The sequence below is a fragment of the Harpia harpyja genome, chromosome 19 (assembly GCF_026419915.1).
Source record: "Harpia harpyja isolate bHarHar1 chromosome 19, bHarHar1 primary haplotype, whole genome shotgun sequence".
Lineage (NCBI taxonomy): Eukaryota > Metazoa > Chordata > Aves > Accipitriformes > Accipitridae > Harpia > Harpia harpyja.
Window position 1 is genome coordinate 11,041,569 of NC_068958.1, and position 52,754 is coordinate 11,094,322.

At 54.1% G+C, this 52,754-nt stretch overlaps 1 protein-coding gene across 1 annotated transcript; it reads right to left on the minus strand.

The window, feature by feature from the left end:
* Positions 1 to 2,587: 2,587 nt before the first annotated feature.
* Positions 2,588 to 43,805, minus strand: ARRDC1 (arrestin domain containing 1). The gene is made up of 8 exons (XM_052815280.1): positions 43,214 to 43,805; positions 24,768 to 24,878; positions 10,985 to 11,035; positions 10,265 to 10,419; positions 9,579 to 9,761; positions 9,024 to 9,200; positions 8,429 to 8,840; positions 2,588 to 7,469 (listed from the first exon to the last, which is right to left on the minus strand). The coding sequence occupies exons 1-8, from the start codon at positions 43,329 to 43,331 to the stop codon at positions 7,405 to 7,407; spliced, it is 1,272 nt and encodes a 423-aa protein (XP_052671240.1). The 5' UTR covers positions 43,332 to 43,805; the 3' UTR covers positions 2,588 to 7,404.
* Between the last annotated feature and the right edge of the window lie 8,949 nt (positions 43,806 to 52,754).

The following is a 52,754-nucleotide window of genomic DNA, read 5'->3' on the forward strand; positions in this document are numbered from 1 at the left end:
GATTCCAAAACAATTAGCTCTTTTACAGCTCTTCGGTAAAGCAGAAGATACCGCAAGGGGGGAGATAAACACCTCCAAGGGCTCCTTAGCCCCACAGCTGCTTCGGCTGCCACCCAGGGAAATCACACCGGCACCGGGGAGACACAGGAACAGGCAGATGCCGCTGTACCCGCCTCCCCGGGCAGGGGAGCGCCTGTTTCTTGGAGGGAAAGGGGAACTTGCGAGCGCCCTGATGTCACTTTACACATGTATTATCAGGAGGAACGACGCTCCCTCCCTTGGCCTGCAGCCCCACGCCAACACAGCGGGCAGACGGCTGAAAGGTTTTGTGTGCTTTGCGGCAGGACTCTCGCCCTCCAGCACCCCGAGTTGTGCAGGCAGTGGCCGTGAGGGGCCCTGGCCACCATCTGCTTCTGGAGACTTTCTCCAGAAACCCTGGCCCGCTGCCGGGGTCACATCTGGGGTTACCACCGCTCTCATCCTGACACCTTCGCTGCACAGGTGCTGCTCCGTTAGCACCCGCGGGGCGGAAGGCCACCGCTGCATCAAAAGATGCACTTATTGAAACCAGGAGTATGTGCGATGGCAGAGCGCGCCGGTGCCCGCACGAACCCGCGTAACTCGGGATTTGGCCCCAGTTCTGACAACAAAGCGCCCTCGGCGCTGCCAGACCCGCACCGGGGAGCCCAGCACGGGCCACGCGCTGCCCTAACTCCTCCGTCCAGCCCTGGCCCTCGGCCGCCCCGCCGGGCTGACAGCCCCGAGCCCCAGCCTGGGGCCGATCCCCGCTCCTGCTCCTGCAGAGCCTCCCCCGCAGCAAACCACCAGTCTCGGGGTGTGGAGGAGGGGTTGGGGGGGGGCGTGAAGACCCCTCAGTGCCTCAGGCGAGGCCCCAAAACACAGCGAGAGGCGAAAGCCGGCGGCCCCGCTCCCCCGTGCGCGGCGGGACACAGCTGGGCCGCCCGGAGGCCCGCCGGCAGGCGGGCGCTGCCGCCCTCGGGCGGGGAAGGGCCCGCCGGCCCCCGCGGCCTCCCGGCGGCCCCAGAGCGCGGCCCGGCGGCGGCGGCGGCGGCGGCTGCTGCCCCCGCCCGGCCGCGCCGCGGTCAAAATAAGAGTCCCCGGGCCTGAGGCGGGACCCGCCGCCGCCGGGGGAGGCCCTGCCCGGCCCGGCCCGGCCCTGCCCGGCCCCCACCTCGCCCCCCGGCCTGCTTCATCCCATCAGAGCAGCCCCTACCCCAGTTTAGCAGCAGCTAATTAATTAAGCCCCCAGAGAACCCCACTCTGCATTGGCAGCTCCGGCAGGGCCAAGGCAGCATCCCCGCGGAGCCCCCACCGTGGCCCCTCCGGTGCCTGCCGCTGTGTGGGGACCCCCGGGAGTCCCGTGGCTCCCTGCCTCAGGCAGGGGAAGGAGCTGAGCCAGCTGAGGATGGTGCTGGCAGCGACGGGTGTCCTTCCCCCTTGGCTCCCCCCCCAGGATGGAGCGACCGTTCCCCGCACAAACTAAAACCACCAGCACCTCGAAACGGCGCGTCAGGAAAGCCTCTGCTCCAGCGAGGACCAGCGTCGCCCTGGAACGTCACCACCATCCTGCACTGGGGATGCTCAACTTGACGTGGAAGGACGGAATCGCCCGCCTTCATCCCTGCTCCTACAAACCACCGCGCACCCAGGTCCCAGCACCCGCAGGGGCCCTCGCGCCTTCGGGACGGGGGCAAGAGGGAGGGTGGTAGGGCAGGACGGCCGATCAGGCCTGTGGGTCTGGTGGCACTTCTCCCCTTCCATTTGCTGGGGCTCCGTCTTTCCCAGCTGGAGCCGGGGACGCTGCAGCCACTGGGACAAACCTCCCTGGGCCATCAGGAAGGGCAGAGGCTCCCGCAAGAAGCAGGAACAACCGGGAACCCCTAGAGCCCTCGCAGCCCATGGTCGCCTGCCACGGCTCTCGTCCCACCTCAAACCCTGCAGCTCCACCGGTGTAGCCTCACGTGCTAATTAACGTGAGAGGGGCGAGGACGAGCTCTGTTTTGCCACGAACTCCCCATTTTCCTGAAGCAGCTGCTGCGAGCCCCAGAGACGAGCCGCGGAGCCCGGGGCAGGGGCTCAGCCCCAGGCAGCGTGGGGCCAGCAAAGAGCTTCGCCATGGCGGCTCCGGCTCCGGCCCTCCAGCCGGGCTGACATCGCCCTCTCCCGCACCGAGCGGGGCGAGCAGGGACGGACCTCCACATCCTGGGATTCCTGCCGGCAGGAAGAGAACAACCCCACCGGCCCAGTGCTTCCTCCGGCTGGGAGTCCGAGTCCTTCCAGCTGGACCTTTCTCCATCGTGGGAGCAAGGGACAGTTTAGATCACCCCGCCTGTGTTTTCCCACCCCAACGGTGCCCCCACTACGTTGGAGGAGACGTGGCTTTGCTTTAGCGTGCAAAAGCTAGAAATCGGCTTTTGAGCTTCAGCTGTAGACGCGGATGCCTCCTCTGAAAGCCAGGAGCCACTTCTCGCCAGCTCTGCCAGGCCGTCCCAGCAGGTCTCGGAGCACAGATGTCTCGGCACACAGACGGCTCTCATCACACATCTACCCCGAGCAAAAGCACAGGTGATCTTAAAAAAGGAGATCTTTATTTACGTTTTTCAGTTCTTTACATTTGGTGGTTTAAAACCCAGGACAAAAATACTCCCCAGAAGCCATGGTAAACATGTAAAATTGATAGTTTACATTTTAAAACCCAGTAATAAATTGCACAGAAGTCTTAGGTTGTACAGAGCCATCACAAATGTTGCTGTATAAAACCCCAAAATCTGTAAAGAGAACCACAGGAATAAAGAATTACAGCCACGAGTATTGGTACAAGAAAGGGCACAAGTTTTGAGGGCTTTACCCCACCAGCCTCTCTTGGGGAGGAAGGATGGGACATTCCTGTTGCAGATAGTTGGAAAGATTTTAAAATACAGCATAAAAACCCAATGGACCCCAGAACACCCTTTATCTCCTCTCTTGTGCTGGCTCAACAGGAAAACTTCCTAGGAGAAAATACTTAACTTTTACAAAACTACTGGAAGTTCAGTGGAAAACTAAAAAAGAATCACCGTCCAACAAAAAGAAGAGCCTTTGCATCCCCTGTCTCCTCTTTCCCCATCTCCTGCAGGCAGTGGGACAACAGGTGCCAAAGCAGCTTAGTAGGACACAAACAACACTGAAAAAGCCAAAAATACGGAGGTGGCACATGTGGAGAGCGGGACAAGGACAAAGCCATGAAGGACAAAAAAGAAGCAGCAGGGAAAAAAAAAAACGGAAGATAATTTTGGTATTTTCCATTGAATGCTGAGTTTGGAAACAATTAGTTCACAAGCTTCACTCATGCTCCACCACTTCCCCTCCCCATTTTAAACAAAACCAAAACCAATTGCGTAAAAAATTTGAGCCAGGAATTTGAATGAATTCCTGTGCACTGAAGTTTTTTACCCAGAGCTGGGTTTGGAAAAAATGGGCTTTTTTCCTCTTTTTTCCAGAGTTCAGAAAGAGGAGAGAGGGATAACCCAGGGCCTACAGGAGCTCCCCAGGACTTAAAGCGGTTGAAGCCAGAGAGGCTGCTGCAGAGAAGAGACAGCAGCGAGGCAGAGGACAGAGGGCTTGTCCACTCGCCCTCTCCAGAGGGGACCATACTCAGACCCAAACATTGGTTTTAGCCCCATCATGCTCATCCAAGGTACTCGTATACCCTGAGGACCTTGCTGCCATAGCACCCTGAGGCTACAGCTGCGGGTAGGTTTAAGAAGAGCTGGACTAACTCCTCCATCCTGCAGTCCTGGACCGTTTCAAAGGGGTCTGTGAATCATGAACAAGGAAGGCTTTTTGCATCAGGCTTCGATTCCCTGCCGCAGCGCTGGGGAACAGGCAAAGCTGGGCAGGAACGTTGAAAACCACAGTGCTTTGCCAGTTATTTCTGTCTGCTTGCACAACAGTGAGGTTGCTCAGAGACAAACTTAGGGTGATGCCCTGCTGCATCCTGGCCGGAGCTGCCTCACAGGTCTGAGCAAGGCCTCTCTCTGCAGGACCTGTGTGTGCCCAGCCCTAGCATCCAAAAGAACAAGGACCACCATGAGGTCTAGCTCCAGCTCCTTCCTGCTCCCTCCACAGCAGCCAGCGGAGCTGGACACTCCTCACCAGTGAAGAAGAGTGTGCCCATTTGCTCCTTGCTTTGCAAAGGGGACACCATGTACAGCAAGAGGTGAAGGACCAGTCTCTAGCAAATACAATCTGGGAGAGCAAGCTCAGGTGCACAGAAGCAGTTGCAGAGACATAGGGCACAACACAGGAACTGTGTGAGATACAGCTGGCCTCTCCTCTCCACAGCCTCCACCATGAACAGTGCATTCCCAGCTGTAAAGTTTAAACGAGGAGGACAGACACTGGCTGGGGGTATAGAAGGGCATCCCAGGGGCTCTGGCCACAGTAACCAAACAGCATTCCAGTTTTCCAGCCAAGGAACATGAGCTGGACATGTCACCAGCAGCTCAGCTTCAGGAATGGAGAACAAGGAACCGGGAATCCAGTCCCAGCCCAGGCTGCCTCTCCCAGACCCCAGCTGGGTCAGGAGCCTGTAGCCCAACCCAGCACTTCCAGAAGGATTGACAGCTCATAGGAATTTTTCCAGAGGTGTGGAAGGGATTTGGGTTGAGGGCTGAAAGAAGGGATAGGTATTGCCAACAGCAAGGAAGGCCACAGGAGCTACATGCTGAGCCAGGCAAAGCAGGTTCAACTAACTGGGAGGAAGAGCACCGCGGAAGAGACATACTGTTACGAACAAACAAGCACCTGCCTTTGACCCCCTGCATATCAAGGATACTTTTCATGGCAGGCACAGACCACCAGGCAAAGGAGAGAGTCTTGAATAATAAAAGCTGGACAGAAGCATAAGTTGAGCAGAGGGTGAAGAACGATCCTCATGTCTGAGACACAGATCACACCTAAGGCTACTCACAATGACAACATTTAGGCAACACCTACATGCTTCAGACATGGTATCACCAAACTGTGGGTGTGGGGAGGAGCCTTCTTCCATTTTTAGTAAGTTTATTCCAAATAGCTCTTTAGGAGAGGGCATGGGCTGGTGGTCTCCAGCCCTTCCAGCCAGACCTTGGCTGTTCCATCTCTCTTCTCCTGAAGGGAGATTCCACTCTCCCCTTCCTCCCCACCAGCCCACCTCTCCAGTCAGACAGCAGAGAGCACTGCCCAAGACCCATGGGCCACTTGGACAAACCATGGCTTCGGGACCCAGGGCCGGGGAAGCAGCAGTGCAGTGGCTGCTCTCTCCAGAGCTGAGCCCACATGGTGCCAAACTCCCTCCAACCATCTGGAACTATGAGCCCAGCACCACAGTCAGGCTGCACCATGCTTGTTGCCCCCGAGCTGCCTTGGCAGAAGTCACCATCCTTCCTGGTGAGAGCAAAAAACTTGCTTCATTTTGTAAGAAGTCAGCAAGGTGCATTCCTGGATTTGGCATGAACAGGCACATGGATAAGCATCAGAAATGGATAAAAAAGCACAGCATTTCTCTTAGAATAATTTATTAAATACAGCATTAAAATTTGTATTTCTGAATTCAATCATTAAAAACAAAACTTCATCTCATATATATATATATATATATTCAGGAACAATGACAATCATTCTATCTACATTGGTGCACGTTGTGCCAGCACTGCTCAGAATGGCACCTTCTCTACACTATACTTAAAGCAGTTCAACGCTTAAAAAAAAATAAAATAAGATAAAAAGCATTTGCAAAGAAAGAGTGCAAAGCAGGGTGTGTCCCTAGCTGCCTGCCAGGGGTGTGCAGAGGCAGGCTAAAATGAGGAGGCAGAGGCTGTAGTGCTCCTAACAAGTTTGTTAAATATTGCCTGCCCAGCGTGAGGCAGCATGGAGGCCAATTCTCAGAGGTGCCAAAGTTCTGCAGTCCACAGTTTCAGCCGTGGCTGGATGCCAGCGGCTCTTAAGTATCTGGTTTGTGGTTTCCTCAGCTTGGGCAGTCAATACTAAAAAAGCTAAACAAGTGGGGGGGAAAAGTGCAAAAGAAAAGCGTTGTTTTACATCCACCAGCTTCTTCCCCCAACCTGCCAGGTCCAGCGGAGGCTGCAAATGAGGTGTAGCACTTTGTGTTCCCACTCACTCATTTTCACATCCTGCTGTGGCTCGAGAGGCGGCTCAGGAGACAAGCGGTAAACCAGTACCAGCTCACAGAGATAACAGTCCCCAGGCCAAGCACCCTCACACACTGGCTTGGCAGCGTTGACTGCTCCTGCGAGAGACCCCAGGCTGAGCCTCGAGGGAGTGTCATCCCAGAAGGAAGGGCTTCCATGGACAGGGTCCTTGGGCAGACTCAGAGGTAGCATCCGACAGACTTTTGTAACTTGATTGTCATGTAATTCTGGCCTGCCGAAGGCAGTGGCAGCTGAGATGGAGAGAGCACCCTGCAGGGGTGGGAGATGGGACACGGGGGATCTGGTCCCCCCCACTCGCAGACTGACTAGCGCTGCTCGTCCTGGGTGCTGCAGTCTAGCAGCAAGCAAGGACGGACTCTCTCCTACAGGGCTTTTCAGAGAAAAGTCACCCTTGCTGAAAAAGGCCAGAAGCTGGCTGGTGGGCACCCCGTGGTAACACCAGGCTCTCCCTCCACAGCTCACCAGGGCCTCTTGGGTTATGAGCAAGTGCCCCAGCAAGCTCCTTGCTGCCAGAGCCTGCTCTCCTCTCGCTGCATGCAGGCAGTGGTGCAGCCCACTGCGAGGGGACCAAAGGCTGCCGGTCACTCACCCCACAACACAAGTATAGCGAGGGCTTGTGCTTTTGGCTTTTTAAGAGTCCCTGACCTTCCAAACCTGCTTACTCCAAGAAACCTCCTGTTTCAGCTACCCTTAGGACCTATGAGAACAAGGAGGAAGGGCTGTCAAAACCATTTCTGGAGAGCACATGGCCCCTAAAAGAGAAGAAAACGTCCACGCAGCCCAGCCTTCACCTACAGTGGAGACATGCCAAGTCAGGAGCATTTCAGATAAGGCATCGCAGGTGCTTTGATAGTAAAGCAGTTAGTGTTGACTACAGTACTTTAAACACAGGCTGCTGCAGAGGGCATCCCTGGGGCAAAACCGGTTCTCCAGCACTCGGTGCAGCAGAAGGAGACAGTTCAGTTTCCCAGACCTCTCCTACACACACACGCAAGCTGCTCTGGCTGCCCTTTTTGTTTTCTCCCCACACCTAGAAAGAGACTTAAAAAGCCCAGGCTGGGATGTGCCATTTACCCCACCAAGCAGCCAGAGAGATAAAAAGACGCCTTGTGCTGTACCAGACTTCGCAGTAGGCAGGTGAACCGTGGCGCCTGGGGGTGGGCAGCGCCAGCGGGACTCAAAGCAGGGGAGGCTAGTTGCCATTGCTGATGCTGGAGTTGGCACTGCTGCAGCTCTGCTCATAGGATGGAGGCGCCTCTGTGGGGGAAAGAAAGAGCAAGAGCAGTTATAGTGGGTGTTTGGGAGGTTCCCTTCACCCCAGTCTATGTAACTTGGTGCAGAGTAAAGCAAACTGCCAACATGTACACATCATGCATGCAGGCACTCTCTCTCCAGGACCCTATAACCTGCCCTGCTGAAATATATGGGGTTTGTGTGTGCACACAGAATTTGAGCCAGCCAGTCCCACCCCTGTCCTGATGGTTAAAATCAGCACCTCGAAGTCCTGTTCTGTTCTTCTCCTTCTTTCACAAGCATTCTCATGTACTCCAATACCTCCAGATCACAGGTAACCCATGCTCCATGTGCCCTAGCCAGGGCTGAAGCAACACATCAAGTGTCTCGTTACCCCAGTGCTAACAAACGGGTTTATTTGGGTAGGACCGTGCTAACAGTCTGTCTGTGCTAACGGACACCACTGGTCTCTGCCACGCCAGCCGCCTGGGACAAGCATGGCCCCCGGAATCCAGCAGGCTGGGATTTCCCCAAGTTTTTCCACCCTGGACAGTCTCTCAGCTCCCACCCCCACAGCCTGCGTCTTCAGACCAGCTGCAGGCCCACTCCAAGTCAGACAGAAGATTTCAGTTACATCATTTCCCTGGCTCTGCTCCCACCAGCCTCACCACAAGCCAAGAAGTTTTTCTATCAGTGGGAGGCTGAAAGCTCATTAAGAACAGGGAGATCCTCTCACGACGAGCCCAGGGCAGGCACAGGTGTAGACGTGGGAATGGACAGCCGGCTTTTACAGCTGTAAGAGGGGACTCCTCTGGAGGCTAAAGCAGGCAGAGAGATCTCATGATCCTCTCTGACATCAGCCCCTGGCAGGCTGGCATCCCTATACTCCCACCCAACTCACAGCTAGTGAAGAGACTCTTGTGGTAGGAAACATCTACCACCACACTGCCAGCCCGTTTAGATCTCAGGAAGGGGCTGCTCACCGTATGGGTAGCCCCACGTGCTGTACTCCGGAGGCAAAATGAGAGAGCTGGCCGTGGGGACGGGCACCACGTTCCCCTCAGCATAGTAAGGGACAGTGGCTCCCGTCGACAGGCAGAGCGTGGGATGGTTTGGGGAGCCTGTCTGCTCCGAGTCCACCCTTATCTCCTGGAAGCTCAGTCCTGGGGCATAGCTAAATGGCTGCTGCTGGGAATGGCTTTTGGTGGGGATCGAGACATTGTCCATCGGGTGATAACCACTGGCAGCCTCCTCTTCCTCCGGGGGGGCACTGGGTACCACTGCAGACGGTATGTGCTGGATGGACCGGGAGGGGCTCAGAGGCACCCTGTTCACAGCAATGTTACCAATATAAATGGGGAGAGTAACTGAAACCTCTGGCGACTTGAGGGAAACCTGGAAGAGAAGGAAAAATAGTGGCATCCTCTTCATTATACATTGCACTGGGAAGGTTCACCTGATGCGAGGGCCACCCGCACCACACAGCTACAGAGTTCGGCAATTGAGCTCAACCCAGAAGGGAGCATAGAAGTTGCAGCACAGCCCACTGCTGCTCCCCAAGAGCATCAAGGTACTCACTTGGATGTAGTAGTCAATATGTATGAGGCTACAGCCCTGCAGAATAGACTGGGGCAGTGCCGGAACGAGGATCTGCTCCTTCCATTCTGCGTGTTTCCAGGCTTTCACTCCTGAGCCTTCCACCTCCGCAATGGTCCTCAGGTCATAAATCCAGCGCTTGGATTTATAAGCCACTTTCTGTACAGACAGAAGAAAATACAGCTAGCAGAAAGATTGCAGGTGGTCTCCTGTCTCCCACAAACGTAAGTCAGGACACAAAACCACCCAACTGCTTTGTCAAAGAAGCACAAGCACAAACGTAACGTGCATATTACAGAGCAGAAATACCCATTATTATATGATAGACTGAGTTGGTATAAGCAAGACAAGTTCTACCACCTCTTTCCCCAGGAAGGTAGAGAGAAACAGCATTAGCCAGAGGTCTGGACTCTTCACTGCCACCTCCCAGCCACACACAGCGAGATGCACAATGGTGAGAACTGCCCCAGTTTCACAGAGGCCTCAGGGGGGTGGAGTACCAGTACAAGCCGAAGAATCACCCTTTTGGATGCCTACCTGGAGCAGACTGGCTACCACAGCCCCGGTGTCCCGGCCCGATTTGTTCTCTATGTCCGTGCGGAGCTGGATTGCTTGCCCCACGATGTACCCTTTCAGATCCGAGGTGGCAGTCAAGATAATGTTGCCACTTTTCACAAGCTTGTAGTTGAACTTCTTGGTGATTGACATAGTGTTGGGCTGCTGCAGGACAGCAGAGAGACAGAGAGGTTCGCTCAAGAGAGTCAGAGAGCCTCCAGGAAAACACTCAAGAGATTCAAAACAAGCAAGTAGAAATATCTGGTCTAAGAGGATGCAAAGAACCAGCAACACAGCACTACCCAGACAACAGGTCTCACTTCTCCATCCCCCCAGTTTTGCTGTCCTATTAGTTGCTCTTCCCTCCAAAGCAAGTTCCCCAAATCCAGGTCTCTACAAGCATCTGGTGGTATTGGCCAACACCTCTCTCTACATGCTGAAAATTCACCTACATCTTTCAAAGCAACATGCAGAAGAGTCAAAAATCACCTGGAACAGGGACTGATGGCAAGGCAGGACAGATCAGGAGTCCTTGTCCTGCTCTTGCACAGTCAGGGCATGCAGTCAGAGAGTTCTCCAACCACACAATTATTCCCCAGACAGCACGCAGGACAAGGACAAGTGCTGAAGCCTTGGCACTTCCCAGCCACACCGCTCCTTGCTCTTACCTCAATGTCAGGGATGTCGTTCAAGTTGAGAGGGCAGAGAATGTAGAAGATCTTGTTGCACTTGTAGTCCTTGGAGAAGCGAGGTGTGTCTATCACAGCTTTCACCTGATGGAGGACCTTGCCAAAAGGGCCTTCAAATGATGTAGGAGCAGAGGCTGGAATCAAGAGAGAAAGAAAATGATCATAAGGCTGAGTCAGGCCAAGTGTTTCTGAACTGGAAGTATAATCCCTTTAAACAGCTTTCCTCTTTACCTGAGGACTTCTGCAAGTACCTGAGAGAGAGAGCACATGGGGATTCCCCCAAAAAAGACCTGGGGCTGAACACTTAGGTCACTTGAGACCTTGCTGCCAGCTCCTTACAGAAGGGATCCTCTGCAGCCACAGGTGCAAGAGCAGTGATCTTCTCTCTGAGCACACTGTGTGCGGGACAACTGCCTAGTCACAGGCCAGGACCCCTGCGCATGCCCAGAGAGCTCGCAGGATCATGCCTGGAGAGGCATCAGCGACAGTTCAGACCTGGCTTTGCACCAGCGCAGAAGGTACCTGCTTGTCTAAGCTTCTCTGCTGTCTGTGGCTGACCTTACACTCCCTAGAGCGTCTCCGGGCCAAGATGCCAGCCTGCCTCTGCCATCCAGCCCAAGTCCTGCTCAGCACAGCTCGAGAGGCTGCAAAAGCCAAGGCTTACATGGAAGTGCCTTTAGCCATTTATCTGCATCATACCTGGCAGCAGGAACTGGAAGGGGAAGTTGTGCTCTCCAGCTGTCAGGACCCCTGCAGGAAACAAGAGTAAAAGGTAAGTGGGACAGGCCGTTGCCTTGGAATGGTGTGATCTTCTAGGGAGCATGATCTTCTGGAGAGGGAGGCTACCACCTGGGGAACATCACACAACTTGTTCAGCTGCCTACAGCCCACTGGACAACTCCAGATCCAATGAGCAGTGCTTGAGTCAACAGGAACATCTGCTGCCACCCACCTCTTCTAGGGCCAGGAAATGTCTCCATTCCCCATGACTGGTTCTATGTTAAGATACCCTGGAAATAAGGCAGTTTGGGGCAGGGTTTAAGGGATCCCAGTGCCATAGCAAGTGGTTAGCCCCAGACTACTGACACAGGGCACGGAGAAGGGATGCCGTGTGTTTATCTTTCCTTAAGTAGGCTACAGCCAGTCAGGGAAGGCAAGAAAGCACAGGCACTGTCTGAGGATGGTAAGGTCTAGTGGGCATCAAGCTGCTATAGCCTTAGCTGCACACCAAGCTCCACGCAGACTGCACAGTGTTCAGGAGCTAGAACCAGAGGTCCATCTCCCAGGCCTAAATCCACCCCCCGGTGCCAAGAAGGGACCTGCAATACCTCAGCCTGGCTGCTTAGACAACAGGAGCTGAGGAAAAGATTTCCACAACGTTAAAACCTTCAGCCATATCCCGCTCTGCACTGGTGGCCTTGAGGGCACAGAGCAGAGCCAAGACTCAGCGCACAGCTAAAACAACAGCTACAGACTCAGACTCCCCAACCCCATCCACCCTCCAGCACTCCCATCCAGATTCCGGATTCCCTCCCAGGGCAGCGCGATGGCTGAACTGGACCCGCAGTGTGATCCAGTAAAATAGGCAGCTACCAAAGTTGCCTTCGGTAAGAAAAGCAGTAAAGTTAATCCACATTTATTAAATACGTGTAAACATGAGAGGTTTTGTTTTTAAAGTGGCAGTGCTAAGAGGAGACCTGTATACCTATTAAATCAAGCTGTGTTTATTCTGCTTTGTAGGATCATTGCTGAAGGTACGAAGACTCTAGATTTGGCTAGTTCTTTTGTTGATGCAAGACGGAGAAGACAGCTTGCCCATTAGCAATATTGGCTCCGCAGAGCTGACAGTAATAGAGTCCTATTGTCAGGGGATTAAGTGGATTACGTGACAGGGGGAGGTGGGGAAGAGAGAAGGGTAAATCCCCCCCACTAACACTGCGATCCAGGTAGGAGGCAGGGGAGGTTGGCGTTTGACTCGGTGCACCCTTCACGTTATGAAAAACTGCACCTCTGCCCCTCCGCTCGCTCAACCACCCCACAGGGACCTAAGGACACCCCAGTTAGCGTCCATCCCGCCTGCAGTGCAAAGGCAGGCAGAATAAATATGACAAGCATCCCATAACGTATCACTACAAAGGCAAGCCAGGAGAAAACTAAGAGGTGTCTATTTATACACTTTGTCCTTAAAAAGAGTAGCAAGATTTGCTCATTCCCATCACCCTACCCAGAACACCTCCCCAGTGATTTCCCTGCCCGTCCCCCAAATAAAACCGAATTATGTAGGCTAAAATGCAACACCCGGTCTTGTCACCAGGTGGAGGCACAAAGCCAGTCACTGCCTTCGCTGCCAGGCCTGATGCCTTGCAGAGCTGGGCCAGGAACAGGTACATGTCGGGCAGCTTCTCCTATTCCCTTCTTGGGAAGCCTCACTCGGTTAATGGCAGTAGCTTGAGATGTAGCAGGTGCCTTTTCTTGTTGGTTACGGGGCAAAGCCTGGTTAATATGAATGACTCAACTAACCCAGTGCTTGTTTGCTGCTCCAAGGGTTTCTGCCTTTTATTGGGCACCATTCAATGTTGATCTTATACCCATTATCCTTACTTTTGGAAAGCAAATTGATGAACTGGAATACATCAACTCTCCCATGCAGCTTCTGCATTGCAGTAAGGGGACTTGCTCCAGCTGAAAGGGAGAGGGAGCAAATCCTGTTACTGCAATGCAGAAGGAAGGGAGATGGGAGTCCCAGAGGGTAGTGGCCACTGAGTTTCCACCAAGACCTGGAGACTTTCCAGCTGTCTGACCTGCAGAGCCCCAGATGAACAGGCAGGCAGTGATTTCAAGTCTCCCACTAGAAGCATGAAACTTCACAACCTTTCCGGGACTCTTAGGAAGAGCTCACAGACTCCACAAAGTGCAAGTCTCTCCTCTGCATTACAGGCGGCATGATCAGTAAGTCATTTCGGTCAAGCTCCTGCCCAGCTCACGTGCACCAACAGGAAGCCAGGCTGGAAGTGAACCTGCGAGCACTTCATGTTCACAGTTTCTATCCCCCTGCAGAAAACCAGGGGTCCTGAAGGTTGCTCCCAACAGCAGCACCAAGCAAGGCAATACACTCTCCCAGCAATGCACATGGCCAGCATCACTCGCAGAGGATGTCATTCAGCTGTCAGAGCCATCGCATGACTTGGTGGCACTGATGCAGTTTCCACATGGGTAGTCCCACCTCCCAGTAAGTCACCAGAAGAGAACTGCCCACAGGTCAGTGTACACCACCCTGATAGCTCAGACCAAGCCCGAGCACCCAGAGACCTGTGGGCTCACAGCATACTCAGACTTGCTGTGACCCCACCTGGGGCAGGGAGCAGCCTGCAAATCCCTCCTGCAGCTCCTGCCTGCAACAAGCTGCCCACAAGGGCTGGAAAAGGCCGTTCCTGCCCTTCACAGTGATGACTTCCAAGACCAGCTACCCCAGACTGAAGTCGTGCCCCGCTGCAGCTCACACGGACCAAGGGCATCGTGGCAGTGCTTGGCTCACAGCCAGGAGAGCCCAGACCTCAGCTCTGCACCGAGCAGGAAGCCAGGGAAATGCAGCGAGCTCTATTCTCCACTCCATTAAGCAGAGAGATGCTGCAGGCAATTAGCAGTGGGTCTTGTTTTCAGACTTGCTCCTTCCAGCCCACACTGTCCTTCCCCCAAAGGGAGAGAAGCATCTTTATGCCAGCCCTGAGATCCTCCATGTACAGGGAATTTTCCAGCAGGCTGGACCAAGCACCCAGGTCCTACCCACAGGTGCAGATGCCACCGCATGCAGCTTCATTTGCTAGCACAGCTAATGAACAGCTGGCTGCTCACAGAGCCCCATCTTCCAGCTGAACACCTGCATTTCTTGCCCCTACTGCAAACACAGAAGCTGTTTGGGCAGGTTGCTGGTGGAGGGGCTACGACAGGCAGCAGCACCCTCAGCCCTGCATCTGGCTGGGGACCCCCAATCCCGGCTGCAGGCACCCTCGGCAGCCCGGAGTGGGCATTTCACGAAGCCCGCTGGCACAGAAAGCAGAAGTGGTGTTGGAGTTCAGTGCCAGAGCTATTTCAGAGACATGGGTTAATAAAAATAAGATGAAGAAAAACAGATGATCCTGACCAAGACGGAAGACTCCTGTGAAAGCATGAGCACAATCCAGAGCACCTGGCAGAGCAACGAGGCAGCAGAGACCACAGGCAAGCTTGGGTCCTGCCTGCCTCCTGCTGCGGGCAGGAGGAGAGGCAGATATTTAGCAGTAACCCCACACTGACTTGCTCCCCAGGCTCCTGCTTGCCTCTCCTGGTAGAAGCTCCTCTGGCACGAACACAGTGGAGGCTCCACGTCCAACTTGCCTGGGATTACAAAGCCATTTTGGTCTTTTGCCACCTGTCTGGTGCCTTTGGCAGGTGGAAAGTTGGCAAGTCCTGAGCAAAGCCCCCCTTACAGTGGGAAGGGAGGTGGCAACTACTTTTAAATTCTCCAGCTGGCAACTCTGCTCCTAAAGGCTGAGCTTCCATTTCCAAATGCTGACAAGTTTTGCTATAAAGGGGAAAATCTGCAACTTCCCTTGTCCCAGCCACCCCGTGAGCATGGGCAGGGCACAGTCTGATCTTGCGCCAACACCCAGGCACCTCTCGCACGGAAAACAGCAGCAAAAGCCACCTCAGCTCCCTCCGAGAGACACTTGCAGTGCTCACCCATCCCACACAGCCACCACGACGGCAGGACAGGGCAACGCGTGCTCCGCTAGCCTCACACGTGCCTTGGATAGATCCCCAGATCACGGCAGGGAAGATGCAGCATCGTACACAGCATGCAGAGCTGTTCCACCTGCCCAGCTGCATCTGCTGTGCAACTCCAGCATCCAAGCAGCAAAGGGGACACAAAGCTCATGGGAAGCCACTCATTGCCCCTGGCCCCCCAGCCCTGAGAGCTTCAAGTAAAGATCCAAGGCATTTAGTGTGCTAATTTCACTTGCAAGTTGACTGCAACAGAGACAGTCGTTGGCAGCAGGCAGAGACGAGATGGTTTCCTCTGACAGCCACCCCAACATGCAGAAACCCAGGAGGAGCAGCCCTTTCTGAAAGCTCCTTTCCGAGCTGCTCCTGAACCAGAAGCTTTGCCAAAGCAAGCTGCAGACTGTGCACAGGCGAGAGTAGGTCAGCAGGATTTCAGCATTGCTCAGGGGGTCTCCAACAGCCCCACGCAGCAGGCTGCAACGCTCCTGAGCAGCTTGCAGACACACTGCAAGGGGAAAGGGCTATGCAAGCCACCGCAGCCGCACCAAGCCATTACCTCCCCATTCCCAGCAGTCTGAACAAAGGCCACAGTGTGCTCGGCCACAAAAAAGCTTTTCCTGAAGTTTACGTGCAGCTAAAAATACCTTGAGAAAGTCATTAGGCAGCAGAGGCAGCTGGATTAGCAGGGTTCTGCTGTGGGGCCATACCTGCAGCAGCCTTTCCTCCTAGTGGGAGCCGAGCCAGCAGAGATCAGCCGCCCCCGCACAGCCTTTGGAAACATCCTCCCTAAAAATTCCTGGAGGGAAAGGAGCTGCTGCCCCAGACAGCCTAGAAAAAAAACAAACCCAGACAGCAGGAGCAGCAACAACATGCGAACAGTGCAGAAGAGCCATCTTACAGTGCAAAGCGGAGAGTAACCTTGGAGATTTCCCTGAATCCAGTTGAAATTTGTCTGGAAGCAAATGGACTCTCCCCTTCACAGCTCAGCCGCTCCCCTCCGCTCCACACTGGGATGGGGGGTTGTTCGCTTGTACCAGCCGATGGGGAGGAAGCCTGGGAGGACTCATCAAGTGCAGAAAGAAAACACCTTGATCCAGAGGGCTGATGCGGAGTCCTCTGCCAGGTCCCTGGGGAGGTAACCTGGTGATGCAGCCAGGCCCAGGTGGGGCTCCCCTGTGTGATCAGAGCCTGCACAGCATCACCAGCGACAGGGAGCACAGTCCCGAGCCCAGCCCTGCATGACACAGACCTTGGTGCTGCAGCACCGTCCCACAGCACTCGGGCCATCTGTGGTCACACTGAAGTGCAGCGGAGGGACAGAAATTAATGGGTTTTCCCCAGGGTTGTATGGGGTTCCCATGCAAAGCTTGAGCTGACCGTGCCCCTGAGCCCTCCCAGCCACTGGATGCACCGTCCTCTCCCCGCAGACAGCTCTGCTTTGATCCACAAAGGTTTCCCCACACTCACTGCAAACCAGCATGCCGCTGCACAACCGCATGGGAAAACATGACACCATCGTAACCGCGTGTGGGTGAAATGACCACACGTCTGTATTTACACTGTTAAACAAATGATCCAAGTGGAGCTTACTCAGCCACAGCTCAGGTGCTGAAAGGGTTTGGACTCTTCTGAGCACCTGGCCGGTGCTGCCAGACCCCTGCCCAGGCGGAGCCAGCAGCCAGAGGAAGTCACCAGTGCTTCAAAGCCATCGTCCCTCTGAGACTGAGGGGAAGCTGCCTGCCCACACCCTGCCCTGCCAGCAGCCAGCGGAGGGCTGGGAAAGGTCTTCTGGCAGCCTCTGCTACAGCAAGAGAGCAGGGCAGGGCTGGGGTTCAGGAGGAACCAGCCACACACGAACAAGGACACTGAGCCCTACCTGCTGCGTGCCGCCTGGGCTTCCCAGGGCTGTTCTGCAGCTTTCTCAGTCAGTGGCCCATGCAAACAGGCCAGTCTTACAGTACCGGTGGGGCCAGATCTGCCTCGGCTGCACGTTCAAACCAATGCCACCGCAGGAACATCCGCCAACCGCCTCCTCCCAGGTTGGCTCCCCCAGCCCCAGTGTCTCCATCCCTGGGGAGCTGGAAGCCACAGGCGGTCACAGCCATCTCTCCACCAGGCTGACCGCCACCACAACAAAGCCAGGACCTCCAGGTTGGTGCCAGTGGGGGAAGGCATTGGAGAAAAGCCAGAAGAGGGTTAGGAGATGCCTTGGTCACTGAGGCACAAACACGACAGACTCAGCCAAGCCTTATTACTCACCTCTCTGAAATCTCACGCTCTGGTGCGTTGGGAGAGACAGCCCAGACGTCTGAGCACACAGCAGGCTGCAGGGCCAGGCAACCGCAGTGCGCAGTACAATACACCTCTGTCTTGCCAGGCTTCATCCATGGCTAGACTAGGGCGAAGAAGATGAATATTCTGTGTATCGCTCCCTCCATCCCCCGAAGAGGAGGATGCTATTTGCTCCGTAGCCACAACGAGGAGCCTGGAAGGTGTCCCTGCACCCCAGATGCAGGAGCTGGGGAGCGGCCAAAACAGGGCTCCTGCCCCAACCTCAGGCTCTCCCGGCCAGTACCTGCCAAGCAGATGGCAGTGGCTCTGCTCCCTCCTGCTGCACACACGGATGCTAGAGCGGGAACAAGCTGTGCCTTTGGAGTACACATATTTTTTGGTTCTTCTAGTAGAGGAACAGCAGGCCGGGCCATATGGCAGTTTCTCTCTGGCTACTTAGCGAGTGATGCATTAACCGTGCTGGCCAAATCATGTAGTACAGAAAAGTACCTGGTGCCTGCTGGCTCCCCTGCCATTGCTTGTAGCAATATAGTCTTCCTGCTGCCTAAAATCAGCCCTCCCTCTCCCCTGGGGAAGGCGAGCTCCTCCAAAGGTGCTGAGTTAGACTGATACCAGCGCTGCTGCTGCCGCTTGGGTAGTCTCCTCTCGAGGCTCTCCAGGCAGAGAGCAGGAAAGCAGCAGGTTCGTGTTTTGCACTTTCAGGTAGAGAAACAGGTAGCCCTGCCTCTGTGCTGTGCTACAGGATACCAATTCCCCAGCTACTGAGAGAACTGTCACTCTCACTGCAGTCCTGACAGCCAGCACCCTGCTCACCCCTGCCTTCCTCTGTCTCTCCTCGTCCACCTTTGCAGCGCAGAAAATGGAATATTAGATGTAAGCGAGAAGGTCAGAGCTCTTCTAGCTCACAGGAGGCTGTATGAGAGATGTCAGGTGGGAAGCATTAATTTTGTCAGTGCCAGGGCACCCCAGGCAATGCTGGGCCACTGCAGCTTGAGGACTCCCAACCCAGTCTCTGGTGGATTAACCTAATACATGGGATTACAAACTGCAGCAAATGAGGGTAAACACACACATTTGCTCGTGCCATCCCTGCAGCAGACACAAGTGCCTCAGAGGAAGTAGCCAACAGCCAGAGGAGCGACCTGCCAGCATGCACAGACAGACCTGCCGGGGAACTACTTGGCATTTAGCTCAGCTTAGTTTTGCTCGAACGAGAACTCTCCTGCTACTAAGCAGCACTTCAGCCAAGCAGAGCTGCCGTACAGCAGCAAGGGAGCACAGTCCCCACCAGGCTCCAAGCTCCCCTTCAAAGCAGCAACTCACTCACGCCAGATTTGCATGCACGCAAACCCAGCAGGAACAACTTCCAGTGCTCTGATATGGTTAATGCTGCCAAGATAAACCTTTCTGTAACACAGAAGGTATAGAGAGAGGAAGAAAACACACCAGAAAGCCCAGCACTGAGGCTAGGGCTCCACCGCTCACAAATCTCAGTGTCAGCAGTTTTCAGTGACATTTTCAATGAATTAGCAGGATCTGGTGGTATGGCAATGCTGCAAAAAAACTCTGAGGATTAACAGTGATCTATTGAGGCAAGAAATTGGGAAGTGCTGAGGAAGCTGCTGTGACCCAAGGCAATTGCAGCTCCTTCCATGTGGTTTTCCTGGGCTGAACCTGCAGTTACGGCTCCTGAACCCAGCAGCACAGTGTGGCCAGGAGCCGTCACCAGCACATCCTCAATGGCTCACTGCTGCCCACAGGCACCCTCCTGCTCTCACCTGGCCAGGGGCTGTCCAGGAGCATCACCCGCTGCTTCGCTACCTCCTGCTTGCACAGTGATTCCTGAGCACGGAACAAGAGACCTAAGTCTCTCAATGCCTGCTTAGTCAGGTCACTAAGCTTTTTAAATTCAGTTGGAAGACAAGATCATCATCCTGTGCCAACTGTTGGCCGTGAAGGTGTTGTGCCAGGCCGGCAGAGAACCACCCCAGGGAAGAGGTGATGCACAGCTGCCCCTTTTTAGCACTTTGTGCAAGAAATCTGCCAGCAGAGGAAGCACGTGGAGCAGCCAGGAATTCCCTGCAGCGTCTTCTAGATAACTAACAAGCTGCCAAAAGTAAGGTCAGCTGGAAATTACAGCCAGCTCCCTACATGGGTTCAGCTCAGGTACAAGTAGGATTTAAAGGGAATGAAAAAAACAAAAGTCTACCTTTGCAGGCACAAACTATCCGCAGGGCAAGAGCTGTGTGTGCAGAGATACAGGGTGTTCAAAGAAAACAGCCCCATGTGGGTACAGGCACACAATGGACCTGCTCCTCTCTGGCTGAATAAGGCCAGAACTGCAGCAGGGGAGGGGGAGAGAGCAGGAGGCCTCCACAGAGCTGAATTACTCCATTATATTGGATCAAGAGAAGCATCTCTCTGTCTGAGAGCAGCGGGTACAAGCAGTGCTATTTTGTACTCACTGCAACTGGTATACTTGATCTTCTGCACTGTGGACACCTGGAGAAACCCAACAACCCCCCACTTGCAAGGTTCCTCCCAGCCCTATTGCATTTCTTTGCAAAAAGAGAAGCCAAGAAAAAACACCACCAGGGAGCAAGTGTCCAAGTCAAACCCAGGCCAAGTGGGAAAAGCATATCCTGCCTTGGCCTCCCTTCTGGGAGGCAAATAATGAGCCTCCCCCAAGAGCCACATGTGGGCTGAGCAACCTCCCCGGCACTGCACTGTGTCCTCCAGCAAACAGAGCAGCAAGAGGCTCCAGACCAGCTGGTACACTCAGCACTTTACAGCAGGTTTTATGTAAAAAGCCCAAGTTCATTAAACTGCTGGCCTGTGCGTTATTGCCAAGGCTATAGCACCGACCCTGCGCAATCCCCCAGCTCCCCCAGGAGCTCACAGGTGCCTGCTGCCGCCAGCTTGCTGCTCGGCCTTGGCCAGTCCCGGCGAGAGGCTTTCCCAGAGCACGGACGCTGCACTGCTCGAGCGGGGACAAGCACTGCACCAGCACAGACACAAGCAGGGTCCTCTGCAGCAAAAACACCAGTCACCAACCTGCAGATGCTCCAGCAGCAAGGCTGAGCCCTCCACACCCTGGATGCTGCTCTGAGGCAGGGCAAGAAGGGAAATTAAGGATGAGGCCCAGTGCCTTCAATAAGTGCCTTACATTGCAAAGCAGGTACCTAGGTTATCTCAGGGCCTGCCTCTTTTCTCATACAACATACACCCTCAAAAAAAAAAAAGCATGTAATACAAGTAACAGCTGATGCTACAAAGGACAAGCTGCCCCCTCACTTATTTCAATGCAAAGGTGTGAGGGTGGAGAAGTGCAGAGTTGCTCTTAGATGCTTAAAGGGCAATCCAAGCCTCAATAGTTTTACAGACCTCCCCTTCCCCCCACATACCCTCAAAGAGCACGGCTCGCTGTTTTTCAAAGTTACTGCTCAGGATGTGGGAAGGGAGAGAGCGAGGCGGGTTGTTTTTCAGGCTGAGCCTGCCACCCCACACCGTCCCCCAGGTGCCAGCACTGCCACCACCCCGCTGGAGCACAAGCCGCTCACCAGGGCCAAGATGGAGACACATTGGCTGTGCAGCCTTGGGGACACCTGGGATCCTCCCTCAACTCGAGCTGACGCTATAGGGCTGGATGAGCCCTCTGCAAGAGCGCTAGGGATGATGCCAGCGGGGAGCCTGGCATCACCCTCTTCTCTGGCCCAGTGCCAGGGCACAGCCTGGCTGCTGCCTCCCCCCAGTACCACAGGTACACACTGCTCTCCCTTGCTTTGGTTTTTTTAAACACACAGGTCCAAAAAGGAGAGGTAACAGCATTGCTGTAAGGGGAGGGGAACACAGGAACAGAAGAACCCTCCACAGCAGAAGCAAATTCCTCCCCTTCCTCCATTCATTTTCCATTTGTGCTGCTAGAAGGTGACATCCCCCTTTGTGGATAAGATGCTCTTCCAGCACTGCAGAAAGGCAGCTCCCCCACCTGAACCATGGGGCCTCCCATGGTCCCTGCCCTCCCTCCTGCTGTTTGCTTTTCAGGGCGTGAGAAGGAAGGGTGGGCACAGCCAGCCCTCATCTGAAGCAATAGGCATGTATGCACCTTTACAATACATGGCAGGACCGTCCCATATGCCACTGCAGTATTTGTCTGCAGCCGCAGTAACCTTTGCTCACGGTGCTCGCTGCTTTTTGCCAGCAGCTGTCCAACACTGGCCAGGGAAGGAGTCATGCACCGGCAGTGCAGGCTGGCGGCCGGGCTGGCCCCGTGCTCCTTTGGGGGTCGCTCAGGAACACTTCGACTCCCTTAACTCACCCGCACCCTGGGCTCCTGCCATCCATCACCCATCAGAGAGCACGGCCCAGCTCAACGCCCCGTGTCCCAAGAGCGCAAGACTGCCTCTAGTTTCCCCTGCCAGCCGGGTGTCAGACCTGGAGGGAGGCACCCCAGGGAGCACCCACGAGCACTGTGTGTGGCTCCCCAGAGGCAGCTACACCCCAAACCGCTTTTCTGCCAGACACCGGAGCAGCCCATCCCTGCTGAACACTCTTGGCTAGAGTTGCAGGGAAAGGGATAGCTCTGCTCTGAGCAGAGCTGGCACCAAGGGTCCATCTGTCTGAAGCTCCTTCACGATCTGTTCAGGAAAGGCCGCAGCAGCTGAGAGCTGTTCCTGGGGAGCCTAAAAACACCGTGGCTGAGTCTGCACCAAGGCCCTGCCCTGCTGCTCATGTCCAAAAGGCCACTGCACAACTCCCCTAGCAAACCGCAGCCGCTGCCTTGCTGCAGGGCTGTGCCATGCCAGGATGCCGCCCTGCCAGCGGCCCCATCAAAGGAGGCAGACAGACAGACAGACAGAGACAGGCACGCGTGGAGGCAGAGTCACAGAGCAGCAGCCTGGCTTCCCCGCTGCTCTGCCAGCCCGGACATGCATCAATGTCACAGCAAAGGCTGCGAGAGCAGACAGTTATCTCGCTTCCCCGCGCCGAAGGCTGGAGCGGTGCCAGCCCCCAGCGCTTTTGTTTCCATATCCGCACAGGCCAGCACAGCAATTGCAAGGGACAGTTTGAAAGCTGTCTCTGGTGGAGGATTCGGGTCCAAAGGCAGCATCGACATTGCCCTCTCCCACCCACGTTCCATCGCTTGCTCCCCTGCATCCTTGGGGCACAGGAAGAAGGGCATGAAACACGGCAAGTCCAGGACGATAACTCCTGAGCTTGTACCAGTCACATGAAGCGCAAATGCCCCACAAGTGCTGCCCTTGGCTGCGACCCCACGCACAGGGACTACCCGCCCTCTCTGTATCTGCTTCCCTGCAGCTGGAAGCCAGAGGCTGAGAGCTCCCAGCAGTTGTGTCCACTTTGACACAAAAAGCAGAATAGCACAGGTCAGTGACTGTAACGACCTGGCACGCTGCTCCAGACTGACTGCTGGTAGCTGGGACCAGGATTTTCCCCGTAATTGCACTGTAGCTTTGCAAGACAGGACAGTAAAGACACTACAACAGAACTCAGCTTTCGAGCGCAGGACTCTACAGTCCTACAGGACAGATTTTCCCTTCGGTTCACTATATCTCTGACAAGTTATGCACTACCATTTCTCACCTCCCTTGCCTGGAGCTGCAGTAGCTCTGGAAGACATCAGCTGGCCTGTTTTGTCCCGATCACACCGCAGGCACGCAGCTGGGCACCTGCCAGCTCCGCCACTGGCTCCATCACAGAGCGAGCAGCCCAGCCCTGCCGCCCCAGCCCCGGACGCCCACTCAAGTCTCAGGCTGGCAGAGTTTGCAATACCAGCAGCTGACAGATAGCAGCACTGCGCTGAGCAAGGTACAAGAGTCTGGGTCCCATAAAATGAAGTGCCAAAAGACTAGGGCTTTCCACGAACAGTTTAAGAGCTAGGAAACCAAATTTTGGCCGTCTTTGGAATTCAGGCCTTCAAAGGAGACACATCAGAGCCATGAAAGTGTGCAGTCATCAATGCATTTTACTTCCATCCTTCCCAGTCCACACTGGTCCTAGTTGTCAAGGGGATGGCTCCCAAGGGCAATCTCACAAGAGCTGACTGCTGAAGCGGCTATCAAAATCTCCCAGGGGCTGCAAAACCAATGAACAGCACACCCACCTCTTTCCACTCCTATCTCCTGGTTGGCTTTTGCTACTGCTCAGCTTCACTAGGACAGACCGACCACAATATCACAGCTCTCCCTTGAATCATTAAATATTAGAAACAAAAGTTGGAAGGTGCATTTTTCAGTGCAGTTGCGGGTTTAAACCTCTCCAGAAGTCCACAATCATTCGCAGCCTCCAGCTCCCAACTCATCTAAGCTCAATGGCCTGCAGCACCTTATAAAGCCACTGGGATTTTGCTACCCCGACATTCACAGCTGGGCTTGCTTGCTGTGCTCAGCGTTGCATCCAAAATCAGGCAGGAACATTTCTCCTTGCCCTCCCAGGCAGTTTACCTCCAACTGCAGCCCCCGGGCTATGAGCCAAGCCAAGAGGCAAGACAGCCAGCTGTCTCCCTTCTCTGGGACCTGAGAGCAAGCAGCACTCTTGCCAGTTGCTGCGAGGATGAGGTCAGTCTCCCCTCAATGCTAAAAGCTCTGCTTGAAAAATTGCTGAGCTAGCAGAAACTGCCACTTCAGTTTTACCCATTTCCTGTTATTAGCTAAAACAGCATCAGAGGGCTGAGCTCCTGCTACCCTGGGCTTTTGCCACATTACAGTTACTGCTACAGCCACTGCCTTCAGCAGGTGAATACTGGCACATCTTGATTTCAACAGGAGCCAGGGCACAGCATGAATTATTTGTGGTAAGGCTGACCTATTTAACAGCAGAAAGACAGCATTCATTCGAGCCCAGATTCCCCAGAGGCTGCTGGTGTCACTTTACTCTGCAGTATAATACAAACCCGTCGCTATCTCTAGGCATCTTGGCTTGCAGGGGGTGTGGTGGTAACTGTCCTAGGCTGTGCCTGCCAGGCTCTCGATATTTCTCTTGGAGGACAAGTGACACCTCCACATCCCTTTCAGTGCAAACTACTCCCGGCCTGCAACTGGCTTCTGTTGACCAGCTTTGATCAGTGTTTTGTGACCACCATAGACAACACACATGGGAAGTGGAGCAGAGTGAACCCACAGGGCCTTGAATCAGCAGAGAAGTCGCTGCTGGCAGCTCCGTTTCAGGAGCTCGGATGCAAGCAGTGTTTGCAGGGTGGCTGCCAAGTTCTGCAGCTATTCAGGATGCCTCTCTGCGCAGCTCCTTCTAAGCTCGTGTAGTCTCTAATATTGGCTCCCATCCTCTGTGCACAGGCCAAGGCAGCCTGTGAAGGGGTTTTTCACATCGAGAAGATGCTGAAGTCTTGGTGATACATTTCTGTGGACCATCTCAGAATCACAGATCTCCACCATGCCTTTGTGGACCTTACCTTTGTCTGCCAGAGACAGTGTGCTGTTAAAGTATTGCTCCTCCACGGTCCATGCTGTGTCATTGATCTTGTTAGACACCCCACAGGATCCAACGCAGCTCACTTTGATGGCTGTTGAGAGAAAGTACACACGTAAGCACTGGGAGAAAGCAAAACCTCAGGTTCAGACTTGCTTCAGGTACTGTATGTGGACTTGTGCAGGAGCAGTGCCTCATGAAAACACACACAGGGTGGAAAAACGGAACAAAGGAATCGGGTCACGCTTTCATTTCAGAAGCATGTTTTCCCCTTACTCTCAGCGCTATTGCACACTCCCTGCTACCCCAGTGCTACTCCCCAGATGTTATCACCCTTGAAGTCCTCAAGCTGGCCTCCTTGCATTGTGAAAGCCCCTAACAGCAGGGATTTCAGCTCCCTGAGATGTAACCTTCTCTCTAGTTTTCTCCCAAATGAAGAAATATCCCCTCCCAATATGTGCATCAGCCTTGGCACTCAGGCTGACAGCAGAGGCCTTCGTGGCAACGATGCTCTCCGATACACTCAGGCGTCCCTGTCCAGACAGGGATGAATGGCAGAGGGCTCTGCTGCCTCTCACCCCATAAGGAGCCAGGCATCCCGCCGAGCATCCATCCCACCATCCCTGGGAGGAGAGAGATGTTTGGCACAAGCCCGTTAGCCAGCTAAACAAGGTGTATAGCCCTGTCTGCAGGAGCAGCAGAGAGCTGGACACCACAGTGCAGCCTGAACAAGCTCAGCTGCTGCTTGAGTTTACAGCCCATCCACCCTCACAGGACATCCCCAGTCCCTGGAAGCCTGCTCCTGTGTCCTGGGGTCCATCTCTACTTCCAAGGATTGCAGCAGAAGCACTTTGCCCATTAACACTTGCCCTACATCAGGACCTCTGACCACGTTGATAAGCACGCTGCTTCTCAGCAGCCAGATACCACTTCAAGTGAGTGGCTTCCTCTTCCTGTTAGAGACACAGGGCTCACAGTAAAGCCACACAGCAAGGTCTGGAAGCATCTGAGATGCAATCTGACCCTCCCAAAGCAAGGAGAGTAATTTGAGCTATGTTTGTGCCTTACCTTGGGAAAGTCACCCCAGAGCTCACCCTGTAGCATGGCTTTCAGAAGAGCTATGTGGCTTTCAGAAGAGCTACCCACAAGACATTTTCAGTTAGTCTTGGCCAATTCACAGGAGGTTGAAATCAAGCTCCAATGTCGACACTGGACCACTGAGACAGACAAACACAACAGTGTGGCCTTGTTGCACAGCAGGAGATGATCTGCGGCACTACCCCCACACAGGGAGGATACAGGCAGACCTATCGCAGCACAAACTGCGCCTTCAGGCTACCCCAGCCTGAACATCTCCTGTCCTGATTCTCACCAGATTTTGCAACAGCTTTAATGGACCCCACAGAACTCCCTCACCAGATTTGCCAGGTGAATAGTTCTGCTGGCAAGAAGGTGGCAGGAACTACCAGACAGACTCCTTTCCCATTTCACCCATCTGCTCCCCTGTATTCAAGCTGCATCTCACAGGAAGCATTTACCTGGGAGGCGGGTGGCCAATTTGCATTGGCTTAAGAGCTCTCCTCCTCCCCACTCCACAAGCCTTCTCAGCCATGCTGATCTCGCCATCTCTACCCACCTACCCAAACACTGAGGGGTGCAGGCAATGCTGCTTGCAACCACCTCAAACAGCTCTTCAGAGCACCTGCCTGGCGAGTGTGACCTTGTCCTCCACACTGACTCAAGACAGGGTGGAAAGAAACCCAAATCCAGCCCCCTCTGCAGGGGGAATGCATAGTTCTTACCCCAGTCCCCTTACCGGTGCTTTGCTATGTGCATTCACGTAGAAGCGGCTCCTCAGGGCTTAAAGTCTCTAATCCCACAACGAAGAACAGCCTCCCCCCATCAGATCTCCTGCTATACCTTCAAAGCCTGATCATGACTTTGAGCACCAGAGCCTGTTACAGTCGAAGTGCTGTTTTATACTCAAGGGCGAAGGATAAGCAGCTCCAGATGACAACTCTCATTAACCAAGCATCAATACAGCAGCAAGGCCGACACACCAGCTTGCTTGTTTGTGTCTGTGATGTGCATCAGCACTTCCAAGGCAGGGAAGAACAGGAGAGCATGGCCCACAACAGGAGCTGCCCACACGATGGCACGCAGCACACCTGGTCTGAGCAGACACAGGTCCCATCCCGAAGCAAACCATCACACCGAACCCCCTGAACACCCCCAGGTGACATCCAATCCTCTCTCTTCCCAGATGGCAGAGCCAAAAACACATACGGGTTTTAGCATTAGAAGGAGCAGGGAGCGGTTTTAGCAGGGCGGCACCCTGCGTACCCACACGTTGGTACCAGCTCTCAGGCTCCCACCTCAGACATACCACCACTTCTCTGGGCTCACGACGAGCCTGTCCTGCTCTGAGTTAGCCCAAATAACTTGGATGGCTCAAGTCAAATCAAGCCCAGACTCAACCGCTCCACTCCCACATTTTCACATGGAAGATACAAGCAAGAAAAGCCCAACCAAGGACTGGAGAACATTCACATCCTTCAGGAGCAACAGCCCCTGAACAGGCTCCCCCTCAGCCTCCCTTCGCCACAGAAGTTTACAGATCACCACCATCTGTTGCAATGCCCAGATAAGGGGATGACGGTCTTTAATTCAAGCCTGCTTGCTGCATTGCGGTGCTGAGGCACTCCTGTTCCTGGGAGGCAGGTGGGTGGGCATGTTCAAGCACATACACGTCATGGCCCATCTCCCTTCCCACAGCAGACAGAGACTCAGGAACCAAAGGCAGTGGGTTTGCAGCCTGATACTCAGAGCCAACCCTTGGCTGGTGGTCCCTGCTGCAATGATGGACCCCCCTATAACCCACCATTAAGGCTAAAGTCGGACCATGTCTAAAAGTCTCACTGCAACTAGCTAACGAGTTCTCCAACGCAGGCACAGGAGCTGTCAGCTCCAAGACTTCTCAATTAACGAACATCCCAAACTGGTGTGGTCACAGCCAGCCTGTGCCTGCAGAGGAGGGACGGTTCCTGGAGGGAGAGCTCCAGGGCTCTCAGGGGTCCCAGTTCTGCACCCCCACCCAGGGCAGCCCTCTCCAGCCACGTTCCTGGCCATCACGCACCCTGGAGCTGCCATTCCAGGTGCCTGAGGGCAACCAAAGGGGCAGAAAGCAACATTTTAAGCTGAAAAGCTTGAAGGCAATTTCACAGCAATGGAGAAGCTCTCCCCTTTTCCTCTACGCTCTCCAAAGCCCCCAGTGTACTGTTACCAGGCACACCAAGTCACTAGATGTAGGACAAGCCTCAGAGCAGTTCAGGTGGCAGAGGATTTGTTATAGAACATCTTCTCCAACCTACTCCAGAAACATAAGCTTCCCCCCGCCTCACTGGGGGAGAAACAGGACGGATGACAGCTCTGAGCAGATGCATTGCCCCGTGGCTGGGAGCAGGGCTGTCGCTAAATATGGGGATTGCATATCCCAGCTCATCCCCCAGGCTCTTGGAGGAGCCAGCAGATCCCCAGGCCCCCACAGCGTGGGCAATGCTGGGTGCAGTGTGTCCAGGGCAGCCAGAGAACCCCCCCCCCCATTTCACCCCCACAGCCACATCCCCACAGGGCTCTCATTCCCCTCAGGTTATCCAAGAGGTTTGAGGCGCCCAGTGCAACAGGTCGAACCATTTATCTTATTCCTAACCAGGTTTTGGAGCAGCTAACCATGAAATCAGCCTCTCCACGAGCATCCCATGGGCAGAGGAAGATACTGGGGACTTGCCCAGCTGTCGTGTACAGGCTCCAGCCCACAAGTGGGAGGAGGTACATGGGGCAGCTGACAGGCACAACTTGGGCACGTGGTGCTGGGGGCAGCTGCAAGCTAAAAACGGCGTCGGCGGGACAGGTCTGGCAAACTGGCACCATCAGATCTGCTGCAACTAGAGCCACCTGAGGTGCAAAGCCTGTCAGCCTGTCAGGAAGTGAAATGCGCAGTCTGAGCCTTTCCAAGGCCTCCCTTCCGGGCGATCTCTGTGCCAAGCTGCAGATACAGCAAATAAGAAAAGTTTTTACATCAGAACAGGCCAGTTTCAGTTATTAGAAACCCATTAAAAATGCTTCTGGAATCCAGTGCTACCAGTGGCCCCAGTTACCATGCTCCTGCTCCCTGTTTACCCAGGCTGCTTTGAATAAATACAGAAAAAAAAAAAAAAGTCAAAAAACCTGCAAGGGAAGTGGAAGGGGGAGGCAAAGAGCAAGCAGACAAGAAGTGAATTACAAAGCCATGCAAAAGACAAGGGCCCTTCACCCCTGCAGTCCCCTGGGGATTCAGGGAAGCGGGCAGCTTCGCATCCAGCCAGACACATCTTTAGCAATGCACTACAGCATGTGCCAAATGCTGGAAATAAAAGGAGACAGCTCAGCCATATCCATCTCTGCACAAAGTAAAAATAGAGATGCCAGGAGCTGGGCACGTCTGCCTTCTTCCAAGGTGATTTAAGGAGAGCAGCCGTAGACTTCAAATTACTTTTTCTGGTGACCCAATGAGCTGCCTTCCTTGGGTGAGCTGGCATTGCACCTTGGGCAAGAGGAAAGCAGAGGACACTCATCCCCCTTTCCCCTGCCAGCAGCAGGTTGTATGCACACATCCCTACTTCCAAAATCCAGTCATGTACTGAGCAAGCAGTCACCAGCCACCCTGCACTTTACAGCAGGGCCAGCCCCAGTCCCAAGTGTCCCCCTCCAGCTTCAAGACCCATCTATGTCACACACCTGCTACAACAGGTACAGGCAACAGACAGTGGTGGAGGGAAGGAGATGCTGACAGCTTGGTTGGTTTAGGTTTTCTGGGGTGGGGAGGGGAAGCAGCAAAAAGCCACAACAGTCTGGGGTGGCGGCTGTTGCATTTGGCAGCAGCTTACACAAGACAAACAGACTGTCCTGTCGTTCACCTTCCTCGACAAGGACAGCCGAAGGGCTGGCGACCAAGGTCTGAAACGGCACTTATGAACAGCCCTGGGTTTTTGCCAGCTAAAGCCTACTCAAGTCAGCACATGGGCTCGGCGATGTCTGTTGGACCCAGAGGCTCCAGCCATCCCTGCTGCAGGGAACGGGGTGCCCAGCCCTGTGAGCATGGGATGAGATGGATGGCAAAGCCACCCTGTGCTTCTGCAGTGATGGCACGCAGCACAAGGGACCACGGCGCACATTCGTAATGGACTTAGAGGGTACCTGGGGACTGAGTTACCCTTTGGAAAACTTGTGCACACCTAGATCCAGAAAACGGGAGCAGAGGGGGAGAAAGTGCTGTGGGACATGAGCGAGTCTGCATCAGAAAAGTCTTCGTTTCATGGAAACCAACCACGGGAAGCCAGAGCCCCCTTTCCTCATGCTTCTCCATCAGAGCCGCAGCAGGCAGCTATCACCACATTTTAATTAGATTCCCTCAAACTGCCATCTGTACGCCCAGAGCTACAGGGACCAAGAGCATCCCATGAGCCGGGAATGAGCCACCTTTCGCCCCTACCTGGCCCTGCATGCCCCAGGGGCCAGAAACAGCCCTGGGAGAAGGGCGAGATGGGTCGCCCTGAGCCCCGACCACTCCCCGACCGATGGCAGTGGGGACCTGCCCTCGACAGACTGATGGGCTGTCGCAGCAGCAGGAGGAGACCACCTCACCACACAGCACCACAGCTTCACCTTGGCGTGAAACCTCTGGGTTCAACAAAGATCACAAGTTTTGATACACTCTGAGATCTTCTGGCCCTGTTAAGCCCCTGCCCTGGATCTGGATGAAGATGATGGGTTTGGAGTTACCCACACTGCCAGCAAAGCAGGACCAGACAGTGCTGGGAAAATGGAAAGCCTGGGAGACAGCAAGACCCACAGATTGAGCAAGTTACTCTCAACCAGTTTGTAGAGACTGGGTAATTGCTAGAAAAGCTCCATGAAAACTGGACACTTAGGAAGCTGAGACCCCAAAGAGGGGCAGGATGAGGCCTTTGTACTGATGGCCTTTACACAGAAACGCACCAGTACAACCTCAGACACAAAGGGCTCATGTCCTCTAAGCAGGAAGGCTGGAAGCTCACAAGATATGCTACTCCCTCAGTGTCCAGCCCTTATGCATGAATATACTGAGACACTACTAATTAAACCAACAGCTCCTAATTAATTGTCACGTGTCCCCATCCTTCTGGGTCCATCCTGTCAGTTCTTGAGAACTTGCAGAGGGGAGAGGAATGTCTTGGGCATTTCACAAGCCAGTGAGGAAAGAGTAGAGCTTACACCAAATGCTGGAGGCAGTGGCAGGTTTGGCACACAGTTGAGGATTGTCTGGGGAGGTTTTTATCTTCTTCCTTTCCAAGAGCCCAGCACAGGGGCAGGAAGGGGATTCAGCCTCTAATGTGGAAGAAGAGGAATTGTATAGAAGAGTAGTTCATGCTTTCCATCTCAACTCAAACCCAAGCCCGTAGCCAGGCTCCAGGAGATGCCTTGTCTGGAGCTGACACACATCGAGCAGCATCTCCCATGCCACCAGCAGCCTCCAGCACATGGAGGACTTGGCTGCTGCTGCCCATGACCCAAGGGGACACCCCACCTTCTGCAGCCTGCCAGCCCATCACACAAGTCACACCAAGTCACCCAATACAGCTCTCTGCTCAGAGGCTGTGGACAGGCTCCCAGTGAAATATTAAGACATTGCTATAGTTTGACCCATCTTTGTCCCTGTGCTGCTGCCTGCAGGCAGTGCTCCTGCCACACACAAGCCCAGCTGGGGCTCAGGACCACCCTGCAGCCCGCTCTGCAGTGGCACGAGCTTTAGCATCATTTAGCCTCCAGGAGCAAGATCTGCTGCTCAGCCATTCCTTCCCCAGGTTGGCACTTGCCTTCTGCACCCTTCAAGAGGCTGGACCAGCCAAATCACTCACAGCAGTGGAAGGGACGGTCCCTCCCTTCCTGGCCCTGACCTTTCAGAGGGTTGACTTCCAGGACAGCAGAGCCAGCCCTGCAAGACCAAGCTCAGCAAAAACCATCCTAAGGGCCAGAAGGGCCTGTTCTCCCTGGCTGTAGCAACAGGGCTGTATTTGCCTGCTGTCAGGCTAAGGCAGGAGGATCCAGCTGGGTCTCCCACACAACCTGCAGGAAGCTCAGACCCACCCAATACAGCCCCACGCTGTGGGAAGGCTGGATGAGCTCCTCAATGCAGCCTGTAAAAACTCCACCTGTAGCAACAACAGGGGAGTGACAGCTCTGGTACATGGGCAAAGTGACCCACAGCCATTATTATGGCTACACACAAGTTATTTTAGCCAGAGCCCAACCCAGTTGGGTTTAGCCAGTGCAAGGAGGGTCACATCCATGCAAGTAGTATCGATACACAGAGGTTGTCCTCATTCTAGCAAACACAGAAGTCTCCAAAGGGAGACTAGGCAGGTGTGTGCCTGTAGAAAAGCAGAGTAGCAAACCTTCTCCGAGTCCTTTCCCAGGCAGGTCAATCCTATCCCCTCTGCAAGCACTTTTTTCCATCAGGTTGAGAGCAACAGGGAAACCTACATTTTCCAGCTCTTCCCCAAAATCAGGGGTCAACATACATCCCAAGAGAAGAAAGCAAACTCTTGGGCTCCTGTTAGACCAAACTCCTGTTCAATCCGAAGGCTCTTCTCCCTTGTAGAGCTGACAGGTTTATTTATAGCATCACAGTGTTTTATCAGCATGCTGGCTGCCCTCAGAGGAAGGGGGTCATCTCGAACATCTGGAATCAAATCCCCAGTTGAGCATGTTTAACAAGCCGGTCTTTGCACATGTTGGGCTGCAAGTGGAAAACTCACCGGCGAACAAGGCCACACGGGCTGCAGGAAGGGGATGACCACACGCCACGAAGTCTGTGCCTTGGATCTGCCGGTCCTGCTGCCAAAGGCAACCGCAGCTCCTTAGCAACAGGCACGAAACATTGCAGCATCTGCACGCAGGGCCCAACTGATGGGCTGCACCCCATCTAGCCCGTCACCCCGATCCCCACCACACTACTACTGCCATGACCGCCTCACTGCTCACCAAACATGCTCCAGAAAGGACTCCCTCAGCATCCCCTTTCTCCAAAACTGCCTCTTGCAAAAAAAGGGTGAGTTTGGAGGTCTTTTTAAGCTTCAGATTGATGTAGGTCCCAGTGCTGTGCCACCCAAACAGCCTGGGAAGAGAGGTGGGGAGGAATGGGATTACTCTGCCTTGAGAGCCCACAAAGGCAGAAGTGGTTGCACCATTAACAGCCGAGCAGCACAGAGCCCATACACGCAGCCTGGCAGGGGCGTATGGCTGCACAACTATTGCCGCCCACACTGTGCCACCTACCCCAGCCTCCCTGCTGGAGGCACTGGGGCCAGGCTGCCAACCCACACACCCACGGGCTTCCTGCAGGAACAGCCCAGGCTGAGCCTGGGACAGGCAATATCCCTCGATGGTGGTTATGGAGGAAGCAGGGAAGGAGAAAGTTGTACCTCAGACCAGTTTGGGGAGCCCAATCTCTTGCCCCATCCTAAACAGGTAGCACGGCTCAGCAGAACTGCTCCACACACCGCCTGCTGCCACACATGGAGCAGGGGTTGGCGATGCCAGCCCTTGGGTCCTCGTGCAAGGGGAGCGACCGTGTACCACCACAGCGTACTGAGGGACTGGCCTCTTCCTCCCAAGCCAGTACGGCAGATGCAAATGCCCCTGTGTGCTGGGAACAGCCAGATCAGACAGCAGTACAGGAGGCACTGCAGGAAACTTAAGTATTTGGCAGAGAAAGGCAGACCTCACAGCTCACTATGAATATCTCCATGCCAGCCACCCACCTCAGCTGCACTGCCAGCATTTACAGCCTCCTGTCCTAATATCTACCCCTCTCAGTATCAGACAGGGAATGCAAAGAGGTTGCAGAGGAGCAGAAGGCTGGAGGAGATGGAAGCAACATTTCACGTGGATCTTCAACCGCTTTGGTATGTGAAGCCAACTTTCAGTTTCAAGAAACTTCTTTCCTTTCCAATTCTCTGGACAAAAATTCAGAGGGGGAAATTCTGACCTGTTTGGAAACTAGTGTGCCTGCCCTCCTTTAGAGCTATGCTTGAGACTCGCTTCTGTGCACCCCATCCACGAGAGAGCCGTCTGTGCTTTTACTAGGATGGGACCAAGCTCCAGGCAGGGCTTGCAGCAAGAGTCACACACTGGCTAAGAGCAGCTCAGCTTATTATCCAGCACATCTCAGCAAATAACATGACCCCTGTCACTACCTGCGCTCCCTCCTCCTCGCCCTCCTTTCTGCACAAAGCTCAGTACAGCTTGGTATAGCCCAGGTGCAGCCCAGCCCCTCATCTCACCCTTGCCCTGCTGCCCAGAGCATTACACCCAGCTCTGCAGTGCTGCAGGCTGCTGCCTGCCAGCACCAGCACCTCCAAGGGGCAGATACTGCCAGCTTGGTACAGAAACAGCTCATATTTAGGATCTCAGTGAGGTCTAGGAGAGTTTTACTCACGATCCCCTAAACAAGACAGATCCTAATTTAGTGCCATCCTTCTCAGGGGACCTGGGCAACTTAAACTTGCTTTTGTGAGCCCTGGGCAACCTGAATTTAAGCAAGCTATGCTCTTCAAAGCAAAACAAGGCTGTACATACAGAAGCAGTCAGAGCATCTTAATCTTCAGTGTTTGGCCCCTAGAACAGCCCTGTGGGAGGGGAATGCAAGTCCCAGATGCTCAACGTGCAGCCAGACAAGTAGAGCAGAGCCAGCAGCTTGCTCCGGCTCACAAGAATGCTGATAGACGCCAGGACCTGCCAGCACTCAACACTTCGGCCAGCCAGGGACCACAGCCACCTTTCCTCAGGCTAGGCAGCACTGAAACAGAAGAGAGGAACCTCTTTTTTTATAGCTTGCCCAAATTGAAATAGGTTTCCACCCAGCACTTAGCCACTTTCGGCCAAAGCAGTTAAGATATTCCGGTACACTTGACTTGGCTGTCTAAAAAAAGGAAGAACCAGGCAGGAAACCCCACCGCAGTTTACCACACAGTGCTGCAGGACCCAAGAGGCACTTGCTGGGTGCTTTAAGGCCATGCTGTAACAAACTGCCCCTTTAAAATCGTTAACAAACTCGATCATTCTTTCCCAGCAAGTGCAAAGCCAGGCACCCTCTCTCACCTCACTGGCAGAACAAGCCAGCGATTCACCTGACACAAGGAGCAGCCAGAGAGGCTGAGCTCTCTGATGTCCCGGGAACACAACTCTGTTTGTGACCACCACCAGCTCCGCTCTATTCTTCCCACACCCCAGAGCAGGTTCAACGAGCTCTCCCCCCCTCCAAGAGCCCCTCTGTCCCCACAGCAGGAGCATCACCCCTCCGCACTGGGTGCAAAAGTCACTGCAGGCAGATAAACAGCCGACTGATCAGGTTTCTCTACTTACCACAGAGAGGTTGTTTCACCAAAGCCTACTCCCTTTTCAGGCTCTTTCTAAATAAAAGCTTCAAAGAGTTCTGGAAATTCATGCTTAACAGGCTTACCGTAATGCCAGAGCGCAAGGGCTCCTGTGGGCCAGACTCTGCTGCGGGACTGAGTCACGCTCATTTTCTTCTGAGACTCTCAGATACACTTGTCTAGGAGTTAAGGCTAGAAAAAGTCCTGCTGGCTGATGCTCATTTTGGCAGATCCTCACTGCTACCCACAACACAGCCTGACACAGCTCTCACGGTCTTCTCAGCAATGGCCAGCCTTGCAGATGCAATGCAGATGCTCAGGAGAGAAGGTGATGCTCCTCCATCCCCTCCTGGTGCTCAAGGGATGCTCCTGGGCATGAACTCCCCAGCACCCACTCGCTGTCCTCAGAGAGGAGCACTCACAAAGTCAGCTCAGCACCCAGTCGACCAGGAGAAGGCCTGTTACAGGGTGGACACCCACCATCACATGCACCTGGGGCTGAAAGGATTCAGCACAGACAGTACTGCCATAACCAGGCGTCCTGAGCAAGCCTCTGCCTCCAAGGCACTGAGAAGGACTAAAGCAGCAAGTTCAGGACTGCTCAGCCATCCTGGAAACAACAGTTTCAGTATGAGGCGTTGGAGCCCGCATACAAGAAGAGAAGACAAGAGCACAGGGGACGAGCAACCGTGCGTAACTGCACTAAGGCCCGTCCGCCCTGCCGCTCCACTCCCGGCGCTGAACTTGCAAGTCAGCAGCTAGAATTTGCTGAGATACCTCCCAATGATTTAGCGCTGCTGCAGCTCCCAAGCATAAACCCAGAGCCAGCTCACCTCCTCCTAGCAGGAGGAGCTTTCAAGTGCCTTTTCCTGGAGAGCCTTATTTATAAGCACTAAAGCAACATACCATTTATTGACTCCTCCTTTCACCCGGGTACCAGCACAGGCAGGTGGTCCGGTGGGGAGGCAGGAAGGCACAATGTGGGATGGCACGATGGGAGAACCCAGCTGCCTCGCCTCACCTGCTCCCTGCTGAAGATTTCACATGCCACACCAAGCTCTCAAGCATTGCTTTTGCATACCTCGGTTGTCAAGAAATCCCCCTGCCCCAGCATCTTCAGAGAAAGCAGCCAGAATCCACTTCATTCTGCATAAGAGCTGCTCCTGTGATTTTCTTTGATGCCATTCAATGCAAGCAGCTGGATTCTCTATTTATAGCAAGATCATCAGTTTGGAAAGACGACTTATGTCCTTGTTATTACCAGAACACCAGATACATAACAAATCCCCACTATGCCAGGAGTGCTACAAGTTGGTAAGACAGTTCTCATGGTCAGGCTGGACACCTGCAGAGGTCCAAGCAGACAGAAAACGGAGCACTCGGGACTGAGAGCTAAACCCCTGGATCTGACATTCAGTCCTGTGCTGACACGCCCCATCAAGAAGGCACCAACTCAAACCCACACATTAAGCTTTCCTCCCTGGAGATGTTGCCTTCCAAGCCAGTTTTATTCAAGTCTTATTGCAGGGAGTATTTGGGATTCAGGCGGGTGTGTTCGGAAGGGATGGCAGCATTGTTACCTCTGGCCTGAGCTGCTGGAGCCAGAACGACCAGGAACATGGTTCTGTCAGCAAGAACAAAGGATTGGAAGTTATAAGCATTAGTGCTCCAGAAATGATTCATGCTTCTTGGAAACAGCCTTTTTGCTACAGATATCTGATAAGCTCTGGTTTTTAATCAAGATTAAGGTACTCAGAGATCAGGGTGTTTTTAAAATAGGTCTCCAAATAATTCCAGGCTGGCACTAGCTTGCCACCCTCATCTTTTCGAGTGGGTCAAAAGCAGCGTCCATCATTACCTCAGGACATCCCCATATCCTCTCTGCTACCATCATCCAGCATCTCAAGGCCCCAATACACCTGTGGGATTTTGCTCAAGCCATTCAATTAAACCACATGGCACTGACCACCCCTCTGAACACAGTACCTCATGCTGGACAAAGCGGTACCCAGCCACAGCTACTCACTTTCTGGTGAAAGGCCTCCACCCACAAGCTTATTCACAGCAAAACACCCAGCTCACACTTGACACTGGCACCCCATCAGCTAGTTTTAACTGGCCATCAATGAGAGTTGGGGGATGTGGAGTTGCTGTTTAAAAGCCATCACAAGGAGACAGAAGCATGCACATCTTTGTGGTCTGAAGCCATTTCACCCCTCTTTTCAGATCCTGGACATGACCCAGGGACTCGGAGCACATGCAGACACAACTGTGCACAAGACAAAAATCCGCTGACTGGCAGCAGTCTGGTCCTTTGCTCTTTTTCTCCTCTCCTAAGCAGTTTGCACTTCTACACAAGAGATTTGAAGAGCGACAGATTTTAATAGCAGCACAAAGAGGTAATTAACTTCCACAGCAATCCCTGTTGCCAGACTTCAGAGGTCACAACAGTAGCCTAAAGGCTGTACGTTGGATATCTTGGCAATCAGCCCTCAAGAAAAGAGGCACCAAACCAAAACCCCATCCCTGGCATGCTTGCCAGGCTGTTTCAGGAGCAGCTGCCCTGAGGAGGAGGAAGACTTGCCCCAATGCCTGGCAGAGCACCTTTCTCTATGCTTTTGCACAGGTCAGGTCCGCAGCAGCTTTGCAGCGCAACCCAGCCACCCCATTGCCCTTCTTCTCTTGGGAGAGCCCAAGCATCCCCTTCTCCAGACAGCAGAGGATGGTCTGCATGTCCATCCTACTCTTCCTGGCTGTAAGAGCCTCTAGCAAGACTTCGCCAAGACAAGTGACAGCTATGTGTCTTCTACAGATGTACTTCTTCCTCCTCCCTGAGGATGACTTTCAGCAAAAGGTATTCTACAACATGCTACAAGTGGAGCATGCCCGTCCACGCACCCGCACCTCCCTTGCCAGAGGGGCTGGCCCGAGCCATCACCCTCCCTGGCTGCTCCTCCTCACCCGACCCTGCCAGTGGGGCCGTGCTAGGGATGGGGGCTGCCTCTGGAGGAGAGAGATCAAAACCCACAGACTTCTTTCCTCCCAGCCAGGGAGCCTCCCTGCTGCCTACCTGATTCCAGCCCTGAAAGACAAGCTACATCTCTGCCAGCTCTGCACTGCTCCAGGGAAGGAATAAGCACTCACACCCCGTTTGTCACACTTGGAAGCAAATCAGACAGACAGAACTTCGCTCCACTTGTTCTCCCATTTTGTTAAACAAGAGATGGGAGGCCGCAGAACGTCTCCTCACCAAGGAAAGCAGCAAACAGTTTTTCAGATGAGCACAAGTGGTGTGCGGGCGGGGCGGGCAGCGGAGAGAGACACACACTGCAGTGACAAGAGACACAAAACAATCTCGTGATTAGTTATTGACTCCAGAGGAGTTGGAGCTCTAACAGCAAGCCAGCCAGGAGAGCAAAAATCCCTCTTTTGTTCCACAGCCTCAGACAGACTTGACCACACAGCTCCCTGCTGTCTCACTCCAGACAATGAGAAAAGAAAGTTAATCCACTTCTCCTATAGCAGGAGCCATCCAGCCTGCTGGAGCGATGCTGCAGAACGATATATGAGCATTCCTGCCTGCGCATCAGTGCCAGCCTCGCCTTGTCCTGGCACGCACTGCTGCTAGCGGATGCCAGACGGCTTGAGGACCTCACCGGGCACTGCCAGTATTGCCAGGGCTAGTGACAGCTTTGGATCCGCTCCTGCCTTCCAAACCCACCGGGCCCTTGCTCAGCTCTGCACTGTCGGCACTGCGCTCCCTTGCCACACTGCATCCCAAAGCAGAGACCAGCCGTGGGGTCCCTCCCACCCCAATGATGTATAGGTGACCTACGCTGCCAAGCACAGAAATTTCAAACCCACCTTTACAGAAGACAAACTTCTGACTCAGGATAGAGCAAGCTTCAGACTACTAACCAGGGACTGAATCCACCCTTTCACCATCACTTTCCTAAGCAGCTCAAGCCACAGCCCTTCTGCAGGAACAATGTTTTCCTCTGTATCAGAGGTCAAGTGGTAGAGAGGATCATGGCCAACAGAGTCCTTCGGTGTCACCTCTTCCCCTCAGGAAGGGCACAGATTACACGCGCGTCAGGACCACCTTACATGTTAGCCAGACCCAAACTTCTTCCTACTGCCTTTCTAGGGAAACAGAAGTCATCTTTTAGTTTGGACACATGACTTAGGATTCGAGTGACCTGCTTTTCAACTCCTTTCTTCACCACCAGCTTTCTCGGTTCTCCACATGAGAAGTGAGAATAATTACTACATTTAAGATTAGAGAAGGAAATTATGATTCACTGGCTCTCTGCTCTGCAGAAATGGGAATTATGTACCTTGGTACTTCTAGAGAATGAACAGACATAGGTACTTGTGTCTGGAGCTCTGTAGTTCAAGGGAGTGATTTTTAAGTCAAGCCATCACTGCATAAACCTGGACAGCTAAATAATAGAGTAGAGAATAGCAAAGTGCTGAAATATGCTCCGGAAAGCACTTGCAGTTTCTTTACTCTCAGTGACCCAGGAGAGAGGGCTGTTATTTTAACATTACACTTCTGTCTGCGAGAAGCCTCGCTGAATGGCAGGCAGCAGGACCGAAATAATCTGCATGGCCCCTGGAAGCCGCCGAGTCGAGAGGAAAGTGCTCCAGCATCCCCAAGCAGCACAAGCCTTTGTTCCAGCACGCTCCTGCCAGCGACCGGGGCTGCCTGCCCTGCTCTGAACGAACTTATTTCCCTCCTTCCTTCCCCCAAATTAAATCCATCTCCAGCTGTCCCAGCGCCAGCTTCCTGTTAAGATTAATTATTCTTTGTACACCCATGTTTGATGATTTACCCAGCAAGCCAGGCACAATGATTAGGAATTCTGCATTCCCATTAGTGCTCTCCCCTGAGGCTCAGAAGTTTTCAGGGAAGGACCTTCACCCTGGCACAGCCATGGGGAGAAGTGTGCCTCTCCAGAAGGTCTGCGTGGGTCACCAAAGGCCAGTCGTCATTTGTGACTATGCCGCAGGGTCAGGTGAAGATGATGTGCTACTGAACAGCCTTTATTGCTAGTCAGCAGGGCTGGCACAGAAGCCAGTGTAGGTGGGAGCATTTATGATCCCAAAAGGTGTGTCTCCAGTTACGCTCTCCTATGACCCAAGACTTCTAGTGTGTTTTGCAAGGCAGAACGAGCTTTGTTTGTATTGTCCACCTTTCAGAAGGTGCAATTTTCAAGAGCCATAACAAGTTACCATGTGGAGTAGTCATCTACAGTATTGTTTGCATTTGTGATCTCAAAAACCACAACACTGAGAGAAGCCACCACACCAGACTAGTCTGGCTCAGGAAATGGAAAGCACGAAGCCTCGGTGCTGTGGGCCAGACCTGCAATGGGCACAGACTTTGTGTCTTCTCCTGGGAGCTGTTTGTTAGTCTGAAAAGTCATAGCTGGTCACAGAAGTTGTCCTACAACTAGTTGTATATACTATGTAAGACAAGGTGATGCCACCCACCTCTCCCCACACCCCAGCAGAAAGCCACAGCATGTCAGAGGTTGTCTGATCCCTCTGCTGCTGAGCCCGTCCCTTTAACACCTCTTTCCTGTAGGTAGTTCCCTGCTGTCATGCCAAGAAGGATGTTTCAGTAGCTACATGAGCCTTCTCCTCTGAGGGCAAGACATTTTCTTCAGCCAGAAGGAAAAGAGGGTGCCCATCCGAGAGATCCCCAGCCCCAATGTGGAGGGCTTAAACACCAGAGACCATAAGATATAGAGCAGCAGGGAGGACACACAGCAAAGAGTCACCTTGCACTCTGCAGACGTTGGTGTCACATCCCAATGTGACTTATGTGGGCAGGTTCAGACACCAGTTATGGAAAGTTTCTGCCCCAGCTGGTGAAGCCAATGTGCAGGGACGTCAGCCCAAAACAGCTGCTCAGGTCACCTCTGCACAGAAGCAGAAGGAACAGCCACACACAGCCCACCTCACATTTTGGCTTGATGCTTCTGCCAGCTTTCCTAGAGCCCTACTCAGCTCCCCCAGCTTCTTACCAAAATCCTTGCGCTGGCATCAAACACCAGATCCAACAGCAAAACCCCTCCTGGCTTCAGGACCAATACTTACACTGGACCTCGAAGTTTCAGAGAGTCAAAGCAATAAGGAAGCAGAAAGAAGGTCTAGAACAAAGAGACACCTTTCTCTTTCCCCACAACAACCAGCTGCAGCACACCAGGAAGCAAAGGAGATCTGGTGTAGAGAAGAACCTGGCAGTTCCTCTCCAAGACGGGAGTTGTAGAGGTAACAGTAAGGTGTAACCATGGCCAGCTGGCAGTGCAAGGGGTCAGCACAACCGAGCCCTCTGAGGCCAAACGCTCTCATCTCGCCCAAGAGGCACCTTCAGGAACAGGAAGTCAATGGGATGGGCCGAGGATGGAAGTCAGCCACACTTCGTTAAGAACGTCTTTGCTGGCAGTACATCTGGGAGTACCCTTCAAGGAGATAAATGCTGGATGTGCAACTGTTTTGCTCCGACAGGAGTTAAACAGGCTACAAGTCTGCACTTGTCCTAGACACTTTTTTCCTCAGGAAGCTTCCAAAAAGCTACTGCAGACAACTGGGAGAGGTGCTTGCAAAAGCAAGACAGTCAAGCATAGGCACCATCATCCAGGCTGACATCTCTGTTCAAGAAACTTTGCATTTTACATTCTTCAGTCTTTTTTTCCCCCCAATAATTTGTTATAAAGGAAGAAGTGTGCACATAGGAGAAGCAAGCAAGACAACCTCAGGGAAAACAGCAAATCAGTTTGCATTTCCACGGCACTGAGCACAAAACTAACTCGTAAATGCGAATGACTTCTCTAGGGTGGGGGAGCAAGTTCCCAGTTTGGAAGATCTGAATCCAGCAGCTCGCCTCCCCCGTCCCTCCACCCCCACGGACTGCACCAACCAAGAGGGCCTGGGTCTCACTTGGAGGAGCAGCCACCCACATACCCCTGATACCTCCTGCACCACGAACACAGCAGAGACCACTGCTGCCTGCAGCTGCCTGCCCCACAGGCAGGCACTCTCTCCCCCAGCACATACAGGACCAGGTACTCAGCCCGGACATCTCCCAAACTGGTACTTCCACAACTCAAAACGTTCAAGTTCATTCGAGATGTTACAAAACGGTTGCTCGCCATGGATCGTGCTTGCAAATGGGCGGGCACCCCTCCTGCTGCAGCAGGGACAGCCACCAGCCGGGACATCACATCGCCTATCTCCTCCCGGCCTCCTCCCATCACCCTGCCATAAAAAATACGCATTTTGGCTCTTCCTCAGACCCAGGAGTGCAAGGGCCCGGTGCTGAGAGGCTGCCGCCACGGCGATGCCGGCAGCCCTGGGAGGCCGCAGGGCTCCGGGAAAAGCTGGACACAGGGGCCAGGCTCCTCCGGCCACCTCCCGGTGCCACCGCCCTGGGCACCCGCCAGCTGCAGAGGCTCCTGTGAAACAAGCCTGTGCTGGTTTTTGGGTTGTTGGGGTTTTTTTGGTTTGGTTGTTTTGGGGGGGGGGGGCGGGGAGGCGGGTTGGTTTGTTTTTTTTATGGGATGGGAGGAAAAAGTAAGGGGAAGCAGAGGAGGAAATAATTCAGCAGGTTGCTCCCATCAGCCCCGCCGCTCCCCTCCCCGCACCGCCTCATGGCGGGAGGGGGAGAAGCGAGGTGCAAACCCCGAAGCACCCGGTCCCCAGCGCCAGGGCGGGGAGGAGAGAGGGACGGGACCCGGGACCCGCCTCCTCCCCGCGGCCCCCCGCCCCGGCTCCAGCCCCACGGGCGAGGGGCGTCCGCGCCCCCCACGGTCCCCGGGGCACCCGCACCGTCCCTGGGCCCCGCGGGCTGCGGGCACCGCCGCGGCGGGGACCCGACCCGTCCCGTCCCACCCCGGCCCCGCCGCCCGGGGGAGGCGGGCAGGGGGCTCCCCCAGCCCGGCAGGCGGCGGGCAGGCCGCGGGCTCACCTCGGTACTGCAGCGAGCCCGAGAGGCGCACGGTGACGGTGCCGGCCAGCGGCTCGCCGGGGCTGTAGACGACGCGGCTCTCGCCCAGGCGGATCTCGAAGAGCTGCACCTTCCCCATGGCCGCGCCGCGCCGCGCCGTCCCGACCGGCCCGGCCCGCTCCGCTCCGCTCCGCCGGCAGCGCTACCTGCCGCCCCACGCCGCGCCGGCCCGCGACGTCTCTGCCCCGGCGGGCCGCCTCCGGCCCGCCCCGCCCCGCCTCCTCCCGCCCCGGCCCGGCCGCGCTGTGGGGCCGGGGCGGGCCCTGAGGCAGCGGCCGAGCGCTGGGGAAAGGCCGCGCTGGGGGGCCGGGGCGGGCCCTGAGGGAAGGGGCGGCTTGTGGGGCCGGGCTGTGAGGGAAGGAACCGGTTGTGGGGCCAGGGTGTGAGGGAAGGAGCCGGTTGTGGGGCCGAGCTGTGAGGGAAGTGGCAGCTTGTGGGTCCGGGCTGTGCTATGAGGAAAGGAGCTGGTTGTGGGGCCGGGCTGCGAGGGAAGGAGCCGGCTGTGGGGACAGGCTGTGAGGGAAGGAGCTGGCTGCCCCAGCATGGGACCATCTTGCGTCCTGCTGCTCCCTGCTCCCTCTAATCTGATCTCCTCCCTGTAATTCTTCCGGCCCAGCTGTCACCTCTCCCCCCTCCTATTTTTATAACCCCAGTCGCTTTAAGCGTCCAAGCAAGCGGCAAATACAGGGGTCCCGACGGCGACCTGGGCCAGGGCTGAGGGGTAAATGACGGCCCCGTGCTCCCCTTGGATCAGCGGGGTGAAGGCGTCCGACCCAGCCATGCCATCCCGGGAAGCTGGGGGTGAGCAGCGGGCTTCCCCCCATCACACTTGCCGTGCCCCCCCTCAGCGCTGCACGACTGAATAAAAACCATCTGTAAAACCCACACCGAAGGCAGTGCTGGGGAGAGACACCTCCCGGCGAGGCCTCCCGGCCACTGGCAAGCAGGCTGCGTACACAGGCGGAATGAATAAGTATAAAACCGGCTGTTTATCTGCAGAGCACACCCGGCCCGGACCTGGCCAGACAGACAGACGTCCGCCCGTGGACCTGCACTGACGCCAGCCCGGGCACGCGGGGCTGCGGGACCCTCCGTGCTGCCGTGTGGTGGGTGTCGCAATGTAAAACCCCTCGTAAAGCACCAAAGGAGTTCGTGTACTCCCAGCGCACAGGGCTCCTGCTGGGAAGCCCTTCCAGTCCCTCCCTCCTCCGGTGTTTAAAAGCTACCTCTTGTTTCCAGCCTGCATGTAGTCACAGGCAGTGTACACCCCTACGGTCGTGTGCCAAGGCTTTCAGCAGCTCATCTCCTCCCGCAGGGCATACCCTGGGATGCATCCGTACACCACTCTCCTTGTGCTGCCCTTAGCTTTTGTTTTGCCAGGCTACGCACGCCGATTTTCTCCAGTCTCTTTTTTTGTGAGACAAGCCTGCAGCCTCTTTCATCAGTCTCTGCAGCCCCTGTTTAGCTCTGCCAGCAAAACCAAACAAATTGGGGGGGGGGGGGGGCGAAAGCACTCTGTGCTACAGCAGATTTTACTGAACCACCTCTCCCCATGGAAAGTGGCCGAAGACTCAGGGCTTTGTGCGCTGTTGGGGCCACCCCATCGCTGGGGCAGCACCGGCACCCTCGCCCCAGAGGGACACCGCACGTGTGGCAGCTCAGGGTGAAAAAACTCCTTTGCCAAAACCAAACCCCTCATGCCGCGTTGCAGCTCTCCTGACATAAAGAGATTCACACACCTTGTTTGCAGAAAAGTTAATTTTAAGCGAAGTTGCTCGCCCAAGGTCACAACACAAATAAAAAGGATTCCTGCGCCAGGAGCTGAACAAAGGCGCCCGGTCTCGGGCCGCGGCTGTGCACGCTGTGGCACAGCTACAGTACTGCAAGACAGGCGCCGTGTGCTTAGACACAAATACGGGAGCCCTTCTCGTGACATGGCCGGCAGCGATGCCACAGCATTAATCCATCCCCCAGACCACGGCTACACTGTGTATAGCAGTTTGTAAGACGTAACTGGATGGGTATATATCAATATATTCAATGCCTGTGGTGCCAGGGCACCCAACATTCCCCGTACAGGGCCCAGCGGTGCTGGGTTCAGGAGGGTTTTTCTCACTGGAGTCAAACATGTATTTGCGTTCCTGCCTCCCTGCTCATCTGCACGTGCCCTGGAGTCACCCCTCTTATCTAATTGCGTGCAGAGTCATCAGCGCTGAAATTCAGGGCAGGTAAAAAAAAAAAGCTAAGGATGTTTGGTAAACTACGAAAGATTCGCTTTCCTCACTTTCCTGCTATTTTGGACTATTGTTTTGCTTTAAAAAAATTGTTTTGAAGGGTTTGTTGTGGTGGTGGGAAATCTCACTTCCTCTGGGTTCTGCCTGCTCTCCCTTCCTCCTTTTCCCCTTATTAAAAGGGAAATTTGAAAAGAAAGAAAAGAAAAACAAATGTCAACCCCAGCTTTAGAATAAAATTTTCCTTTCAGGTGTCATCACATTCCCCTAACTTCAAGGAACATGAAATTTCTTGACAAAGAACATAATACTTATTAAAAAAACCCATTTATCAATAAAACACCCCCACTGGCACCTGAGCTGTGCTTTGCCCGCAGCACAGATGAGCTTTGACCATGGGCCCTGGGAGAGCGGCTGCGAGTGCTCTCACGCATGGGCAAAATACACCCACAAAGGGATCAGCTGTAACTTCAGGTCTTGTACTACCTATATCTGTATTCTTATATATCAGCAAAAGACTTTATGATTAAGTCATAGGCATTGTCTTGTGACTTAAATCTGTTCTTCTGTTAGCCTTCCAGATGTTGTCCTGCAGCTGGGCCCAGTGACACGGACGAGGCACAGCCCCACCTGACCGTGCCTCAGTTTCCCCCGTGCTGGACATGATCATCGCACACGGTGGGGCTGAGCTGAGCAAGGGACCTGGGACTTCTCAGGGAGAGGCACCACGGAAATGCTCGGGAATACCTGAGCCGTGACTGATGCAGGGTTTGATGATGTGAACGCTTCTGGGTGAGGCAGCAGCACGATACCCCTGGGGCAATCTGTAGTTTGCTAGGTCATTTCCACCCGCTCCGTCACTTCGGGGTACGTGGCTGCTGGGGAGACAGGCCAGCCTCGCAGCGTGCTGCCTGGCACCCTAGGGATGCTCCTGGCCTCTCCTGCTCTCTAGCCACTCTGTTACAAGGGGATGAGGAGTCTTTCTCTCAACCTTGAAGTTTTCTCGCTTTTGCTTTTCCAACCTCTCCCCTGTCCTGCTGTGGGGAGCAAGCGAGCGACTGGGTGGGGGCTTCACTGCTGGCAGGGTCAGCCCACCACACCCCCTAAGGTCAGGCACCTGAGCAGCTATGATGGAGAAAGAGATAAAGCAGCAAAGCGTGGCCAGGGAAGTTGGTCATTAGGTTTCTTAAGCTTCCCTTGGACTAAAATTCACACATGTGAACAGCGAGCCTACAGAGGGCTCACTGCTGTTAGAGTTATACTATATACACTAGCGATAACTATTTTATATAACAATGTACATATATAAAACCCACAATACCAATATATTTATATTACACTTATGTTTATTACCTTTCCAAATCACTTCCCTGCTTCACTCAGTACCTCACCACTTCTCAGCTGATCAGTCAACCACGTCATCTGATACTAACAGCAACAACAATTACTCATTTGTGTCAGGCTGACACCTTTCACCAGTTCACATGTACATAGTATTGTTCAGCCACACCTTCCCGCACACCCCGTCCTCTCCTCGGCAGGAAGCCATGGCCAAAGTCCCCCATCTCCTCGGCTGTGGGCCGGCAAGGCAGCGAGGCAGCTCGCAGGCAGCTTCTCCAAGGGCACATGGTGGCATTGGAGCCAAGCGTCCCACCGTTAGTGTATGAAGCTCTGGGATCTCAATGTCCTGGGGCTCTGCAGCAGCTCCCGGCCTCTCCTGGAACTGCATCTCCCCGATACACCCGATGGTTGCACCAAGCTTCCCAGACGTAAGGGCCACCAGCCTGACCACAGCCCCACTCTTGGGGTCACTGAGAAGAGACCAGTAAGTGATCAGAGGCTCTGCGAAGGAGCCAGGCGGCAGCTTTGGGCTCCATCCCATGGATGCTTCATGACCCTGTATTCTGAGACAATGTCCCAGGCTTCATTCAAGGAGTGAGAAAAAAAAATAAAAATCTAAGTGGCTGTAATAGCTTAATAAATATCATCTGCTTACCCTCATACTGTGTGCCTGATTAAAGAATATATTGGCTGAGGCACCTTTACCAGAGAGACAAGACTACCCTTCACCACAGGACAAAAAGCCCCTTCCATGTCCCTTGGCAGTTTGCTTCTGCTGCTCATCCCCTTTGCTGCTAATGTGCACGCCTGCTCTTTAGTCTGACTTTGGCAGGCTTCAGCTTCAGCCGCTGGTTCTTGTTCTGTCTTTCTTTGACATTAAAGAGTCCTTTAGTGCCAAGTAATTTCTCCTTGTGATGGTCCTGACACACCGAAATCAAGACACCTCTCAATTTCCTTGATAAACTAAGCAATCTGAGCTCTTCAAGTCTCTCCCTGTAAAGCATTTTCTCCAGCCTTCGTGTTATTGTGCTGGCTCGTGTCTACGCAAGCCCACGTACTGGCATTTCTGTGTCAATGGAAATCTGTGTGCAGGAGCAGCCTCCCATGTACAGACACGTGCACATACAGGAATTGATACATTAGAGTGTATTTAACCCTAAATGCACACAGAGGTATGCGCAAGCTCTTTAGCTCACATCACTGGAGACCAGGTGAGCATCCATGGGTAAACACATAGGTGCTCCTGGCCTGTTTTCCCCCCCATAAATTAACCCTCTCCCCTGGGGGAAGAGGCCTGATTCAGGGCCATCCCCCCCAAGCCAGGGAGAAAGATGAGGGCAAGGAGAGTGAGCCCCCCGCTGAGCCGCTGCGGTCCCATGACCCAGCTGGCACCCATCCCCTTCAAGTGGGTGCTATTGCTTTAATTAGTTAATGCCCAGCCAGCACCTGGCAAGCCTCACTAGAAAATCCTTAGAGAGAGGCAAGGCATTAATTACTATTATTATAATTCTAATTGCACTGCCTGGATTTCTGATCTCCTCCTTTGCTAGAAGAGCTTCTGTTGCTCAGTGTGGGACTGGGGAGGAGGATCGGATGGTGGGACGTCTGTCCTCCCTTCCCCACGGGGTTCAGCATCCGCACGCAGGCAGAGCGGGGATGGCGGTTGTTTGCGCTCGCCTACAGGCTCTGGGAACAGGAGGATTCACCTCACCTGAGAAAAGGGCCAAACTGAAACCAAGGGCTGGGCTGTCATACCCACAGCACCATGCAGTATTTTGCATTTCTCCCTCACTGCAACACTACGTGTATTTGGGCTTGGGTTTGCACAATGCCAGGGAAAGGCAGCAGTCACTGTTTAACACATATGAACAGGCTGAGGGCAAGGCTCATGGGGATCCCTTCAGGGAAACACTGTGCTGCCAGAGCTGGGCAGCTCCATACCTGGCTGTCTGCCTTCCCAAGAGATGTCCTAAGCAGGCAGAGGATCCAACAGCAGCGAGATCACTAACCCTGCCTGATCACCACCTGATCCTGTACTTGACCTGGCTTTCATGTCTCCCTTCCCTTCACTGCCCAGTTCTTCCACTTCCCTTTTCCCCTGTAACAGGTTCCTCTAGCATAGCTGGCCGGGAGAGCAACCCACTACGGCCCCAACCAACAGCTCTCTCCACACTCCTGACGTTTGGTACTGTCCCTCTTGGTGAAGGTCACTGCCCCTCCACAGACTCACCATCAGGGATGTGACATCTCATCAGCCACTCCCATGCAAAGTCCATGCTCACACCTCCTGCAGCACTTTCACCTAATCCACTGAATTCCCCCCAGAAATGGCTGAGGAGCACTCCCACATTGTTGGCTGTGGTGGAAATAGCCTCCAGCAGAGAGGCACTGACAATATCTAGGGACAGAAGGCAGCAATGGTGATATCTGAGACCACCACAGCCACCAACTAGAGGAGCAGATGGATCTCTGCGTGGCTGAGCAGCCCCCTGGTAGACTTATTTTGCTCAACCAGCCCAGATGTCCCCCTTCCAGCTGATAAAAAGCTGTGGGATGGACCCTGGCCTAGATGCCAGGGACAAAAATCACCAAGAACCCCCCCAACCCTCCACACAGCCAGGAGGAGGTGTCTGGGGAGAGATCGTGCACCAAGGGTCATGTCAGCAACCCAGCTTGAGAGCCCTGGGGGAGAGCACCCTGCAACACCCATGTTCCTCTGCCACACCTGGCTGCCTTTGCCAGCTCCTGGAGAATCCCACTCCCTCTCTCAGCATGCATCTCCCACTGCTGCTGAGAAACACTTCATTTTCCTGCTCGTCATCAGTCACTCCATGTGTCCAGAGCAAAAAATATGAATCCCCAGCATGGAGAAACATGTCCTGGCAGCTGCTTGCACAGGAACGCAAAGAGCAACCCTCTTAGAACATGCTGGAGTGGGATGTGTGAGCCAGACCATGGCTTGGTGCAGGGGCAGACACATGTGGAGGACCAAGGCTCAGTGTGACACTGACACCACCACTACCCCCAACCTACTGCCGCAAGCAGCTCCAGTGGAGTGAGCAGCCCAACTCCCAGTGACACAGCTCAGCGTCCCCTTCTGAACAAAACCACACCTCCATAGCATAAGGCTAGCCTATGTGCAGAGCTCTTTCCTCATCACCCAGGGCCTGGGTAAGGGACAGGACAGCACACCAGCAGTGCTGACCCCAAGGACACCCCATGGGGTGGACCAGAAAGCTACCCAGACCCAGGTGTGCAAGGGAAGGAGTTAATCTCTCAGCCCAAGCTACTGCTAGAGCAGTGCTCTGCCTGAGGGCACTGGCACTGTCAGCAGCTGAACATTTTTCTTTGTGAAGTAATGCTTTCCAAAAGAGTTTTCTGGCTGGCTGCATCATGGGTGGATGCTGGGTGGAAAAGCAGGGGGGCATGGGCGTCCCCCACCACTGCACCTTGCTGTTCCTGCCCCTGCTTATCCCAGTTCCTTAGCCCCTGCCCACAGCAAGGCTGTACCGGGATCGTCCCTTCTCAGATATTTCCCTTTCCTCAGTCACTGTTGATTTGTGTTTCCATGAGCTAATATGCAGGACTCAAAGGTCGCTGCTCTGAGACCAGCCAGACTTGTCACGCAGCAGGTGAGTCACATCTGACAAACCTGCCTTGGCCAGAGCAGGAGGCATCATTAAAAAGTTCTCCACTGCCAGGACAAGAGCGATGCCTGCCCCAGCCACGCATCAGCACAGTGCTGCTCATAGGAGCGAGCTGACGGAGGCTCTGCCCATGCTAGAACCGTGTGCCGGACACCTCCTACCAGCCCTTGACAGTGCCAGCTGAGCTGGGAGCAAGTAAAGCGGTTGAAGGTAGGTCTACAACCCATTTTCACCAAGTGACAAGGCAACAATGATGCTTGTGCAGCCAGTTGCTTTGTGGCCCTTGTATTGGGCCAGTTGGCAAAATCAAACCCACTGTCCCCAGGGGGACACAAGCAGAGCAGCTTGTGACAGGTTCTAGGAGCAACTCCTGGGACAATGCTCCTGCCAGCAACCCCCAGCTCTCTGCACAGAGGATAACTGCCCACCCCACCTACACAGGAGGTGCAGGGTAGTGACAGAAAAAAAAATACACGATTTTGGTGCGGCCCAGGGCTGGACCTGGGTGCAAAACTGCCCTGGGGAAGCAGCCAGCACCTGCCACCATGAGGTAAGTGAAGGCAAAGAGCTGTTGGTACATCCTCACTGCTATGTCTGCCTCCACACACCTCATGCTGGTAGGAGCTGAGCATGATGAGCTTCTGCATGTCCGTGTCCACTCCCCCCACACTCCCTTTGTGGGGGAAACTTGCCAAGCTACAGTCACCCAGTTTACCCACTGGGACAGTCTGAGCTCAAGCCACTGTGCCATCCCAGGGACCTGTCCTGGCACAGGCTCTCAAAGGGGCTGAGGCAAGCAGCACATCAGAGGCAGTGGCAAGAGCCTCCAGCACCCAGGGGAGGTACAAGGGTGCAGCCCAGCAGGAAGGAGGCAGAGAAACGTCCAGCGGGTGCAGCCGGGAGGGCAGAGCACACGCCTTGCAGAGCCACACACGGGGATCTAAGAGTTTCACCCATTAAACCGAAAGCCAAGAGCAGAACAGCGTGTTACAACAGCACAACTAGTCAGAAAGCACAGAAAGGCAGCTCAGGGCAGACCAGCAGTAAGCTATGTGTGAGACCTGGTAGCCTTTCCCTCCCCCAAAAGGCTGGGGAGATGGAAGAAGGACGTGAAGAGCTGGTGTAACAAGCCATGGGACTTGTCTGAGGACAAGGAGGGAAAAGACATGGTATGCCTCATTTAATACAGCCAGGATGACTGTTAACAGCGTGCTTCAGTTCTCTGTGAACATGTGGGTGAGGTGGAAACATCCCAGGCACAGTGTGGGTCCATGTCCTGGATTAAACTCCATGGAGAAGACAGTCATCCTAGCTAAATCTCCCCAGATTGATCTTATTTCACCATTCTTCTTGGGGCTGGAGTTTGCCTTACAGATCAGCTGCTGCCAAATCTGTCAAAACTTCTTTTACTTTCCCTGAACTACACCACCACAGTTCTATTTCCCCATCCTCCCTGTATCCTGTGAGCTTGAGATGGTTTAGGATGAAAACAGTTCTTTCACTAGCAGCTATGTTTCCCAACAGCACCCATCACCTTTGCACACTCCTCCCACGGGCAAATATTCCAAGCCCAGCCCTATCTACAGCTATTTTTACAGAGTCCTCCTAAAACCTGCCTTGCATTGACATTTCGGCCACTGAAAACACCTACTGTGATGTGAATCAAGGCCAACAAATGCATTCAATTTATGTTATCACAGTTATCAGGATAGAGCGGCACCAGAAGAAAACACTTCATTTGGGTTTAAATCATCTCTCCACCAGACACCTGCCTGACTACAGCACAGCTACAGCTCAACCTGTCCCTCATTCTCTAAGCAAGCTCTGCTGTTATAAAGTCACCACTTGCCTTCCTTGCTGCAACCCAAGCACCTGCAGGAGCTGCAAAGAGTTTAAACGAAATGGGCTTGAAAAATGAGAAAGGCATTATGGCAATTGCATCTCATGGTCCTCTGCAGGTATGCTCCTGCTCATGGCATCCCAGCACCAGCATTGCTTCTCAGTGGCTGCAGGAAGTAAGGATTGAAGAAGAAATTAAATTCCCCAGACCCAGTTTGCCACTGCCTGTCCCCATGCAGTCAGGGGATTTCTCTAGTGTGAACACTCTGTGGCATCCAAGTTTCTGGTTTCCCAGCTCCTCACACAGGTGCCTGTGCCCAAGGTATCACAATGGGGATCTGACCCTGTGCTGGAAACCTGGCCATCTTGGTGTCACAACAGAGCCCTGCAGGGACTGTCACTGTGGCAATGCAGAGCACGTGTCCTCCCCCCTCAAGGGCAGCC

Excerpts from the sequence above, each read along its gene's own strand:
- ARRDC1 (XM_052815280.1), bottom strand. The coding sequence starts at position 43,331 with ATGGGGAAGGTGCAGCTCTTCGAGATCCGCCTGGGCGAGAGCCGCGTC. Across the intron at positions 11,036-24,767 it reads ACTGTCTCTGGCAGACAAAG|GGGTCCTGACAGCTGGAGAG; the intron begins GTAAGGTCCACA and ends TGTTTCCTGCAG. Across the intron at positions 9,201-9,578 it reads TGGTAGCCAGTCTGCTCCAG|AAAGTGGCTTATAAATCCAA; the intron begins GTAGGCATCCAA and ends CTGTCTGTACAG.